Consider the following 72,089-nt stretch of genomic DNA (forward strand, 5'->3'; position numbering starts at 1 on the left):
GACACTTGCGTCGCGGCGCAAGTGTCAAAAGGGTTGGTCTGAAGCAGCCTAATTACCCGTAGGTGTGGTTTGGGCGTAACGTCCAACAAACCAATGAGAGTGCCAGCTCCCATCCCCTTTAAGAGCCATGAGCGCATTTGAATCGGACGAGTTGATATTTTGACAGCGCGTCTGCAGTCTCCGATGAGACAGATGCACATGAATTTCAAACTGCAAATGGCTCAGTTTATTGCCAAATAATATGGCCTAATTCACACATGGAATAAGGGGTTTTCTTCCACAACTTCAGAAATACTGAGTCCTCAAATAAATTTCGCCAAAGAAAACGTAAATAATATAACATATGATATGCGGTAACTGATCTATTTAATGAAATACACAATACATTCTAAACATTGTTTCTTATCAGTATTGTATGCTATCCTAATATGCATGTGTCTCCGCGGTAATAGACATTGCCATTGATTGTATTATGCGTTACGTGTTTAGTTTGCGTGTGTTTAAACAGAGCACACACGCGCGCCCGCATTCATTCATTCTTTTTAACACTCACTCGCGGTAAAACAATGTTTTTCACGATCAAATACTCATCAATCCTAAAAGTTATGGGCATGTAGGCCTATACGATGTCTGTGTCAAGAAAATATGTGTTTGCTGTACGGTGTTTGCAGATGCATTGATTTAAAAGTACAACTTATTACCGCTGCATCAGCTGTTCTTTCCCAAATAATTTTCCAAGAATGTGCGGCTAGGTAGATGAGAGAAGCAAAGTGTATGCGCGAGGTGCACAAGCAATCCGTATGCATCGCATGCGCATGTAGGCTATGCATCCGCCCTTAAAATAGCATCTGAACAACGCGCCACTGACTTTAAACCAGGTATTTCCTGGTCAGTAGCGCAATGGTATTCAGAAACGGCAAAATACCGTTTGCGCCAGAACACGCCTCCTCCTTCCGCCGAACCGCCCCTTGGGGTGCATGATCAATCCCTAATTTACCGGCGAGTGGCGGTGGTGGGAAAAGAACGCTCTGCGCCAGTAGTAAACTAGCAACGACACATGCGCCAGTGACTAAGTCACTTGCGCCGGATGCAAGATAGGGCCCACTGAGTTAGAAGTACTGACATGAAAATTCAACAAGTCAATCATCTGTGGAACGGGCAGGGCTCGAAAAACTCCAGCCAATGATTTCCAGACCCACGAGTGGCATTGGACAGTAAGTACTTCAATCAAACGGTCGTACTGCACTCCCCTCCCCCTCCCCCGCTCCCCGCGCGACCCCTTTGTGCACGTACTCAAAGCTTGTACGCAGAGCAAGCTTCTGTTTGTTGTTATCCTGCGGTAGCTACTGGAGCTAGCTAACTAGCTAATGGCTCGCTCTCGCTGTTCGCTCGTGCATGATTGCGCGTCCATGTACTTGGAATGGGTTGAGTCGGAGTCAGTGTTGAAGGAGAGGGGGTAGGACCATTTGAGTTGTGTATTTTCAAAATCTGCTGGCGTTTCGCAAATCCCATACCCAACCTTTAAGCTAGAGAAATCTAAGTCCGAACCAGGGGAGAGTATTTTTTCCCCATCGACAACGCCATTCAATAAGTGCGTGAAACTGCTTGTTTGCGCTTAAACATTACTTCCGTAATAGTGTGACGTGACTGTCACAGATTGTGCAGTGGGCGCTAAAGTGCAGACGTCCCGCACGCACAAAGCGTTCGACCAATCACAGGGGCCTTAAAGCGACATGATACAAAACAGAATATTTTTTCGAACGCGCTGAAATTGTTTGTGCAGAAATGGACAGTGTGAGCGAATAATAAAAACTTTTAAAACAGTTCTAGGTATACACGTTGACTGCATTGTATTATTGTTGGCCTATAAATACTTGTTGGAAGCAGGATTTCATTGAGAAAAACATGCCGTATTTTGTATTTTCTACCAACCAGAATTTTTTATATAGTCTATAGAAAAATAACGATTAAATCGATAATTAATAGTTAATTTTATCGATGATTGATCAATGACATTTCTTAAAATGCCCATCCCTAATAGTAGTACCCCCAAATGCAGTTATTAACCCTAAAAAAGCATGATCTTTAAACAATGGGACCCTGGACAGCTGTGGTCCTCACTCATCTACTGAGAACAAGCAGCAGCAGTGCTTCTTCAAGGTGTGTCTTGTGGTTTCTTTCTTTAAGACCTTCATGTTTCATTTAAGGTTCCCAGATCAATTTGAGTTGACACACTGGGTGCAAAACTTCTAGCCACAACCCTGCAGACAGCTTCAGGGTTTAAACAATAAGAAAATAATAATGTACAAATCAATAAGTAAATTAAGGGAAATTATATATAGAGAAAAATTTACAATTTATGACATTCAGAACATTAATCTGTCACGTCTTAGTGATCTAAGCTTCCTCTCAGTGCACAGCATGCGTGTGTTTAATGACCAAGACATTAAGCAGTCCAACTTGCATACTGTCAGCCTAACACTCAGAGAACACTAACATTGTTCTCTGTGCTACTGGGCGGCCTCATACTAGTGCGATGCCGTTGATAAGAAAGGGGGCAGACAACCACAGATCAGAGAACACTTCAGATCACAGCCTTCCACATCATAATGTACAGACGCCTTCACCCAACAGGACCAGGTTCAGTCACATCCTAATGTACAGATGGCCCCAACAGGACCAGGTTCAGTCACATCCTAATGTACAGACGCCTTCACCCAACAGGACCAGGTTCAGTGACATCCTAATGTACAGACGCCTTCACCCAACAGGACCAGGTTCAGTCACATCCTAATGTACAGATGGCCCCAACAGGACCAGGTTCAGTCACATCCTAATGTACAGACGCCTTCACCCAACAGGACCAGGTTCAGTCACATCCTAATGTACAGATGGCCCCAACAGGACCAGGTTCAGTCACATCCTAATGTACAGACGCCTTCACCCAACAGGACCAGGTTCAGTCACATCCTAATGTACAGACGCCCTCACACAGCACAGGACCAGGTTCAGTACATTCTGGTCCCAATGTGTCTGTTCAGCAGCCCCCTCTCTGTCAAACACAAACATGCTAACTTGACCCCCCCCCAAAGCATTTTCAGTTATTGATATCTCCGTAAACAATAAGAAAAAAAATGCAGGTTTTACATAATAATTAAGTGTAATGTTAATTTTTATGTAAAAAATAATTGAATAGTGCATTTGCTCTTTTTTTACTGACTTGTATATTTTTAATTTGGAATAGTAGAGATAGTGAATAGATAACTTTTGGTAGACTGCATTCTTTGTCGAAATTCGTTGAACAATGTATGAGATGTTAAATGTGAGAGAGCACATTGGTGTTACCTCCCCCCCACACACATTCACACAACTTCAGAGAGTGGGAGAGAGGGGTTCAACAGTGGGTTCTTCTGGAATTCAATACATCCTTGTTTGCATTTTCATCTTACTATAATGCTTTTCTAATGTTTGCCACCAAAGCAGCCAAGACGAAGACAGAACAGCATACTGCAATGATATGCCCCAAAAAGACATGAACATTGTAACAAAGAATGAAGTAGTAGATAGCACTTAATTTGCAATGTGTCGCAAGAAATATGCGTTCCCCTTTTACAGTAATCAATAGTATTCATAGTGGAGTCTTGTAAACCCTTCTAATATTAATTAATCATTGCTTTTTAGAATTATAAGACATTATACGATAAAAAAAATGTATGGGCAGAAACACACTTGTTTAAGCTCCAATTGCTGTTGTTGTTTAAGCATTGCCAAAGCAATCCCATCTATAATTAAACTCTCATAACATAGTGTATGAATAGTGCATAGTAATTAATGAACAAGGTAAACTGTATTTACAGTATGGACTGTGTGTAAACATTGATATCAACCTATATCACCCTGATTTCATACATGATGGCCTTCGAAGGTAAAGATGGTTCCCAACACGTCCTTTGAACTACTGACATACTTTGAACTATTGACAAAATTCAATGAACAAACACTAAAAACATACACATGCTAAGCAGGAGCAGGAGAACAATGAATCTTCCAAGGGCTCGACCAGTGGGTTGTGCTGAACTCTACAGCTCACTTCCACTCAGTCCCTTGCTCGTCTCCGCAGGACTCCTCAAGTACCTCAAAGAAGGGTTATCCATCGGATGAAAGGACTCAAGAAATGAGAAGGTCCCCCGTGTACCTATTGTCCTGCGGCCCTTGGGGCCCTCTGCTGCTCCAGCATGGACCTGATGGCCGGGGACATCATGGCCGGGTTCATGGCCGGGCTCATTCCGGGGCGCAGAGGGTACTGCGCTCCTTTACCTGGCACGTAGATGCACTGGAAGTATCTTTGACCTTCAACGACAGTATGGGATCATTAGAAAAGGAAACAGGTACAAACAATACATTCGTATGAATCATAGTGTAGAGTGAAGGATTATGTTGCTTGATTAGCAGAGCAACCACTATATTATCATATTATTATTATCATAACTTTGGTGCCTTAGAAACCAGGAAACCATCTGTCAGTTGTGGCAACCCCGCGCCGGCGGACCTGGAGGAAACTCGCCAACGCTCTGAACAGCGCCCTCTCTATGGACAAGTAGTCCAAGGGAGATACATCCCCTTCACCACGGCTGTAACCGCCATCCAATCAAGCAGGCACAGACAATCATGGGGATTGAGATCACCTGGGGGAAGGCGGCGGCAGTGGGGTATTAAAGGCCGAGCACACGGCAGTCAAGGGAGAGAGAAGCAGAGGCGAGACCGACATACTATCACCCTAACGTGTGGAATGCTTTCTTCTAGGAATAACTGAAGGGCGCCGGGAGCAACATATGCGCCGGACACCAAGACCGACCTGGCCGGGGAACCCTCACCCTTTTTCCCCATAGTGGAAGTAGCCTAAGTTAATTTATGATTTTCCTTATTCTTCTGAGCGGTCCTGAAATAAAACCCTCGTTCTGACACCGGGCTTGAGCGTCCTTTATTGGGGATCCCAGCCACCGACCACTGGGGTTGCCACACAGTGGTAAGACAGCCATGCTCCCAGTTAAACCAGTTCACCTGTTTTCTTCTTGTCTGTTGCGTTGTCTTCCGTTTTGGGTTCAGGCTTCAGTTTGCCTTGAATAGAGGAGGAGAAAGGTCATGTGTGAGTATTTTCAAGCGCTTCTTGACGGTAAATACATGAAAGGAAAGCAAAGTTTACACAAGGATTATGGTAAATGGACTCCATTTATATAGCACTTTTTCTGTAACCAGTGGACACCCAAAGCACTTTACAATACTGCCTCACAATCGCCCATTCATACACACATTCACACACCGATGGCGGAGTCAGCCATGCAAAGGCGACTGCCAGCTCATCGGGAGCAGTTAGGGTTAGGTGCCTTGATCAGGGACACCTCAACACTCAGCTAGGAGGGGCCGGGGATTGAACTTGCAACCTTTCAGTTGCCAGCCAACCCGCTCAACCTCCTGAGCTATGCCGCCCCATTTGCCGCCTATGGCACTTGATTTATAATTTGTATTTTCTATTTAAGGAATGGAGGGAGATAAATATTATCCAATCCAATTATTTATATATAAATGTGTATTGTGTAATTTGTATAACCTTGTATGTTGAATATTTAACATTTTATTTGTGAGGAGCCCATAGAGGCCCGTGATGCTCAATGGTGCACACTAGAGAGCATCGGTGAGCCCTGATCGCATGAACTACCGGGAACACTTGAAAAAGGACTGAGTGGTGAATGTGGATAAGTCTGGTACTAATAAAGCATATTTGTGGAATGGTTGCCATAAGAGAAAATTGACATTTAAGAGATAAACAGAGCGAACAGTACCTAAAATTATATATATTATGCAAAAATATTATATATTATACTAAGTTGCTTATTATTTCTTACCGTTAGCGTCAACTTTTTCAGAGTTCTTTCCTTTTTCTACAAGATGAAATAAAAACAAGTACAATCTCAGATAATAAATACAAATACAAAATCTAAGCGTATGGGTCCCGATTGAGAAATTGTTGTTGTCGGAAAACCTACAAATAGCTGCCAATAAGGTCAAATCATTTATTTACTCACTGGCTTTGGAGGTCTGAGCTGACTTGGCCAGCAGTATATCTTTGGAATTTTCTGGGAAAGTTTTTGTATAAATGAGTATTAACATTCACAGATGTAGTGAACACATGTTCTAAAAGATACTTACTTGGCCTTTCTATGGCGGCTTTCGATCTTGTGTTGGCTGTAAAGGGGGGGAAGAAAATGTGTTAACAAATGTCAATTCATTCATTTCTAACTTTATATACAGTGTGTATGTATGTATATATATATATATATTAGTGCTGTCAGTTAAACGCGTTATTAACAGCGTTAACGCAAACCAATTATAACAGCGTTAATTTTTTTATCGCGTGATTAATGCATTATTATTATTATTATTTTTTTCTTTGGCTCAAAACAGAGAAGCAGTAGCTACTGCTATGTTCAAGGCAGTATGTTTGTATGTTCATCGTTTAATTGCACTATAGGCTTTTTTTTTGTATCGTCCTGTTTTGATCAGTATATGCCAATGTTGTTATCAATAAAAAAACATTTGCACAAGGCAAGCCGATGCACTTCTCCATGTTGATAAGAGCATTAAAATGAGAAAAATTAATGGGACAAAGAAATTAAGGGATAATTAGCATAGAAAAAAATTAATCGTGAGTTAACTATGACATTAATGCGATTAATCGCGATGAATTATTTGAAACGCTTGACAGCACTAATAAATAAATATATATATATCAGAAATACAGAAATTCTTAAATTTAATTTACTACCTTTTAATCCCTTTACCATATTTTTTAATACCAACACGACTTCAAGAGAGAGAGAAAGAGAGAGGGACCATAGGAGTTGGATTAATCAAGATGTCCCTACGGGACTTTTAATCAATATGTCACAAAGCAGACATAGACAGAGAGTGCCAGAGCGAGAGAATTTTTGGGCCCTATTTTAACGGTCTGAAACGCAAGTGAGAAGCGCCAAGTGCAAGTAGCTTTGTGGGCGGTTCTATGGTGATGTTGCTATTTTACTGGCCCATAAATGACTCTTGCGCCCGGCACAAATCTAAAAAGGGTTGGTCTGAAGTAGCCTAATTACCCGTAGGTGTGGTTTGGTCGTAACGTGCAATAAACCAATGAGAGTGCCATCTCCTATCCCCTTTGAGAGCCATGAGCGCATTTGAATCTGACCAGTTGATATTTTGACAGCACGTTTGCAGTCTCCGAAGAGACAGAATTTCAAACTTCAAATGGCTCAGTTTATGGCCAAATAATATGGCCTAATTCCCACATGGAATAGCGTTTTCTTCCACAACTTCAGAATTACTGAGTCCTCAAATAGATTTCGGCAAAGAAAACTTAACACACATACGATATGCGGTAACTGTGATTCTATTTAATGATATACGCAATACATTAATAAACATAGTTTCTTATCAGTATTGTATGCATTATCGTTAGCAACTTGTGTTCCTAATATGCATGTGTCCCCCCGTTAATATACATTTCCATGGACTGTATTATGCGTTACGTGTTTAGTTTGTGTGTGTTAAAACAGATGGACGCACACACGCGCCTGCTTTCATTAATTCTTTTACACATACACCCACGTGAGCCCGCATTCATTCATTCTTTTTAACACTCACTCGCGGTAAAACAATGTTTTCTCACGATCAAATACTCATCAATCCTAAAAGTTATGAGCTTGTACACGATGTCTGTGTCAAGAAAATATGTGTTTGCTGTTCGGTGTTTGCAGATGCATTGATTTAAAAGTACAACTTATTTCCGCTGTATCAGCTGCTCTTTCCCAAATGATTTACCAAGAATAGTTGAGAGAAGCAAAGTGTATGCGCAAGGTGCACAAGCAACATTATGCATGCGCCCTTAAAATAGCATCTGAACAAATCTGAACAAATGTCCTGGTTTGTGGCGCAATTGTTTCCTTAAACTGCAAAATAGCACCAGGGAATGTTTGCGCCAGAACACGCCTCCTCCTTTCGCCGAACCGCCCCTTGGGGCGCAAGATCATTCCCTAATTTACAGGCGTGTGGCGGTGGAGGGAAAAGACGCTCTGCGCCAGTTGCAAACTAGCAACGTCACATGCGTCAGTGTAGAAAGTCAATTGCGCCAGATGCAAGATAGGGCGCTTTCTGTCCAGTGTTGAAGTTAAGTTATAATTACCTTGTTAACATTGTTATTACAGTGTAAAGTTTTTGCATGAAAAAGTACCGCGCAGTAACGCATTACACACAACACTAGCCGCGTTTACATGGACACTTCTGATCCGATTCGATTTCTAATCGAAATATATCTATTCCTATCATGGAATCTGAATGTACTGTATATAGGCCTTTGGCATTTACAAAAGTGGTAAGCTTACGTTTGTATGTCTCCGCGCACAACCGTTATGTTGGTCTGGACTTATATGATGCATGTAAGGGATAATGTTGTGGTACAGAACACCGGTCATTATCGCATCCGCTTCCACGAAGCGAAGCAGAGGTGTCTTGCTACGCCCTGAAGGGTATTATTTTCGATTATGACCGGCGACATTCTATACATTATTACACGGCTCCTTGCCAAAACAGAAGAGAAATAGTGGTGGGGTTGATAAGTTACCGGACTACTTATGGAGTAAAAAAGAAAGACGTGAATCAGGCAAATATTCCACTTTCCTTGACAGCGGTCAAGTTCGGTATGCATTAAAGTACCGACTGACGAAATGCTGCAGCTGCTGATGCCATTTCTCTAAGTTATAAAAGTAGCTGCAAACACCCCAAACCAATCGGAATAAGTGTATGTATGTTGATTATAGAGGACTACACCACCTCTTCTATTCCGCATGGAATAATATTCCGATCAGAGAATTGTATTCCGATTGAGCCGTATATATGATCCTTTTTTATTCCGATTGATCTGGTTTTCCACTTCTAATTGGATCAGAAGTGTCCATGTAAACGCGGCTGTCTACCGGTCACACCGGTCTCACGGTCACGTCAAAATACATACCGTAGCGCAAATTCACACCAGAGGGATTATCAGTCTACGTCACTCCCCGCTCTACAAGCATGTCATATGCAGAAAGAGACGAGAGCGACAAGAGCCGCAATCATGTCTTGTTGTGCGGTTGGTTGCACAAACCGTTTCATTAAGACTGATTATCCCATTCATCCTACTTCTTGCTTGCCAACATATTCAAACAATTCAAATACTTTAATAATCATGCTTTTACTTATTCGTATTGCATGCTTATTAAATGTATACTCTGTTTGAGTTCAACTCCCTCTAAAAGTAGTCCCCTTTAATTACGATCGATTAAACATGTTTTTGACACCTCGAAGGGCATTATCCCGCTTATACCATGGTCACTTGCCAAAGAAAAGAAATTAAGATCATTTATTTATATTTTCCTGCGTTTTACAATCCACATATAACGTTTTTCACATAAATAGGACGGACCTTAGCTACGAATTGGCAATGGGAGGTATTTTAGTCAGCTGAGTTAGTAGCCAGAGAGCTAACGTTATGGATTGTACATATTTATAATTCAAAATTCGTCCCAGGTTTTTTAGCACAGATACTCATACACATTGTTGGTCAACAAGTGATTCTCTCGCTCTGAAAAGCATTTTGCACGCATAAAAACAAGAAAAGTTGATATTTCTGTTCCTTTCAATGCAAACGTGTTACTAAGCTTACCAAAGGGTTATTATGCCATACACCACCATTTGGAAGGGTCTATAGCATATAACCACATTGTCTGATTACAGTTTAATACATTTTTCACAATTTACCAGCTTTCGTTTTGAAGAATAATCACCGCGCCATTCGTTTCAATGGGAATCGCGACGGTCTATAATTTCAACACAAAGTGTACATATTTATAATTCCAAAATTCGTCCCAGCCTTTATGCCACCGATATTCTAGGGTCCATAACATATAGACCCTGCGTTGTCTGATTACAGTTTAATTCATTTTTCACAATTTACCAGGTCTCGTTTTGAAGAATAATCACTGCGCCATTAGAATGGGAATCGCGACGGTCTATACTTTTAACGTAAAGTGTGCATATTGATAATTCGAAATTAGTCCCAGCCTTTATACAACAGATACTATAACAGAGGTCTATAGCATATAACCGCGTTTTTCCGGGACCTCCACTGGCTCCCTGTAGTAGCTTGCATCAGAATCAAGATGATGATACTGGCATACAAGGCAGTCGATGGAACTGCCCCTGCCTACCTCCAAGCATTGGTAAAGCCACACACCCCAGCTCGATCCCTCCGCTCAACTACCTCAGCTGGACGTTTGGTACTGCTATCGCTAAGAGCAAGCAAAGGTTGATCACCAAAGTCACAACTTTTCTCTGTTTTGGGACCTCAGTGATGGAACGAGCTCCCTGCCGATGTCAGGATCGCAGAGTTGCTCACCAGCTTCCGCAAAAGACTCAAAACTCACCTGTTCAGAGTTCACCTCGACTCTGCATAGCTACCCAGCCCCTTCCGGCCACCATTGTATGTTGTACGTCCTGGCATTTATTGTACGCACTTAAGTATACATTGCACTCATTCATAGTACTTAATCGTGTGGCATCTGCAGTAGCTGCTATCATTGCTGTACACGGGAAATGGGTTAGCCTAGGGATTGTGAGTACTTGCACTTGGTTCTATGAACATCTTTACTGTACTGACAGCGATATATTGTTTCACTTCTTATGGCAAATGTACTTAGTGTAAGTTGCTTTTGATAAAAGCGTCTGTTAAATGCCCTAAATGTAAATGTAAATAATGGTATGTTCAGTTAATACAAATGCATACATTTGCAGTTTGATTTACAGTTATATAGATTTCAAACATAGTTTACATCTTTATTGTGCCAAGCATTGTCCAATCTGTTTTTAGATTAGTCAAACTTGGCACAGACAAAACTTATTAAGGTAGTGAGTTCCATATTGAGCGTCTGAATAATTTCCTCTGGTGATCTCGACTACTTCATTGAAAATACCATTTTACCACCTTGCTCTAGCTAGCAAGCCAGCTCTAAAGTCTTTGGAACCGTTGCTAAATATATCACATTAGGGTTGTTACTTGATCATTGACAGGGCTAAACTAAGGTAATAACATTCTCTCTACATGATTCTAAACTACCCACTAAGGGTGTTGGCGGTCAGCAGATGTAAGGGTTTCAACACATGTCTCTATTGGTGGGTAGCCCAGGTGTTTACTTTGAGTGGCAGGCCTGAGGGTCACAGTGACATTCCCCCCCGCCCCTGGAGTGCTGACTCTGGGCCGGATAGGGTGGACCTCCGATCCACCATCTGAGAAGAAAGCATGTGAGGACAGTACGACATGTGAGGACAGTACAACATGTGAGGACAGTACGACATGTGAGGACAGTACGACATGTGAAGACAGTACGACATGAGAAGACAGTACGACATGTGAAAACAGTACGACATGTGAAGACAGTGCGACATGTGAAGACAGTGCGACAAGTTAAGCTTATTTTCCCCATTTTTTTTATTATGTTTTATTTTTAGTTCACAAATCTTACAGTAAGATTTGTTGGATACATATAGGTATGTTGTCATTTATTCTTATACCTGCTGCTATAAATCCATGTATAAATATAGTCCTCATCATGATGCACCTTTTACAAAATGTTCAAGCTAAGCTACTTAAAGCTGCTGTAGGTACGACTGAGAGTGAGAGAAAGCAGTAGAGGACGAGTTTTAAACCAAACCAAAGAGACGTCCCTCCCTCCTTATGTGGGGTTGCATTTCACACACCTGTGATTGACAGGCAAGATGGATTCCCCAAACCAAAAAGGGTGGTAAGAAAATGCAAGGAGCTGTTTCAAATCAAAACGGTTTCACACAGAGACCATTTCTATACAAAACAGATATTCTCACATTTCACTCACTAATATCTGACAGATGGCGTATCTAACATATGACCAAATAACTGCTCCTAATCTTACCTACAGCACCTTTAATAATAAAAACGATTATTTTGATATGAAAGACTTCTTTATGTGCACACCGACTCAACTTCAAAGTTCATTACTATATTTCTCACGGAGCTTGTTTCTTGTGATAGGTAATAAGATATGAATAAGAAAATATGTTTGTCTGCAATGATCTCCGAGCTTAATCCAGCTCCTAAATAAGAGTTAGTGTTATTAATAAGTGTTTTCATCCAAAGCCTTTTACCTTTCCCAGACACAGTGACCTTGGCTTTCCTTTTGACAGAAGATGGTTCTGAAAAGGAGAGAGTAGTATGAGAGGATTGTATGTCTCATCGGTACCAATACTCAACCAGAATAAGACAATATGGGCCCTATCTTGCATCCGGCGCAAGTGACTTAGTCACTGGCGCATGTGTCGTTGCTAGTTTACAACTGGCGCAGAGCGTTCTTTTCCCACCAGCGCCACTCGCCGGTAAATTAGGGATTGATCATGCGCCCCAAGGGGCGGTTCGGCGGAAGGAGGAGGCGTGTTCTGGCGCAAACGCTATTTTGCCGTTGCTGAATACCATTGCGCTACTGACCAGGAAATACCTGGTTTAAAGTCAGTGGCGCGTTGTTCAGATAATATTTTAAGGGCGGATGCATAGCCTACATGCGCATGCGATGCATACGGATTGCTTGTGCACCTCGCGCATACACTTTGCTTCTCTCATCTACCTAGCCGCACATTCTTGGTAAATTATTTGGGAAAGAACAGCTGATGCAGCGGTAATAAGTTGTACTTTTAAATCAATGCATCTGCAAACACCGTACAGCAAACACATATTTTCTTGACACAGACATCGTATAGGCCTACATGCCCATAACTTTTAGGATTGATGAGTATTTGATTGTGAAAAACATTGTTTTACCGCGAGTGAGTGTTAAAAAGAATGAATGAATGCGGGCGCGCGTGTGTGCTCTAAACACACGCAAACTAAACACGTAACGCATAATACAATCAATGGCAATGTCTATTACCGCGGAGACACATGCATATTAGGATAGCATACAATACTGATAAGAAACAATGTTTATAATGTATTGCGTATTTCATTAAATAGATCAGTTACCGCATATCATATGTTATATTATTTACGTTTTCTTTGGCGAAATTTATTTGAGGACTCAGTATTTCTGAAGTTGTGGAAGAAAACCCCTTATTCCATGTGTGAATTAGGCCATATTATTTGGCAATAATCTGAGCCATTTGCAGTTTGAAATTCATGTGCATCTGTCTCATCGGAGACTGCAGACGCGCTGTCAAAATATCAACTCGTCCGATTCAAATGCGGTCATGGCTCTTAAAGGGGATGGGAGCTGGCACTCTCATTGGTTTGTTGGACGTTACGCCCAAACCACACCTACGGGTAATTAGGCTGCTTCAGACCAACCCTTTTGACACTTGCGCCGCGACGCAAGTGTCATTTATCCGCCTGTAAAATAGCGATAGCGCCGTAGAACCGCCCACAAAGCTACTTGCGCTTTGCGCTTTCCACTTGCGTTTCAGACCGTTAAAATAGGGCCCAATATGTGTTCAAATTAAAGTCACGTTACCTTTCTTTGAAGCAGCTGTTTTCTTAACAGCATCTGGGATAAACAAAGTTCATACAATATTAGCAACCAAAATAGCCTATTTTGCAATTTGAGGAAAGATATTTTCTACCTATTTCCCGAACAGTTCTGGGTCTAACCCGGAGCTACACTGATGGGTTGCCCCACATGTGGTCCTGCAATCGGCAACACCTCCCATTCACTTTGTATTAGATGAAATTTCGTGTGGGGCAAGGGATTGTGGGAAGTCTTGAGCGCAAGTCGGAGAAACGCGAGTCTTGCCATCTGCCATCGGCCCGGGCCGTGCGCATGAAAGTACTGATCCACTGGACCCCGCTGCACCACTCGCCTGGAGCTGCAGTGACAGCACCAATGATGTCTTTCTTTAAACTTTCTTTTTTCTTGTATATAGAATGTCTGGGGTCGTACTTGACTGTATTTCTCTACCCTGACCATCAACTGCACCTCATCCATGATCGCAAATAGAAAGATACAAAGTGAACAAGAGGGTCTTATTCTGCGGAGGGACCAGGGTTGGTGTTGGTGGTGGAGGACCACATTTCCTTCGGGGGAGTGTGAGGCAGTGGGGGGGCAGTGTGAGGCCGTATGGGGCAGTGGGGGGCAGTGGGGGGCCGTATGGGGAAGTGCGGGGCCGTATGGGGCAGTAGGGGGCCGTGTGGGGCAGTGGGAGGCCGAACGGGGCAGTGGGGGGCCGTGTGGGGCAGTGGGGTCAGTGTGGGGCAATTGGGGGCAGTCGGAGTCATTGCGTCCGCCTGCGCTGTCCGGCAGGGGCAATAGTGCCCTGCAAAGAACGTCCTCTCCATGGGCTTGATGTTGCCACTAAAAGGCTCAGATTATATTCTAATGTTAAGGAAAGGATCCCAACAGAGAAATACATCATTTTATAATTTTATAATAACTTATTTCTTTACCCTTTGCTTGATTGGGGTAAGTGAGTTATTGCGTCCAACCAAGCTTTGCTCAAGGAGAAGTATCGCGAGAGTGGAGTCATTGCAGGAAGAGAACGGTGGAAACGTGAGTAAGACCTGGAGAGAGAGCAGTTTGTTGTGATGGCCTACAGAAAGCATAACTTAGAGTTATCTTCAAGATTTGGGCAAAGGCGAGTTGAGATTGTAATGACACTAGGGAAACGCAATGACAAGATTGCAGAGCGCAACTTCTCCTTGAGCAAGACTTGGTTGGAACCATAAAAAACAGACTGGATCAAGAACGGAAAATAAACAAGTTTTGTTCCAACTAGTCCAATTTCAAAATAATTGAAAAAAGTTGTCTGCATTAGTGCGGAAGACCTGATATGATAGGCCCTTCAACATCTGACAGCTTTAACATCACTTGATTCACAAAGTTTTTATAAATTTCTCCCTCACTCATACACAGACGCAAACACATCATACCATTCTTCCTTAGTTTCTATTTGATTATTGCTGGTTCTGTGACAAGACATGTGACTGCACATAAGCGAATACAAATCCAGTGTTTCAATCATTCATTCATAATCATTTGTTATGTGTTATTATTAGACAGATTCTGCAGTGCCTAAATCCATATTGTATTTTACGTTAATATAAAGTAAACATAGTTTAATAAGAACGAAAAGAATGCTAGTTAGTGAATGATGAATGAATGTATCTCTTAGGACTTCACAACAGCATGTGGCATGCTTACCTTTTTTAGCTTTCATTTTGGCTGCTTTGGTTGCAACAGAAGACTCCTTTCTTTCACCTTTCTTCACAGCGCCTGCTATGGTCATGTTTTTGGAAGCATCATAATCTGAAAAAGTAAAACTTTGATTCAGCCCATTTGTTTTTAAACAAAGAAAAGTGTTTTCATAAATGGATTTAAGTGGCGACGTAAAAGATTTCTGTTTAGTTCCCTTTGGTGCTAAAAAGGGAATTGTGTATGTATCCACAGTTTGTAACATGCATTATACTGCAAGGTCATTATTATCACCATAAGAGTTTCTTTTGAAATAAAATTAGGTCCAACTAAATCCGTAAATTCAATTTAAACCAATGCAAATTTGACAATATAAACTTGATGAAACACTACGTTTTTTACACTTGACCCCTCTATTACAGGAGGAAGATAGTGGCTGGACAGACATTTTCTATATATATGTACATCTTCGAGATAAGCACTTTAAAATAAGTACATATCTGTATTTATTAGAGAAGCATACACATACAAAACTAAAAAATGTATATCCTGCAGAAAATGCTGCAAAGTGAGGTTGAGAATGTTTTAGTAAAACAACATATTTTAAGAGGTAAATAAATGTGAAATGCTAACGTGATCAAGTTTAAATACATTTGAGATCAAATTTAGAATAGCTGAGCTGTTGGATGAATCAAGTCTGTGCGTGTGTGTGTGTGTGTGTGGTAGTAACTTGGAAAAGTGTGTTATTGACGTTATTCTTCGTTAATCTAGTTAATCAAGATAAGAACACAAAATGTTGAGGCTTATACCGTTGTGCTGTGTGGAGTCGCAGCTTTCAGACATATTGTTTGTATAGATAGCGTGACGACAAAAATAGTTTTTAAGCTTTGATGTCAGCATTTAGCTTCTAGCGGAAGTACAACAGATACATAGGAAGCCCCTAGCCTCTGGCCATATAAACTATAAGGGGTCCCCACCCTTGTGTTTTCACTTTGGATAAAAAAAACGCTGGGACTTGGCAGCAGTACCTTGAGGCTGGGCTGCCACAGCCTGCTCTGGGAGATCAGCTGCATCAAGTTGGACTTGAGCTGAGTCTTGGGCTGAGTCAACCTGTTGGACCATTGGGGCTAGGTCGGCTTGTTGGACTATTGGGGCTGAGTCATGCTTGACCGTTGGGCCTGAGTCAGCTTGTTGGACGGTTGGGGCTGGGTCAGCTTGTTGGACCGTTGGGCCTGAGTCAGCTTGTTGGACCGTTGGGCCTGAGTCAGCTTGTTGGACCGTTGGGGCTGGGTCAGCTTGATGGACCGGCGGAGTAGCGTCCACATGTGGTTGTGCAGGTTGAGTCTGGGGCTGCATGTATGGGTGGTAGTGCGGGTAGAAATGTGGCATAGGCTGCTGCTGATGCTGCTGTGGTTGGTAGAGAGGTGGAGCGCCTTGATAGGCAGGATGCACTGTCAGAACAGGGGCTGACGGGGCTGCAATTGGATAGACATGATCAGGCCTGCTGCATGTTAGAAGTGGAAAACAGTTAGAGGTGCAGTGTGTAGGAATTAGGAGCATCTAGCATTGGTAGAACGAGCTCCCTGCCAATGTAAGGACCACAGAGTCGCTCACCAGCTTCCGCAAAAGACTCAAGACTCACCTGAGGTCTCATTTATAAAACTGTGCGTGGGATTTGTGCAGCATCGTATTCTAGCCATCTTTCTTATATATTGTTATATATGTTATATATTTGTGTATGGGGAATTAGTTAACCGAGCGATTGTTAGTGCTTGCCACTTGGTTCTATTAACATCTTGAATGTACCGACAGCGATATATCGTTTCACCTTCTTCTGACAAAAGTACTTATTGTAAGTCACTTTGGATAAAAGCGTCTGCTAAATGCCCTAAATGTAAATGTTAATTTAGCAGAGATGTTGTTTGTTGTAACAAACTAAACAACCCAGTCGCCAAGAAAAAACGTCAGTGGTGTACGTTTCCATGAACACTGGATACGTAGCATTTCAACGTAAAAAATAGCGTGTTATACCTACAATATCCACGTGTGCCGCTGTGGAGGCGGGTTTCGGGGTTTGGGTTTCACGGCTTTCGCGGCAAATTGTGGACACGATTGTTTAGGGGGGGGGGGGGGGAGACTGTTGATGACCGGGGAGGGGGGGGGGGGGGGGGGGAGAGAGACACGTTTGTTGAGGGGGGACGACGACACACGATTGTAGGGGACGACGACACTTTAGTTGAAGGGGGGGGGGGGGGGGGGGGGGGGACACGTTTGTTGAGGGGGGGGGGAGACACGTTTGTAGGGGGGGGGGCACGCTCGACAACGAGAGTTGGTTTTTATTGAACGCTCGACAACGAGAGTTGGTTTTTATTGAACGAGACTTCAACACGGAACAGCTGCGCGAAACGATGGTCACGTCACTCTCGGTGACGGTGTCGACAATAATGAACACACGAACAATGTTAATAGAACAACACACAACCACATAACATCCCGAACCCATTAACCCCACTTAATCCTAACAACAAAACAAGTTAACAAAAGCCCCATTTGTCAACTGAGAACCCCAATTCCCAGAATCCCCCGCGGCTCCGGAACACGGCGTAGCTTATATTAATCTTTATTATCTGAATGGGAAATGCAATATTTTAGGACAGATACACCATTAAACGCGTTTCTAATGACATTTCTAGCGAGAAATGTACATTTTCCTTACATAATCTTCAGTCAGTGAATGTGTATGATCTTTATTAATCTTTATTATCTGAATGGGAAATGCAATATTTTAGGACCGATTCACCGTTAAACGTGTTTCTAATAACATTTCTAGCGAGAAATATACTTTTTAATTGCATAATCTTCAGTCAGTGATTGTGTCTGATCTTTAGTTTTATAGTTATTAGGAGTTGATCGGCTCGCTCGCATGTTTCAACGACGTCAGGTTGCTTTCGCTAAACTAGCAGCTCACGTGCTTCCTGCGTTTGTGTTATTAAACTGTTACTTTATGTAACTTTTAATGATATCATCTTGTTAGAAACACGTATATCTGAGAGCCAACCCAGTCGCCAAAATCATACCTACGTTGACAGTGTACGTTTCGTGAACACTGGATTACGTCGCATTTCAACATAAAATAGCGTGTTATACACACACACACGCACGCACATGCACAGACACACACACACAAGCACACACACGCACGCACAGACACACAGACACAGACACAGACACACACACACACACACACACACACACACACACACACACACACGCACACACGCACACGGTGCATTTCGCTGCTAAAACAACAACAAAAAAATATTCCCTCAAATATTATTACTTTCAAAACGTTGGCCAAAATTGCCAATAATATCATTTTTTTTTTGGGATGCTTCTAGGACATTTTGGGTGGATTTTGAACGGTATGTGGGGGGCACGTTTTTTGCAGGACCTGGCAACCCTGCGCTGTTGCCCGAGATCTGGATCCACCCCGGCGTGGTGCCGTCTCCTTTTGACCTTTTGACCCCTGACTTCTGGGGGAATAGCTGAATCAATTCATTAGTCAATCAGAAGCATGCAAATATCTTTCCGGTGGCGTAAGAGGACGAACAAGGTGTCCTTCAACATCTACGCTTCCAGGCGATTGCAACGGTGCCACACATGAGCATATTCGAACATGTTTAATGGTAGTAATTAGCTGTCGAAATTGGAGGCCTTAATCAATACTGAGCAGCTATTGATTTGCTTCCCGATAAAGATTTGTCACAAATGACATGTTATTTAGCATCTACACGTTGAGCTGAGTCCAATGACACCAAGAACGACACTCTAGCTAATGGTAACATGTATTTTACATGGTACACCTAGGTCTAGGACATGATCTCGGTGTAGCAAGAGGCCGAGCTTGATCTCATTGGACTCAGCTTAACGTGTAGATGCTAATTAACATGTAATTTGTCAAAAATCTCCATCGGGAAGCAAATCTATAGCTGGTCATTATTGATAAAGGCCTCCAAAATCGACAGCTAATTACTACCCCGAAACATATTCAAATATGATCATGTGTGGCACTGTTGCAATCGTCTCGAAACGTTGATGTCAAAGGACACCTTGTTTGCTCTGTTGCACCACCGGGAAGATATTTTCAAACTTCTAATGGATTGATTCATATTTTTAGGTTCTCGGAGTGAGACTTTAAGTGGCTGCAGCAGAAGTGTTGAGACGAAAGATGATATCAAGAGATTTATAGAATATTCCCATTCACATTATGATTCTTCGTCGTAACATCCGACCAAACATCCTTTACATTCACAGAGCGAAGATTATGAAAGTCCAGGCTCAGCAAGTGCTCCATCTCGTTGCACCTGCACCCAGCGGCTCGCTTGCAAGATTTTGGCCTGAAGTTCTTCCCAGACCAACACCCTAGCCATCCAACATGCATATCTGAGAATCAGGCCTCTCTTTAATAATGACAAAAAGTTATGAGAGAAATACACATTAACTTTTTGTTATCTCATAAGCGGCGTGGTGCCGGCTCCTTTTGACCTTTTGACCCCCGACTTCAAAAACGTGGCCACAGGCCAGCTGTGTCTACACACCTTTAGCCACAAATGTACACCTCCATCCCAAAAAAAATGGGGACTAGAAACTAACCTCTGTCTTATGTACATTTACTGTACTGTTGGAGGTCACGCCCCTTTGCCGACCTTTTCAAGATAGCTAGGGATGCTAAAATGTTTACACACATTTCCCGGGGCCCCGTGTACGACATATCCGAGATTTGGAGTTCTAGCCCTTAGAGATAAAAAGTTTTCCCAAATGGAGTGTCATTTGGACAAAGCCCCTCAGAAGTGTAGCCTGCAAGACCTAATGGTTCAGAATGTGGTGGAAAAACAGTTTTTGAGATAGGAAGGTCCTACCGCCCTGAAATTTTAATACCTTATTCTAGGGCCTAACTGGGACCTCCGCACCGAAACTTGGCCCGGTCGGACCCCGAGGGCAGGAAGGGGGGGCCCTTCCTGCCCGAGACTTGGCGCGGTCAGACCCCAAGGGCAGGCCCCCCCTTCCTGCCCTCGGGGTCCGACCGGGCCAAGTTTGTCCTCTTACGCCACCGGAAAGATATTTACATGCTTCTGATTGACTAATGAATTGATTCAGCTATTCCCCCAGAAGTCTGGGGTCAAAAGGTCAAAAGGAGACGGCACCACGCCGGGGTGGATCCAGATCTCGGGCAACAGCGCAGGGTTGCCAGGTCCTGCAAAAAACGTGCCCCCCACATACCGTTCAAAATCCACCCAAAATGTCCTAGAAGCATCCCAAAAAAAAAAAATATTATTGGCCATTTTGGCCAACGTTTTGAAAGTAATAATATTTGAGGGAATATTTTTTTGTTGTGGTTTTAGCAGCGAAATGCACCGTGTGCGTGTGTGCGTGTGTGTGTGTGTGTGTGTGTGTGTGTGTGTGTGTGTGTGTGTGTGTGTCTGTGTCTGTGTGTCTGTGCGTGCGTGCGTGTGTGTGCTTGTGTGTGTGTGTGTGTGTGTGTGTGTGTGTGTGTGTGTGTGTGTGTGTGTGTGTGTGTGTGTGTGTCTGTGCATGTGCGTGCGTGTGTGTGTGTGTATAACACGCTATTTTATGTTGAAATGCGACGTAATCCAGTGTTCACGAAACGTACACTGTCAACGTAGGTATGATTTTGGCGACTGGGTTGGCTCTCAGATATACGTGTTTCTAACAAGATGATATCATTAAAAGTTACATAAAGTAACAGTTTAATAACACAAACGCAGGAAGCACGTGAGCTGCTAGTTTAGCGAAAGCAACCTGACGTCGTTGAAACATGCGAGCGAGCCGATCAACTCCTAATAACTATAAAACTAAAGATCAGACACAATCACTGACTGAAGATTATGCAATTAAAAAGTATATTTCTCGCTAGAAATGTTATTAGAAACACGTTTAACGGTGAATCGGTCCTAAAATATTGCATTTCCCATTCAGATAATAAAGATTAATAAAGATCATACACATTCACTGACTGAAGATTATGTAAGGAAAATGTACATTTCTCGCTAGAAATGTCATTAGAAACGCGTTTAATGGTGTATCTGTCCTAAAATATTGCATTTCCCATTCAGATAATAAAGATTAATATAAGCTACGCCGTGTTCCGGAGCCGCGGGGGATTCTGGGAATTGGGGTTCTCAGTTGACAAATGGGGCTTTTGTTAACTTGTTTTGTTGTTAGGATTAAGTGGGGTTAATGGGTTCGGGATGTTATGTGGTTGTGTGTTGTTCTATTAACATTGTTCGTGTGTTCATTATTGTCGACACCGTCACCGAGAGTGACGTGACCATCGTTTCGCGCAGCTGTTCCGTGTTGAAGTCTCGTTCAATAAAAACCAACTCTCGTTGTCGAGCGTTCAATAAAAACCAACTCTCGTTGTCGAGCGTGCCCCCCCCCCCCCTACAAACGTGTCCCCCCCCCCCCCCCCCTCAACAAACGTGTCCCCCCCCCCCTTCAACTAACGTGTCCCCCCCCCCTACAATCGTGTGTCGTCGTCCCCCCTCAACAAACGTGTCTCTCCCCCCCCCCCCTCCCCGGTCATCAACAGTCTCCCCCCCCCCCCCCCTAAACAATCGTGTCCACAATTTGCCGCGAAAGCCGTGAAACCCAAACCCCGAAACCCGCCTCCACAGCGGCACACGTGGATATTGTAGGTATAACACGCTATTTTTTACGTTGAAATGCTACGTATCCAGTGTTCATGGAAACGTACACCACTGACGTTTTTTCTTGGCGACTGGGTTGAACTAAAGGACCCCCCCTCAGCTCTCCCTTCCAATGACCACGTGGCCTGGACTGGACTATATGGTGGGTTAGGTGGGATGGTGTCAGTAGGCACTACAAAATGACGTCATCGTCTACCACAGCATCGTCAAGTATCAAGTGATGAGATTCCTTGATCAATTTGTAAATGTATTTAGATATTTGGTCTGTGAAACTATCTCTCATATCATACAAGTAAGATTATTATTATGATTGTTAAAATAAAAGAATATCCTCTCTATAGCCATCTGTCTGTTGGGGAAACTGTAGGAACATGGCTCTACAACATGGCGGGCTCCGTGGGAGAGGACCCGCGCCCTGTGTAGATAATAAATAAAAAAATAAATAAATGTAATAATCCAATGAAAACACAACCACCTCTTATTTTCATCTGGGGTACTCATTTAAAACATTATTAGTTTATCTATTACTATTACTAGACCTCTAGTTGTAATTAAACCCATAGCTTCAATGTGGAAACCCCAGTCGATAATGTAACAGATTTTTGAGCGCATTATATAATAACATTTTGCATATAACATATATCATTTTGGTTCACCTTTTACGTAATGAGGCAAGCATAATAATTATCTCCTTACTCTATGAAGCAAGCATAATCAATTTCTACTTATTTGCCGTTTTCACAAATTTTTGCCGCATTTGTATATCAGGAGATTCATTATCCTGATTCGCGCGCGCGGGTATGCGGTATGTATGTGCTTGCATGCGATGCATGTGTGCCTTCGCGTGTGCCGTGTGTGTGAGCTGCAGGCTGCTTGGCACATGCGCACTGACCCACTTGTCCGAGTAACTTGTCCGGCAGGCCTGGTATTATATGAGTAAGATAGTAAGTTAAGATAAGATGGTAAGAATATTATTTTACTTATTCATTTCATTTTCCATTTCTGCCAATGAATTTCTGCTAGATGCCACTTTATTCTACACACTGGGCCTTAAGTCCCTGAATCTCTTCAGTCTCAAGTTAGTTGTTCTTCGATGTTCTTAAAAATTCTAAAACCTATTCAAGTATGTTGCACTTGAATAGGCAATCTACCCATGGAAACTAGTTCTGAATCACCACCAGTATACCAGTTAGCAGCAAAGAATGATGATGAGCATTGAACAGCGTTTTCTACCTCTTGAACTTCTCTTTATGTTGTTAACATATGTATATGAGTTGTATTTCTTCGTGTCAGTGTTGGATTGGATACCTGTCAGGGTTGGGGGGGGATAAGGGTTGTCCGTCACAACGTGATGAACTGGAAAAAAAGTGTTAAGAAAAAAATATATATATAGAGAGAGGAGGAGCATTGTCTGCATAAAAGGAATTGAATCCTCAGTGATTTCTACAGCCCAGACTTACCAAACCAGCCTGGAGGGGTAGGGCAGTAGACCGGAGATGGGCGGCAAGGGCCAACTACAACATAGTTATTACATTATCATCATAAAGAGGTAAAACAATGGCCACCATATACAGGCAAACATGTTTCACAGTGAGAATACAAAGGATGCAATCTCAGTGTTGTCGGTTAAATTGGTAGTATATAATAAACCAGTTTGAGCCAGAGTGCGTTTGATCCACCATACTGTGCTGCACTGCCTCCCTTTTAGCACTAACGTCATTCTGTCATATTGCCTTATAGGTTTAATTCATTAGATACAAAAAAATAAAGTATAACCCAACACTTTACCTTCTGGTCCAGATTCTGGCACTTCCTGCTTTGGTTGTTCTTTTTCTGTCAAAATAAAATATTATGTTGATAAATAATAGCAAAAGGAAGGTATATTTGTGAGTGCTTGTATGTTTGTGTGCAATAATACAGTGATGCATTAATCATCGTTATGTAATTCATATTTGTATGGCGAGGGGTTTACCTTTCCTCACGGTCCTGGGCTTCTCCACTTTTTTGCCTCCAGTGTAAAATGGGAATCAAACACAATATTACATAACTGTGTTTAGGAGTAATATCATTCTTCTACTATCTAGGATGCATTTACATTATACATTGGTAACACTTCACATAACATTATCCTTGTTACAATGTAATTACATATTAACAATCAACCTAACACCTAAACGTGATGAGTGGAAAAACATTCGTACATTGAACCTCCCTTATTCGTTTTACTGCCTTCACACCAAAAGCGACGGCGCGGCACGAATACATACAAAGTCAAGATTATTTTGCTGTGAATGCACCTTCAATTGCACTTTAACTCTTAAACTGTCCCTAACCCTTTTTTGTTACCTTTGTCCTAACCGTAACCCCAAACTAAATTGTATAGTTATATGTTGTTCCGTAATCTCGTAATTACGAGATACGGATCTCGTAATTATGAGATAAGGATCTCGTAATTACGAGATAAGATATCATATTTACGACATAAGGAACTCGTTTACGAGAAAAGGATCACGCCTCTCATTCATAAATAACGTTGCTGGCGAGCAGCAGGCCGGCAAAGATGACGCTATCCGACGCTATCGTATTTAATCTCCTGCTCGGGTTGAGGCAATGGGAAATATTGAGGTTCCTAAAAAGTGAGGAGGGCATTAATATAAGTATGTCAACATTGCGCAGACATCTGAAGTCATTGGCCGGCAAAGATGACGCTATCCGACGCTATCGTACTTTATTTCCTGCTCGGGTTGAGGCATTGGGAAATATGGATGTTCCTTAAAAGTGAGGAGGGCATTAATATAAGTATGTCAACATTGCGCAGACATCTGAAGTCATTGGGACTGTTCAGGAGAAAAGCCCAGTCGGACCTGCTACAAGTGGCTCTCTTCCTGCAGGAGCAGTTGAACCAGTACGGGATGCTTGTTCCATCATATGATGTGCCAAAGCCCCTCGAATATTGACGCGTTAATTGTTCAGTGGAACCCAGAAGTGGAAATGTTGTTGTCATGGTGGTTTAAAGGGCATGTGGCTGGCCCCTCACATTGCGGCTCTTAAAAGTTGAATGCAGCAGTGCATTATGTGTTTAACTTTATACTATGCATTATTGTTCAGAAAACGTCTTACCTCAAGCTCTTTTCCAATTAATGAGCTAAATTTTTTTTATACAAATCAATAAAATATTGTTTTTGTGGGGAAATATATTTTTTGTCCCACTGCCCACATTCGATTTTGTTTTAATATTGGCTGTGACAGTATGTCACATAATTAATGTATTCAAATTTAAAATACTATGTAAAATACATAGTTAAGGCAAACCCTGTCAGTTGTTAAATTATTTTAAAAAAAACTTCACAGTGGTATAATTATTAATGAGCACATACCACTGACTGAAGTGATCTATTGCTTTTATACAACGGTTACTATTATGGCAAAACGAAAGTCATAGACACACTACATTAAAAAACAACAAGAAAGTCAATAGCTGTTTTATTAAAGAATACAAAAAAGTAATCCCTCCTGGCTGCCTTCAAAATGCACGACGGTCGCTATGCAACACACTTTAGCGTCCCTCCGAGAGAGGGCTCGGCTAGAGCGGTTCGCCGGCAATTTATCAGGTCCGACTGGGCTTTTCTCCTGAACAGTCCCAATGACTTCAGATGTCTGCGCAATGTTGACATACTTATATTAATGCCCTCCTCACTTTTAAGGAACATCCATATTTCCCAATGCCTCAACCCGAGCAGGAAATAAAGTACGATAGCGTCGGATAGCGTCATCTTTGCCGGCCAATGACTTCAGATGTCTGCGCAATGTTGACATACTTATATTAATGCCCTCCTCACTTTTAAGGAACATCAATATTTCCCATTGCCTCAACCCGAGCAGGAGATTAAATACGATAGCGTCGGATAGCGTCATCTTTGCCGGCCTGCAGCTAGCCAGCAACGTTATTTATGAATGAGAGGCGTGATCCTTTTCTCGTAAACGAGTTCCTTATGTCGTAAATATGATATCTCTCGTAATTACGAGATCCGTTTCTCGTAATTACGAGATCCTGAGTGTGCTAACGGCTACATTAGCTGTGAAACTTTTTTTTATTTGGTGAATGCTCAGCGCCACCGTACCATAATGATATGTAAGCATATTAAGTGAATGCTGTTACATTGCTTTTTACACAGTACTCATTTGTGTAATCACACTGTATAAGGAGACTATTGTGTTACCCATTATCTTTTATCAAATTTGGAAAATCCAAGTGCCATTATAATTTTATAACATCATTCTCATCTAATGAATATGTTCTAGTTACACTAAATGCTAACTAGAACATAATTTAACTCATGGATATTCAGTTAATTATTATGTTCTACATTACTATGTTCAATGTTTATATCTGTCACTCGTGGATATTCAGTCAATTATTGAATATGGGTTTATGCTTATGGCCAACTCTGAGAGAGGGTTTAGGTTCTCTGACACACACGGTGTGTGGTGCATTTTTTCTTTATCTCATAGTGTTCAAATTCAGGGTGCAACAGGGGCTTCACTTGCACTCTCAAGGCCTTTACTGCCCTCATTGTCATAATACCTCTTAAAAGTCCAGGGACCTTCCTCACTCTCCTGATCTTCTCCTCTAGCTCTGCATTGCGAGGAAAAGCTGAGGAAAACAGAACAAATATAGGTAACACTTTATAATAAGGTGCCATAATAAATAGCAAACTAGTCATTACCAAACCCTTTGTTAATATTTGTTAATTGTTACTAAAATATCTATTTGGCACAAGTTAATCGGTTTTTTTCACTGACCACAGAGTGTCGCTGGTTAGGGTTAGGGTCGTCGTGTGTTAGGGTTATGGCCGTGTGTTAGGGTTAGGGTTGCTGCTTCTCCTTAAGAACAATATGAAATCTTAACTGCTAACCTTTCCTTTTTGGCGTCTCTTCTGTCTTCCTGGATTCACGCACTGAGGAGTGTAACATATGCAACGTGATTCATCAATTATATCAAAGCTTTTTTACAAAACAAGTTGGTTGTATATATGTTACATGTTACAAATTAATTGCTTTGAATATCATTTTAAACTGGCTGATTTTCACTGCCTCAGTAGCATGGAACCAGAATCCTTGAGGCTTCATTGAGCCTAAGGTGTACAATGCTTTAAATCCAAGCGTTACCTTTTCTCCTTGGTTTCCCAATAGAAGCTTTTTTTGGCGGCTCTAAAAGCAGAGATATAATGAAACGTACACATAATTTTTTCAAACGTATGATATTACAAAATCAGCAAAAAAAGTATATGAATGTTTTGGGGCCCATTCATTGTTGACAATATAAAAACACCATGTATTCACATATTTTGGTTTCATGCCTCTTATTAATTAGATATATAATTAATGGCTTGAGGTAGAGGAGGTTCATTTCGATATGCTGAATTAATATATTGAAATAAGTGGTAGAAAATACAAAAGACAAACAAAACCAAACCTTTATACAGAATATGAAGATGCCGTCACCTGTTTTCTCTACTGCCTCTGCAGCTGTATCCGTAGTCTTGGAACAAAGCATGCAGGGGCACACTGAAAAAGGCAAAACGTTAGGTAAATGTACACTACAGACATTCTGATTATAATCTGTTATGACTTTTCTTTTCATTGACAAACCTGTGGCTTCTGGCTGGGCTGCACTTTCCTGAGGCTCACCAACCGGTTTCATGACATTGACCTTGGCTTTGTCATCATCATCATCATCAGAATGATTATCATCAGCCCCATCTTCTCTCTCGGTTTTCTCTTCAGTTCCTTCCGTGGTTTTCATGGTGACAGTAGGTTGGTCTGTCTCTCCTAGATCTTCTAGATTGACACAATTTACCCAGAAATTGACAGCCAGTCACGTATAAAGCATGCGCTGGGTACATGCTACGACACAACAAAAGAAGTGTGGATGGTTATTCACCGTCATATTTACCAATAATCTCCTCTGCATCAACCTCTCCACTCTTGTCTCCATCGTCCCCCTCAGTGCCTCCCTCCTTCTCTATGTCATCCTCTTCTTCAGGAGGTCCTGTCCCACTTCCTACTGCTTCCTGTTGGACTGGCACGTGATGTGCAGCTGGTGCAATCAATCCATCTATGTAGTCAAATATCAACTTCTTAAAGCGATCTGATATGCGTTGCTGGCTGCTATACTGATATTTTGTGATACTAATATGGAAGGGTTTAATTATTGCGACTGCTTATAATTCTGACTGACTTACCTAATAGCACGGAGTCATCAAAGTCATGGTGAACAGGATCAACGTCACCATCAGCCTCAGCCTCATCCTCATCATCTTTGTTGTCATCTTCTGGCGCAGCTCCGGCCGGAGGGTCCGAGGGGAAACCGTCTTCTTCTTTGTTGATGTCAACATCATCCTGGAGGTCATCCTGGTACTCGAACAAACTAGCATCAAGCTTGTCATCATGGGAGTGTGCAAGCCTTTCCTCTCCTAAAACATCTTCCACTTTGTCATCCTCAGGATCAATGCTGAACTCAAATGGTATGGTACCTAGTTCCTCATCCTCCTCATCTTCCTCCTCGTCTTTGTATGAGTCATTGTAGTCCTCAGAACTGGACACAGTCTCCCATAATGACTCTTCATCTATTTTATAAAAGTCATCATCATCATCGCCATCCTCATCGTCACCCAGTACTCCGCTGTCCTCACTCTCGGCCAACCAAAATGTTTCCCCGTAAATGTCTTCAACGGAATGATGCTCTGCTTCAAGTTCTACGTCAATATCACTGGTGTGGGGAACTTCAAGAACGTCAAGGTCAACAGATCCGCTCTTGAGTTGGTCCTCATCCATGGGATCCTCTTCATCATCATCCTCATCATCTGCAAAATTATCTGAAGTAGCGACAGATATAGTGTCCTCTGAGGAATCCTCTTCATCCCCCTCCGCACTGGAGACAGGTAGAGACTGATCTGTGGTGTCACTGTCTCCATCAGCATCGTCATCGTCAGCTGAATTAGCGTCTGTGGACGTCGGTGCGGTTTCAACATCGCTGTCCGAGGCCGTCTGCTCGTCCACGGCAAGGGCAGCTGCTTCCTGCTCCTCATCAGATGTTGGAATGTCATCACTGGTATCCTCCTCCCCATTGCTTGGGGAGTCTTCATCAGTTTCTGTTTCATATTCATCATCCTCATCATCATCATCATCATCATCATCTTTTAAGTCAGGAACCGGGGGTGTGACTGAGGAAGAATCGTTATCCTCCTCTAACTCCTTGTCCTCTTCTGCAAGGTCGTCTTCTTCTTCTGCTGTTTCATCATCATCATCATCGTCGTAGTAGTCAACCCTACTTTGTTCAGTGGTCCCGCCCTCCTCTTCATGGTCTTCAAGAGCAGTGTAAAAATCATCAACATCATCACTCTCATTTTCACTATCTGTGTCTGCTTCGGCTGTTTCCTCCTCTGCCTCTACACTCTCATCCTGTTGTCTGTCATCTTCATCATTATCTTCCACGGAAACAGCAGACCCAGAGTTGTCAGCAGCAGACTCCTCCCCACCCCCCTCTTTGTCTGCTGCCTGAACTCCTTCTACATCGCCTTCTTCCTTTTCTTCATCATCATCATCACCATCACCCTCTACCTCAGCTGCCTCAGAGTCGTCAGCAGCAGACTCCTCCCCCTCTTCATCTTCTGCCTGAACTCCTTCTACATCGCCTTCTTCCTGTTCTTCATCATCATCATCACCATCATCCTCCTCCTCAGCAGCATCAGTGTTTTCAGCAGCAGACTCCTCCCCCCCTTCCTCTTCGTCAACCCCGACATCGTCATCATCACCATTGTCATTCACCTCTTCCTGCTCTTCCTCTTCATCCTCTTCATGATTGCCAGTTTCAGTGGCCTGTTCTAGTTCAGCTGTTGTTTCCTCCTCTTCCTCCTCAAGTTCTCCCTCCCCCTGGCCATCCTCCTCCTCCTCCTCCTCCAGTTCTCCCTCCTCCTGGCCATCCTCCTCCTCCTCCATTTCTCCTGCCTCCTCCAGTTTTTCCTCCTCCTCCTCCTCCTCCTCCTCCTCCTCCTCCTCCTCCTCCAGTTCTCCCTCCTCCTGGCCATCCTCCTCCTCCTCCTCCTCCTCCAGGCCATCCTCCTCCTCCTCCAGTACTCCCGCCTCCTGGCCATCCTCCTCCTCCAGTACTCCCGCCTCCTGTCCATCCTCCTCCTCTAGTTCTTCCTCCTCCAGTACTCCCGCCTCCTCGACCTCCGCCTCCAGTACTCCCGCCTCCTCAACCTCCTCCAGTTCTCCCTCATCCTGGCCATCCTCCTCCTCCTCCTCCTCCTCCTCTAGTTCTTCCTCCTCCATTACTCCCGCCTCCTCGACCTCCGCCTCCAGTACTCCCGCCACCTCGACCTCCTCCAGTTCTCCCTCATCCTGGCCATCCTCCTCCTCTTCCAGTTCTTCCTCTTCATCATAGTCCACCTCCTCATCCTCATCATAATACTCCTCCTCATCATAATACTCCTCCTCGTCGTAATAATCCTCATACTCGTCCTCGTAATAATCTTCCTCTTCCTCCACCTCCTCTTCTTCAACCTCTACCTGTTCCTCCTCTTTTTCTCCTCCATCAGCAGCTACGGTATCAACCTCCTCCTCTCCTTCTTCTTTTTCTTCTCCTCCTGCTTCAGCTGCATCCTCCTCTTCCTCTCCTGATTCCACTATTTCAATTGCTGGTCGTTGGTTAGCTTGCATCCCTACAACTGTAACATGTACATACACACCACAATTAAGTCTTATTAGTTACTCCAAAAAAAACACACGCATGATGACATCTTCAGATTAAAGTTAGCCAGCAGAACACCACAGTTTAGTGTGAAGCTATCAGCACTAAACTTGGCACACTACTTGTATGCAACTTGGTCCTTGAAAAAAAGTTTCATGGACCAAGTTAGAAAGTTATTAATAGTAATTTGTCACTCATTTCTATTTTGATATACGCATGAACTTTATATCTACCAGATTTTAATCAGACACATCCACAGATCCAAATGATGTGTTTTTTACCACATAGCTGTTGATCGGACAGACATATTTACTGCAAACGTCTTCCGATTAATCACATAATTTTCAAAGGAACACTTCAAGGCGATAAGATAAATATCGCCATATGATTTGGAGTAAATCTAAGTCATGGTTCAAGGGAAGATGCCGTTTATGTGGGATCTTGAGCATTAGTGTTTAGCTTAGCATTTATCCAAATTGACAATAACTAATATATATAATATCTATATAATTTTTAGACCAATCATAACCAAAACTTGGCACACTTCTGAAAAGGCATGTCCTCCATGTGAATGCCAAGTTCCAAGGTTGTGAGACATTTGAAGTGGATATTTGTGATTGCATCTAAATTCCAAGAGTACATTTTAATCAGAGACGCCCATAGAGCATCTTAACAAGATTTTGTGTTAGTAAATTATATCATGCATTATGGGGATACATATGTCTGACACATATTTCTGTATTCACACGATATACTGTGAAAACATGTATCCAGATAACTATAATGCCACTATGAGAAACATATCCATTTGTATTTGTAAAAACATATATTATTAATATTACATATATAAAGTATCAAGAAAACCATCCATCCATATTTTATTAAAGACTGTGCCAAGCAAGAGATACTCACCTTTACTTCGGGATGGTAAAAATTCTCCTAAAATATGGAAAAGGGTATTTTTCATTTTCAAGAATGATATAGACAGACCAAAAGACAAATATGTACAACAATTGACCAGAACTAATCTACCAACACTGACGTGTTGTACCTTTTCTTAATCTAATAACAAATTAACTAATAATTTGAAATATCCATTTACCTATATTCCATGTTAACATCCAAAAGCAAAGAATATACTGTTATATTGTTTTACAATAAGCACTTCTAAAAAAAAAGTTTACCAGGATAACAAAATGTGGACAGGGGCCAACACCTACCTTTTTTCCTCACTGCATATAGATTTCCTGGAAAGCAAAATTACATTTTAAAGGAGACATATTATGGTTTTCTCCCAACAAGTAAACATAGGCTAGTACGTAGGTATATGAGTTCCAGAAAACATGTTTTTGAAGCTGTTTGCTGGAAATAGCTTATAGGAAAATAAACCTCGCCTTCCGCTATTCCCCTCTGTTTAAGGGGCCACTCACAGAGGGCCGCGCCCCCGTGCCCGAGCTCATTTGCATACTAAAATCTAGAACGTTTGGCTTGTGTGACCACGCCATCCGTATTCCAGCACGGAACAGCCCCTTGGCCACGGCACACTTGGGAGAGGTGTGCCGTGGCCAAAGTACAGATGCTAATGAGATGACACACGCGCGGATATGCAACGTGAGCTGGATGACGTAGTCCTTGCGCGACCCTTCTTTCTTTATAGGTCCATGCCCTTCTTCCCCACAACAATCATTTTAAACAATGGCGGCAAGCGGTTCATGAGTGGGTTTACGTTAGTGCGAAGGTGAAGTCGAGTGTTTACTTGAAATTTGGGCCGACGACAGCATTCACGTTGTTGTTCTCCATTGTTGTTATGGCGGCGAGGACAATTGGTGATGATGTATTTATCGTATTACGACGTGATGACGTATGTATGAAGGAGCAATCGTCATGGCCTTTGGGAGCAGTGTGACCACGGGCCAGCGGGGGGAGTGGGGGAAATCGTGCTGAATCTTCCTGCAGCACGGAACAGGCAAACTTGCCTTGTGTGAGTGCGCCCTCAGTCTCTTCAGAATGCGCTGTTACTAGTGTCTGTAGCTTTAATGCAAATGAGCTGCTGCCCATTGACCAAAGAGCTGTCAGAGTGAAACACAGCGTGGAGGAGAAGTGATTGTTGCTGTTCGCGGACTCCTGGGCCCAGTTTCCCGATAATGATGGATCTTCGCTCGTACGATCATTCTCACGATGGATCTTGCGAACCATCGTTAATTTCTTTGGAGCGTTTCCCGAAACTCCTCTTAACATGAACGCGCATTCGCTGCACTCACGACGTTCGTAGGATTGTACCTGTCCACTGACATGGTGCTGAAACGGGCTATGACGCAGGGGGAGATGCAGGAATGTCGCAGGAAAATGGGGTTAAAAAGGGTTAAAATATCTCCCCATCAAGGCCAACCGCAGAGTAGCCTACGAAAAGAATAGAGTGCAATAATATGAATGCTAAAGATATTAAAACACAATTGATTAGGCCTAGGCCAACATATATATCAGTCCTTATCCTGAACGCACTGTGCATACATTTATTCACGGCATTTCCCCCCCTGAAATAATTCCATGTTACAAAAGTCCAAAATAGCTTGTGTGACAACTACATTTATCTTAATGTGCTGATTTCTGAAACATACTTTGCGCAGCAAGAGAGCCGACTTTATCTGATTCTGCATAAGGTTGCATTGATTGGCTCTCTAGTATAGAATATTTGAAGACATTAAAAATGCAACGTTCCATTCATTCATTATCATTCATTGATAATGAATCGGTGGGGGGAGACCATTCCGGCCTTGCGCTGAATTTTGATGGGGGGGGGGGGCTTATTTTCCCGATAATGACCGGCGTTTTATTATCCCACTTAACGTCAATATTACTCTGCATGTGGAAGGGAAAATAGCTTTATTTGTAATTACAATATTATACTGCTGTATTTTCAGAGACCCCCACAGATATTTGAGTTTGCTGCTTTCATGAGAGCCAGACTTCTCTCCAGGGCCGTTGCACCAAGTCCTGGGCCCCTATACAAGAGGTACTGATGGGCCCCCCTGCGCTGAATTGTTGACGGGGACGGGGGGGACGGGGGGGGGGGTGGAAGGAGCAATTGTTGACCGGGGGGGGGGGGGGGGGGGGCCTAGTACTATGGGCTGGTAGTTAATTTTTTTTTTTTTTTTTTTTTTTTTTTTTGTGGGCCCCCCCTGGGCTGTGGGCCCCTAGAATCGTCATCACCTTTCACCCCTTTACGACGGCCCTGCTTCTCTCTATGGGAGCTCAGCTCCCACTGGCTCCCACTTAACTCGAACCCTGGCTATAGGTCTTTTTATACTGCCGAGCCGGTTTGGTCGAAGCTTGGCACGCCCGGCGATTTCACCTTCTGATCTCAAGTTTCCTGTGTAAAACCAAGTGGGTCAAATCCCCCGTTCATCACGGCGTGGGATTTCTTGGTTCACTGGGGAAGGCGGGGATGTGCACGGAGTCTCTGACCTCTTTAGAATAATTTGTATTATTGCCAACCCAGTCTCACCAATATGCGTACAGATCGCACGGTTTGACACTTTCAAAATGCGTGCAGTACATACGCCAAATTACCATTTCGCGTGCATATGATACGCAAAACCCAGCATTAACTACTGTGGAGGGCGGATGCGTCCATTTCGCGTGCATATGATACGCAAATCCCAGCATTAACTGAATGGGAAATGCAATATTTTAGGACAGATTCACCATTAAACGTGTTTCTAATGACATTTCTAGCGAGAAATTTACTTTTTCCTTGAATAATCTTCAGTCAGTGAATGTGTATGATCTTTATTAATCTTTATTATCTGAATGGGAAATGCAATATTTTAGGACCGATTCAACGTTAAACGTGTTTCTAATAACGTTTCTAGCGAGAAATATACTTTTTACTTGCATAATCTTCAGTCAGTGATTGTGTCTGATAGTTATTAGGAAGATTTTATCGGCTCGCTCGCATGTTTCAACGTCAGGTTGTTAGGGACGCTGCTTTCGCTAAACTAGCAGCTCACGTGTTTCCTGCGTTTGTGTTATTAAACCGTTACTTTATGTAACCTTTAATGATATCATCTTGTTAGAAACACGTATATCTGAGAGCCAACCCAGTCGACAAAAGCATACGTTGACAGTGTACGTTTTCGTGAACCCTGGATTACGTCGCATTTCAACATAAAATAGCGTGTTATACACACACACACACACACACACACACACACACACACACACACACACACACACACACACACACACACACACACACACACACACACACACACACACACACACACAATGCATTTCGCTGCTTAAACAACAACATATATTATATTCCCTCAAATATTATTACTTTCAAAATCAAAAAGTCAAAAAGTATATTTCTCGCTAGAAACGTTATTAGAAACACGTTTAACGGTGAATCGGTCCTAAAATAAAAGTGATGCAAGATGCATTTTTGTGTTTCAGTTGCAAGTTGATCAGGTGGAGGGGAAGATTACCAGAGGACACCTGTGGTCTGTCCTGGAAGTTTTGGATCTTTACTCGTTGCACGTTTGTTTGCATAGTGTAGTGGCAGCTCTGGTCACATTTTGTGTTTATGTATCAATTCTATCAGTGATCATAATCACATGTATTCCAGCACTTGCTGATGATTTATTTCAAGTTTGAAGCTACTTTTATTCAATCTTTATGGACTTGTACTTCTGTGTGTTATACCCATTAATTGTAAATGTAGAGTCATAAGTGTATGTGCCTTTGAAATGTTGACTATGGATTACATAGTCAATAGCATCTCCATTTGTTCAGGTGGGCCGGTCCACCTGAACTCGCTGGCTGGCTGGCCGGCCGGCCGACCGGGAAATCTCCCGATCGTCCCGACGGCCACTCCGCCTCTGTGTGTGTGTGTGTGTGTGTGTGTGTGTGTGTGTGTGTGTGTGTGTGTGTGTGTGTGTGTGTGTGTGTGTGTGTGTGTGTGTGTGTGTGTGTGTGTGTGTGTGTGTGTGTGTGTGTGTGTGTCTGTCTGTGTGTGTGTACCTTCATCCTCATCAGGAGCAATGAGGTTAGCAGCAAAGCTGAATATTGAGGTCAAAACGCTGGAGGAACCTTCTACTGCGTCGTTGACTGCCTTCATGGGGTCAGAGCCCAGCTTGGTCAGGCCTCCTGGAGGAGACACGGTCAGCATTAGACACTGTGACACGCAGCACAGAGGGTATAGCAAGAAGCAGATATTTCCAATATATTTCCATTTAGTATACGTTACACGTGAACCTCCTAAGATGGCACAATTTCATTGGTTCGCCATCTTGTGATATTGGGCAATATCCCATGATTGAGATCTTAAACTAGGGATATTGTTTTCATCGCAAAATGTCAGTCTCGTCACGCTAATAAAAATAAATAAACCCCTAATAAAAATAAATAAACCCCGGAAAAAGTGTTATCTTGTTTACTTTTGGAGTGTTAATGTGTATTATATACTTAAACAATTATTTGAATAATAGATAAATATTTCATAGTGCCATACACAATTATTCTGCAGACTTACGCTTTGCTGGTTTTTATTTGAGGGATTCCATATTTCATATTGAGATAAGAAGAATTGTATACGTCACTATGTATTTAGATCATTACAATGACGCATTATTGTGTAATGCATTATAATTATAACCTCTCCTGGAACCGTCACCTTATCGTGGTGGAGAGGTTTGCGTGTCCCTGTGAACCTGAGGGCTGTGTTGTCTGGAGCCTTGTGCTCCAGGTAGGGTCTCTCATGGCAGAGTGGTCTCAGGTGAGGGGCCAGACTAAGAATGGTTCAAAAACTCCAATGAATATCGGAATAAGAGGAGATGTGACCCGGCCCGGAGGAAGCCCGGGGCCCCCGTCTGGAGCCAGGCCCAGACGGAGGGCTCGATGGCGAGCGCCTGGTGGCCGGGTTTGCCACGGAGCCCGGTCGGGCACAGCCCGAACAAACTACGTGGCGCCCCCCCTCTCTTCATCCCATGGGCCCACCACCTGTGGGAAGACCCGTTGGGGTCGGGTGCGCAGCCACATGGGTGGCAGCGAAGGTCAGGGGTCTCGACGGACCAGACCCGGGCGGCAGAAGCTGGCTCTGGGGACGTGGAACGTCACCTCGCTGTGGGGAAAGGAACCGGAGCTTGTGAGGGAGGTGGAGCGCTATCAGTTAGATCTGGTGGGGCTTACCTCCACGCACAGTCTCAGCTCTGGTACCGTACTCCTGGATAAGGGTTGGACTCTATTCTTCTCCGGAGTTGCCGAGGGCGTGAGGCGCCGGGCGGGTGTGGGGATACTCATAAAACCCCGGCAGAGCGCCGCGGTGTTGGAGTTTACCCCGGTAGACGAGAGGGTCGCCTCCCTGCGCCTAAGGGTTGTAGGGGGGAAAACTCTGACTGTTGTTTGTGCGTATGCACCAAACAGCAGCTCAGAGTACTCGGCCTTCTTGGAGACCCTGAATGGAGTCCTGTATGGGGCTCCAGTAGGGGACTCCGTAGTTCTGCTGGGAGACTTCAACGCCCACGTGGGCAACGATGGAGACACCTGGAGAGGCGTGGTGGGGAGGAACGGCCTCCCTGATCTAAACCCGAGCGGTCGTTTGTTATTGGACTTCTGTGCTAGTCATGGATTATCCATAACAAACACCATGTTCGAACATAAGGGTGCTCATAAGTGTACCTGGTACCAGAGTACCCTAGGCCGAAGATCAATGATCGATTTTGTGATCGTGTCATCTGATCTGAAGCCGCATGTTTTGGACACTCGGGTAAAGAGAGGGGCGGAACTGTCAACCGACCACCATCTGGTTGTGAGTTGGATCAGGGAATGGGGGAAATTTCCGGATAGACCTGGTAAGCCCAAACGAGTAGTGCGGGTGAACTGGGAACGTCTGGAGGAGGCCCCCGTCCTAGGTATCTTCAACTCACACCTCCGGCTGAGTTTTTCTGGCATTCCTGTGGAGGTTGGGGGCATTGAGCCGGAGTGGGCGGTGTTCAAAGCCTCCATTGCTGAAGCTGCGGTGGCTAGCTGTGGCCTCAGGGTCTTAGGCTCCTCAAGGGGCGGTAACCCTCGGACACCGTGGTGGACACCGGTGGTCAGGGAAGCCGTCCGATTGAAGAAGGAGGCCTTCCGGGATATGATATCCTGGAGGACTCCTGACTCGGTTGCAGGGTACCGACAGGCCCGAAGGGCTGCAGCTGCTGCCGTGTCGGAGGCTAAGCAGCGGGTGTGGGAGAAGTTCGGAGAGGCCATGGAGAAGGACTTTCGGTCGGCACCAAAGTGTTTCTGGAAGACTATCCGGCACCTCAGGAGGGGGAAACGGGGAACCATCCAAGCTGTGTACAGTAAGGATGGGACTCTGTTGACCTCAACTGAGGAGGTCGTCGGACGTTGGAAGGAACACTTTGAGGAACTCCTGAATCCGAATAACACGCCCTCTATGTTGGAGGCAGAGCTCGAGGTTGATGGTGTTTCGTCGTCAATTTCCCTGGTGGAGGTCACTGAGGTAGTCAAACATCTCCCCAGTGGCAAAGCCCCAGGGATTGATGAGATCGAGCCAGAAATGCTAAAGGCTCTGGGTGTTGAGGGGCTGTCATGGTGGACACGCCTATTCAACATCGTGTGGGAGTCGGGTACAGTGCCAAAGGAGTGGCAAACCGGGGTGGTGGTTCCCCTGTTCAAAAAGGGGGACCAGAGAGTGTGTGCCAATTACCGGGGTATCACACTTCTCAGGCTCCCTGGTAAAGTCTACTCCAAGGTGCTGGAAAGGAGGGTTCGGCCGATCGTCGAACCTCAGATTGAAGAGGAACAATGCGGTTTTCGCCCCGGACGTGGAACTACGGACCAGCTCTTCACTCTCGCAAGGATCCTGGAGGGGGCCTGGGAGTATGCCCATCCGGTCTACATGTGTTTTGTGGATCTGGAGAAGGCGTATGACCGGGTCCCCCGGGAGAAACTGTGGGAGGTGCTGCGGGAGTATGGGGTAAGGGGGTCTATCCTCAGGGCCATCCAATCTCTGTACTCCCAAAGCGAGAGCTGTGTTCGCGTCCTCGGCAGCCAGTCAGTTTCGTTCTCAGTGGGTGCTGGTCTCCGCCAGGGCTGCGCCTTGTCACCAATCCTGTTTGTGATATACATGGACAGGATATCGAGGCGTAGTCGTGGTGGGGAGGGGTTGCAGTTCGGTGGTCTGAGGATCTCGTCACTGCTTTTTGCAGATGATGTGGTCCTCATTGGATCATCGGCCTGTGACCTTCAGCACTCACTGGATCGGCTGGCGGCCGAGTGTGAAGCGGCTGGGATGAGGATCAGCACCGCTAAATCTGAGGCCATGACTCTTAGCAGGAAACCGATGGATTGCTTACTCCGGGTAGGAAATGAGTCCTTAGCCCAAGTGAAGGAGTTCAAGTACCTCGGGGTCTTGTTCGCGAGTGAGGGTACTATGGAGCGTGAGATTGGCCGGAGAATAGGAGCAGCGGGGGCGGTATTGCGTTCGCTTTACCGCACCGTTGTAACGAAAAGAGTGCTGAGCCGCAAGGCAAAGCTCTCGATCTACCGGTCGATCTTCGTTCCTATCCTCACCTATGGTCATGAGGGCTGGGTGATGACCGAAAAGACGAGATCGCGGGTACAAGCGGCCGAGATGAGTTTTCTCAGAAGGGTGGCTGGCGTCTCCCTTAGGGATAGGGTGAGAAACTCAGCCATCCGTGAGGAACTCGGATTAGAGCCGCTGCTCCTTTACTTAGAAAGGAGTCAGCTGAGGTGGTTCGGGCATCTGGTAAGGATGCCCACTGGGCGCCTTCCTTGGGAGGTGTTTCAGGCACGTCCAGTGGGGAGGAGACCTCGGGGAAGACCCAGGACTAGGTGGAGAGATTATATCTCAACACTGGCCTGGGAACGCCTCGGGATCCCCCCGTCAGAGCTGGTCAATGTGGCCCGGGAAAGGGAAGTCTGGGGCCCCCTGCTTGAGCTGCTCCCCCCGCGACCCGACCCCGGATAAGCGGTCGAAAATGAGATGAGATGAGATGAGATGAGATTATAATGAAAATGGGATGTGCATGATGCAAATTTTTCCAAAGGTTTTTATAGACTTCGTGGTAACTAGGGGTTCACTTCAAACTACATCAACATTATAGTTATTGACGGGACTGTCGGCACACATAAAGTATCATAATGCCCTCTTGGAGTGTAGTGCATCGACATGACTTTGTGAGGGTGTGGGATTGTGTGCATAGTTGATTGTTAGGTTTGGGTGGAAATAAAGTGTAGCTAATCTATTCAGTTTTGTGAAAGACTTATTACATTTGTTTCACATTTAGGCAGAGTTCCTGTAGAATATTAAAATAAGGAATAATCAGCTACTCCACCTGTACAACTGATAAATATCTATCTATCTATCTATCTATCTATCTATCTATCTATCTATCTATCTATCTATCTATCTATCTATCTATCTATCTATCTATCTATCTATCTATCTATCTATCTATCTATCTATCTATCTATCTATCTATCTATCTATCTATCTATCTATCTATCTATCTATCTATCTATCTATCTATCTATCTATCTATCTATCTATCTATCTATCTATCTATCTATCTATCTATCTATCTATCTATCTATCTATCTATCTATCTATCTATCTATCTATCTATCTATCTATCTATCTATCTATCTATCTATCTATCTATCTATCTATCTATCTATCTATCTATCTATCTATCTATCTATCTATCTATCTATCTATCTATCTATCTATCTATCTATCTATCTATCTATCTATCTATCTATCTATCTATCTATCTATCTATCTATCTATCTATCTATCTATCTATCTATCTATCTATCTATCTATCTATCTATCTATCTATCTATCTATCTATCTATCTATCTATCTATCTATCTATCTATCTATCTATCTATCTATCTATCTATCTATCTATCTATCTATCTATCTATCTATCTATCTATCTATCTATCTATCTATCTATCTATCTATCTATCTATCTATCTATCTATCTATCTATATATTTGATATTTATAGATATATCTTTACACCTTTACACATATTTATGTATTTAAATGTAGATAGATGTCAAAAGATTGACGTACCCTTGTTATGCACTTCAAACAATGTATGCTATTATGAGCAGTTCCTTGTTTCCAAATTTGGTGTTCGTACAACCATGCATGTCAGTTAGTGGTTATCAAGCATTAGCTGTGCTGGGCCTGTCTATGTAGGCCTAATTGTGTAGGTCTATCTGTGTAGGCCTGTCTATGTAGGGCTGTCTCTGCAGGCCTGTCTATGTAGGCCTGTCTGTATAGGGCTGTCTGTGTAAGCCTGTCTGTGTAGGCCTGCCTGTCGGCCTGTCTGTGTAGGCCTGTCAGTGTAGGCCTGTCTATGTAGGCCTGTCAGTGTAGGCCTGTCTATGTAGGCCTTTCTGTGTAGGCCTGTCTATGTAGGCCTGTCTGTGTAGGCCTGTCCGTGTAGGTCTGGCCGTGTAGGCCTGTCTGTGTAGGCCTGTCTATGTAGGCCTGCCCCTAGGGCTGTCTGTGTAGGTCTGTCTGCAGGGCTGTCTGTGTAGGCCTGTCTTTGTAAGCCTGTCTTTGTAAGCCTGTCTGTGTAGGCTTGTCTGTGTAGGCCTGTCTCCTTGGGGTGCCTTGCCTCTACGCTCTGTATCCTTTAAGGTTTTCCTGACAGCAGGAGGGGGACCTAGTAGGAAAGAAGACACACAATACAACACAGCAACAAACACAAACAAAGGCGTTAGGAAGATGAGGCATGAATAGTAAAAATGGTTAGAGTTAAAAATCTAGAGACAGACAGAAGAGTAAATCATGATTTCATAAATCATGTGGGCCAATAATGAACGCATAGAAGTTAAAGAATTAAACATTAAACATTAGAGGTTGTAGCACAATATAGTTGTGTAAGATGGAATTCTATGTTAGGAAATAATGAGCAGTTATTAGAAATAATTATTAAACATTTAATACAACAAATCGTCAGAGTAGTAGTGAATTCAAGTCATTGTAAAATATAGATATAATTTGATCTCATATATTCTAAAGCTAAAAAATGAAAGGAAATAGAACTTTGTGAAGGGTTGTGGGTGAGGAGGTTGGCAACAGAGACTGGGGATGGAAGGAGGTACGGTTTGGACTGGGGTTCTGTCTCGCTCAACAGGTTGAGGGGTTCCATTCCTATTGAGGCTGCTATGCTAAGAATGTATGCACTCAGAATATTGGAAGATGTTTTCTGTAAACACAAAAATATAACAGAAAAACAAGCTTTTGTGGATTTTAGTAAACATTGTATCGTTTTTAACATTCGGTTGGCATAAACATAAAAACGTAGTCTTGTGCGTATATATACTTTTATGTCTATCTGTCCAAATATAATGTATTCTTAATGTTGGCGGCCTTTAAGTACCATTCCAAATCCTGCAAACAACGTGTTCTATTTTTACCCCCAACCATTAAGTGTTCCGCTTGGCACTGGGGCCCCTTGTGTGACGATTCACATGGTCTGGATGTGTCACACGCATTTGCAACCTTCCAACAGTCCTGATAACCAGTACATTTGACCTCAGGGGGCCGAATTACACTTTCGGACTGAAAAGGCCTGAAAAGGCCAAACACTGACTCAACACATGGATAGGTAGGCTATTTTAAATTATGCTTGAAGGCCTAGAAATCAAAAATAAATTGCATTGGCCCCAAAATAGCCTCACAATGAGGCCTACAATTACATAGCCTAAAGCAGGAGACAGCTCCCCTCTAAAAACGTAAAATTTTCCTATCCATGCAAGTAGCCTACATTTATAAATGAGAAATGCAACAAGATAGACTAGGTGCCTACAAAACACATTTCCTATAAATAACACAAGTGTAAACTGTTAATTACTTTTATTTTATTTATTGAAGGCTTGCATAGGTGAACTAGGCGATCGCCTAGGGCGGCAAATGCGTTGGGGGCGGCAAAAGTGTTGGGGGCGCCCCCTGGTTGCGGCCTTAATTAATGTATTAATTTTAAAGAAACAAGCGTGTTTTCTAAACACGTTTCAAAATGGAATGGAGAAAGGGGGATGAACAGTTATTGAATCGTAACAGACCAGCAGCAGTAACAGACCAACTGACGGATTCCCAAAAAAATAAAAATAAAATAAATAAATGCATTTTTTATAAAAAATTAAATAAATAGGCCAAAATATATTCTCCCCTTATCACCCGCGGGCCGGATGTGACATACTGTCGGGCCGTGTCCGGCCCGCGGGCCGTAACCCTGGCATCCCTGATTTAAACAGAACAGAGCAAATAATATTAACACACTTATACTGACATTTGAGTTTCACAATAATGACTCTATGAGATGCCTACGTTTTTTTGGCCTTTTCCAGGGCTGAGTCCATTTCACGTGACTCAAGTTTCTGTCTGCACAAACAAACAAGATGGCTGATATATTCTCAGTGGAAATGCTATATTTTGCACTTCCACTGAGCATTGAAATGGGTTTGATATAATTGCTAGCAAGAAATTTGTATTTTATTCCACAAATATTTGCTCAGCGATTGTATATGGACTTTAGTTTGATAGTTATTAAGAAAATTCTTTTAGCTCTTGCCAGAAAATTATTTAAATAAAATGATTTCTGTCGTTGCTATGGTAGTTGGTATGGACGCTGCTATCGCTGAAAACCGAACATAGCAGACTTTCATTTGATCAGTGGAAAATGCGGTATTAACATTGTTTTGGCATTAAAATGCAGTTCTAGTTGGAAAAGTGCCTCTTGTTGCAAATTCTGCATTGTTAATGCTTATTTGGGTTTTTAAGGGTCTAGAATCAGGGTAGGCTATATTCAGTTTAATAAATAACCTAAACCTGTTCAGAATCCCCCAGCCCTCCAGTTATCGTATAGATCCATATGCGCTTGTTTAAGGCCATTATTTTGTGTCGGGCAGGAATTAAGTTCATGCCTAGGAAATATAAACATATCCTAAGTAGGGCTGTCAAAATTGCTCAAAAATGACATTCGAATGTTCGTTTGGAAAAAAATCACGAATTCGAACTATTCGAATATCTGGTTGCCTATTTTACGCAGTTGCCGTCAATATGTCAATAATGCGACAAAACCATGGTTCAAATTAGTGGGATATATATATATCCTATATATATCCTATATATAGGGCGGCGGCTTCCTGCTGGGCATTTCCTTACTTTAAAACGAGGGACATCGCGAACAGACAGAGGCTCATTCACAAAGCAGTTAGGCGCTTGTACCGCGGGAGTGTTTTTTCACATTCGAATATTATGAGGGACATCGCGAACAGACAGAGGCTCACTCACAAAGCAGATAGGCGCTTGTGTAACCGAGCGTTGGCTCTTAGATATTTATATGACAAGAATGACACAAGCGTGGAAGGGAAAATAGTCTCGTTTACTTAGTACATATCAGAAGTCACCCAGTCACAGCGTGAGAGCTGGAATACCTATATCCAAGTACGGAAACCCCGAGGGGATAAAATACATTCGCTCTTCACAATACTAGTCTGTTACACTTGTACCGCGGGAGTGTTTTTTCACATTAGAATATTATGAGGGACATCGCGAACAGACAGAGGCTCATTCACAAAGCAGATAGAGGCGCTTGTACCGCGGGAGTGTTTTTTCACATTCGAATATTAATTTTCACGTTCGAATTCGCGTTTTTGGATACATTTCGAACGAATATTCGAACTTCGAATATTCGTTGACAGCCCTAATCCTAAGGTGCAATGGAGTTAGGTGGGGGTTCGTTACATCACTCTTAGAGACAGGTTTATTTGACACAATTCATTAATTCATCATGTGTGAGAAGTCATTCCTCATCTTGAGTGTGACTCCTGAGTCAAGGGCACTAACAAGTAGGCCAAGCTATAGACCTGGGGTCCCTTTTTTATCAAAGAGGCTCTCAAAGGACGCATATGAATATCAATTTAGGTGCTCCAGCTTACAGGAGGTGGCTCACAAAGCCTCAGCAAATGCCTGATCTCTTTGCGCCTCACCCAGCAGCTTGCTTGCATGATTTAGTGCTTGAATTCTTCCCAGAGCGACACTCTAGCCATCCAACATGCATATCTGAGAATCTGACCTCTAACGACAAAAAGTAATGTGTGAAATGCACATAAACAATTTTAGCAACTTGGCCTTGAAAATACAGCTACACCAGGGGAACATACACACACTCACACACACACACACACACACACACGTACACGTACACGCACACACACACACACACACACACACACACACACACACACACACACACACACACACACACACACACACACACACACACACACACACACACACACAATTGAAGAGAATTCTAGACTCTTCCGTCTACTCACACACACAATAATGTGGTTGATAATTGAGATAATTTAGGTAGATTCCGCTTTCCATCTTTAGACTAAATCATAAATTTGTCTTTCTATTGCTTGTTCCTATGAATATTCAGCATGCCATGATCATTGCCCTCAACAACAGAAATAGTCAATACATACCGAGCCTGAAGGATAACCTCTCACGTATGAGTCATTCACTCGGCGGCACTCGGTGAGGCGCTGTTCTGTCTGGGGCACCTTTGTATATGTGTCTATTTCCTAGCTTGCCTAAAAACATACGCCGAAACGTAGTATGCGCCTAGTGTACGCCAAAAACAGACCAATGGGCAGCTCAGCTGTCAGCTGTTATTATATTGTTATTCATCAACGTTATTATGGACATTTGGGCACTATGGTTTGTTGTAAAAGCTGGCTAATTAATTTGTCTTTAGATTAGGAAAATTAGGTGCTCTATTTAAGGGGATAAATCCTTATCTGAGTTTGTGTAAATTAATCTCTGCGTAGAACTCTTAATGCAAGCAAGTGAACTGTGCTTTCAATGTATAAATGTTCCTCATCACGAGTCCCGCTCCTATCACAGGAACCTTTCATCAATATTTTCGGGGATTGTTCCGAAAATTGTGTTCATGTATTAAATACAGGATATATGCCTTCATGTTTCAGAAAATGAATAAATTATCATAATAACTTTCCAATGAGTAAATAATAATTATTTTCCACTGAGAATAATTCAGCCATCTAGTTTGTTTAACCAGACAGAAAATTGTCACGTGACGTGGCAACACAGTCTCACTCCGAGAACGTCAAATACCGACTGTTGGCAAAGGCCCTTTAGCGTCGGTGACTGACGGGAAAGGTACCCTTTTTATTCGGTCGGTGACGGTAAAGGTACCCTTCGGCGTCTTCTGCATACGGAATGGGGGGTGCCTCACTACGTCTCTAATAGACGATGTGAGCATCTTTCCTATTGGATAGTTTTTTAGGATATTCTTCTGTGAAAATGGCGGACATACTTTTTATCCTGGGTGGAAAATATGATATTTTAGAATAGTTACACCATTAAAAGTGTTTATGTAAACATTTTTAGCGAGAAATGTGCATTTTACTTTCATAATCGTCGTTCGGCGAATGTGAAGGATGTTTGGTTTGATAGATATGACGAAGAATATTTCATCGGGCGATAATGGCCGGCGTACAGGCATCCCGGGCTCACGAAAATAGGTGACACTGTCACGTTATTTAATCTATTGAAACGTGATCAGGTACACGTATTTTCTAAATGTTCGTGTCAAAAAGCAAAATTTTCAAACTCATGCATATCAATTGGAAGTATTTGTCGTGATTTGTCACTAAGCACGACTTCCATCTAAGGTTCTGTCCGGGAGCTTTCTCCCTATTGTCCCTTAAGGAGCTCCGTACAGAACATTTATTGTTAAAAATTGTCTGTGATAACTAAGAATATGACAGCTTTTCCAGTCTCACCAATATGCGCACAGATCGCACGGTTTGACACTTTCAAGATGCGTGCAGTAGCCTACATACGCCAAATGACCATTTCGTGTGCATACGATACGCAAAACCCAGCATTAACTACTGTGGAGGGCGGATACGTCCATTTCGCGTGCATATGATACGAAAAACCCAGCATTAACCGAATGGGAGATGCAATATTTTAGGACAGATTCACCATTTAACGTGTTTCTAATGACATTTCTAGCGAGAAATGTACTTTTCCCTTGAATAATCCTCAGTCAGTGAATGTGTATGATCTTACCTGCAAGACCTAATGGTTCAGAATGTGGTGGAAAAACAGTTTTTGAGATAGGAAGGTCCTACCGCCCTGAAATTTGAATACCTTATTCTAAGGCCTAACTGGGACCCCCGCACCCCCGCACCCCGAAACTTGGCCCGGTCGGACCCCGAGGGCCGGAATGGGGGGCCCTTCCTGCCCTAAACTTGGCCCAGTCGGACCTTGAGTGCCGGAAGGGGGGGCCTGGACTTTCATAATCCTCGCTTGGTGACTGTAAAGGATGTTTGGTCGGATGTTATGACGAAGAATCATAATGTGAATGTGAATATTCTATAAATGTCTTGATATCATCTTTCGTCTCAACACTTCTGCTGCAGCCGCTTAAAGTATCACTCCGAGAACCTTAAAATATGAATCAATTCATTAGAAGTATGAAAATATCTTCCCGGTTACGTAACGGGGCAAACAAGGTGTCCTTTGACATCTACGTTTCGAGGCGATTGCAACAGTGCCACACATGATCATATTTGAATATGTTTCGGGGTAGTAATTAGCTGTCGATTTTGGAGGCCTTTATCAATAATGACCAGCTATAGATTTGCTTCCCGATGGAGATTTTTGACAAATGACATGTTATTTAGCATCTACACGTTAAGCTGAGTCCAATGAGATCAAGCTCGCCCTCTTGCTACACCGAGATCATGTCCTAGACCTAGGTGTACCATGTAAAATACATGTTACCATTTTCTAGAGTGTCATGCTTGGTGTCATTGGACTCAACTCAACGTGTAGAGGCTAAATAACATGTCATTTGTCACAAATTTCTATCGGGAAGCAAATCAATAGCTGCTCATTATTGATTAAGGCCTCCAATTTCGACAGCTAATTACTACCATTAAACATGTTCGAATATGCTCATGTGTGGCACTGTTGCAATCGCCTGGAAGCGTAGATGTTGAAGGACACCTTGTTCTCCCTCTTACGCCACCGGGCTGACTAATGAATTGATTCAGCTATTCCCCCAGAAGTCTGGGGTCAAAAGGTCAAAAGGAGCCGGCACCACGCCGCTTATGAGTCAAAAGTTAATGTGTATTTCTCTCATACATTTTGTCATTATTAAAGAGAGGCCTGATTCTCAGATATGCAGGTTGGATGGCTACGGTGTAGGTCTGGGAATAACTTCAGGCCAAAATCTTGCAAGCGAGCCGCTGGGTGCAGGTGCAACGAGATGGAGCACTTGCTGAGTCATTTCCTGTAGGACCGGAGCCACAGGTTGAAGCGTATGCGTCCTTTGAGACCCCCTTTGATATATAAGAGACCTCAAAGTAAAGCTTACTTAAATGTCGTCGACCCAGTCACCTATTGCATCACTTCCTTTAGGGCTTCGGCCTCCTAATTGATCATTGTAGTATAATTGAATGCCCTCTTTCATATATATGATACCTCCACCACTGGGACGTGGCAACAATTCTCCAAATCCATATGGGGAGGGGGGGGTGATGCTTGTGGACAGTAGGGTTGTACACTAGACATAAATAGGAAGAAAACTCAGGAGAAGGAATGACCTCTCATAAATATTTATTTAATAAATAAAACAAATAACCCTGCCTCGTTAAATCAATGAGCTTGGTGTTTTGCTTTCAAAAATAGGTTATAGAAGAAGTCTAAACTGCAGAAAATAAAAACATCCAAGCTGCCTTTTAAGGATACCTTGGAATATCCGTCTATTTTTTAACCATCGGACACTAGTTTACGACAAAAACAACACAAATTACGGCAGCTCATTTGCCGCGTGGTTTTTAGAGCCATGTAAGGATTAGAGGGGCTGGTGGATAGCAACCACCATAGCAACCATGACGGTCAAGTGACTGGATTCAGCCCCGTTGAAAAAAATAGAATACCACCCTCAGGAGATTAATGATATTTAAATGATTATGACCATGAAGTCTTTATTTGCATGGGTTTACATTTCGTTCTGTGTAGCATGGAAAAATCGGAGAAACACTCCCATTCGGAATGCATTGGTTTACATTTCTTTCTTTGGAGCACAGTTATTTTTATTTATTTTCAGTTTTTGAGGAGGTGCTTCAAAGATGCTAATTTTTCTGCAATAATCCAAAATCAAATGGAAAAACCCGTTGGCTTTTTGTCAAGGGAACCCAGGGCGACGCTCACTTCCGGGTTGGCCAACACACGTCATCCCTCCACCACTATACTGTAATGACGCATGTTGAAGTTGAATGATAATGAATTAATTTATTCTTTATTCTGCCTTAGTATTTATTTATTTGGCAGCGAAATGCAGTGTGTGTGTGTGTGTGTGTGTGTGTGTGTGTGTGTGTGTGTGTGTGTGTGTGTGTGTGTGTGTGTGTGTGTGTGCGTGTGTGTGTGTATAACACGCTATTTTATGTTGAAATGCGACGTAATCCAGTGTTCACGAAAACGTACGTGTTTCTAACAAGATGATATCATTAAAAGTTACATAAAGTAACGGTTTAATAACACAAAAGCAGGAAACACGTGAGCTGCATTTCCCATTCAGATAATAAAGATTAATAAAGATCATACGCATTCACTGACTGAGGATTATTCAAGGGAAAAGTACATTTCTCGCTAGAAATGTCATTAGAAACACGTTAAATGGTGAATCTGTCCTAAAATATTGCATCTCCCATTCGGTTAATGCTGGGTTTTTCGTATCATATGCACGCGAAATGGACGTATCCGCCCTCCACAGTAGTTAATGCTGGGTTTTGCGTATCGTATGCACACGAAATGGTCATTTGGCGTATGTAGGCTACTGCACGCATCTTGAAAGTGTCAAACCGTGCGATCTGTGCGCATATTGGTGAGACTGGAAAAGCTGTCATATTCTTAGTTATCACAGACAATTTTTAACAATAAATGTTCTGTACGGAGCTCCTTAAGGGACAATAGGGAGAAAGCTCCCGGACAGAACCTTAGATGGAAGTCGTGCTTAGTGACAAATCACGACAAATACTTCCAATTGATATGCATGAGTTTGAAAATTTTGCTTTTTGACACGAACATTTAGAAAATACGTGTACCTGATCACGTTTCAATAGATTAAATAACGTGACAGTGTCACCTATTTTCGTGAGCCCGGGATGCCTGTACGCCGGCCATTATCGCCCGATGAAATATTCTTCGTCATATCTATCAAACCAAACATCCTTCACATTCGCCGAACGACGATTATGAAAGTAAAATGCACATTTCTCGCTAAAAATGTTTACATAAACACTTTTAATGGTGTAACTATTCTAAAATATCATATTTTCCACCCAGGATAAAAAGTATGTCCGCCATTTTCACAGAAGAATATCCTAAAAAACTATCCAATAGGAAAGATGCTCACATCGTCTATTAGAGACGTAGTGAGGCACCCCCCATTCCGTATGCAGAAGACGCCGAAGGGTACCTTTACCGTCACCGACCGAATAAAAAGGGTACCTTTCCCGTCAGTCACCGACGCTAAAGGGCCTTTGCCAACAGTCGGTATTTGACGTTCTCGGAGTGAGACTGTGTTGGACGTGGACGCAGGCCTTTATAAAAAAAAAACGGCATCTTTAAAAAAAAAAAAAGACGCATTTTAAATTAAATTATTCCTATAAAATAGGATGGGTCACAAGACATTTTGTTAATATACCAGTCCGCCTCTAGCCAGAAGTTGCCCTGTTTAGATTCATTTAGAGGACACTACCTCTGGAGGTGGTTTTGACAATGATTGTCTGCTTCTCTCCAGCAACGTCTGCATCATTACATCACAATCTGACAACTGTTTTATTACATGGAAACAAGGCCTTTGTTTCAGTTGCAATATTCAAAGTTAGCTTTTGACGTCATTTATTTTAACACATCTTAGTAAATATAGCCTATCCAATGTCACAGAGCAGGGGTGTGTTGGATGACCACTGTATTACAGAAATACTGATGCTTTGTGATGCAAGAACCTCCACTGATCCTTGTAGGTCCCTCATCTGAAATGTTTAGATAATTTTAAAAGTTCCAACATTTAAAATGGTATAATTACATTTATTCACTTGTTAGCATTCATCTTCTCTGTGAAATATGTTAATTTGTGAATGGGCCCGTCAACTGTTGGCCAGAATAGGGTATCTTTAATCAGAGAACATTATAGGACCTCGATTTAAACAATGTGGGCTGTGTAGACAGCTGTCTGCGTCACAATGCCTGCATGTTACTCGTGTAGCACCTTCACACAGAACACAACCGGCTCTGCCTCTTGGTGGTCCTCACCACCACATCCCTACCTGACAGGGTTTTATAATCCATCATGTCAAAGATGATGACGAACACACAGGACCAGGTGATGACGAGGGCCAGCACCAGCACCCAGGCTATGGGGGAGCTGAAGGTGGCGTAGAAATGATCCATGAAGGTCTTCTTGGGGGCCGCGCGTGAGGAGCCCTCCCCACCCCGAGCGTCAATCACCATTGTGGTCGTGAACGATCGAACTGAGGAGGAGCAGATAGAAAGGAAATACACATTTAGATATGTTCTCGTTAGATGGGGTACACATGCATGTTTTTGATAGATAGATAAATAGATAACAACTGTATTAATCCCCCGGGGGGAAATAATTTGTTACAACAGGCCAGCAGCAGTGGAGAACACAGGAGAATGTACAATACAATAGAAATACAAGTGCTAATGCAGTTAAAAATAGATGCTAAAGTAAAGTTCAGTGGGGGGATTATTTGTTTATCAACACGGCGCACGCAGAATGATTGCAAAAATAAAATTTGTTTGACCGGTTGCCATGGTTATCTCCGTGTGGTTGCAGTTGCGGTGTTGTCAGCTTACTGTTACATTAAACTGTATCAGAAAACGCTGATTACAAAGCCAACGTGATCTAATTATAGCCCGATCATTAACTTAGATTGGGTCAGTTGTCCTCCTTTTTTTTGTGGAATACTTGATGGGGCCCAGCCTGACCCAGACTCTACCTCCAGCGGCCCCCAGGTAAAATTGAGTTTGAGACCCCTGCTATAGACCCTATAATATATGTGGTATAAAGGCTGGGACGAATTTAAAATTATAAATATGTACACTTTATGTTGAAAGTATAGACCGTCGCGATTCCCATTGAAACGATTAGCGCGGTGATTATTCTTCAAAACAAGATACATTTTGAAAAAATAATTAAGTATAAAGGTATAAAGGCTAGGAAGAATTTTGAATTATAAATATGTACAATCCATAACGTTAGCTCTCTGGCTCGATCAGCGGACTAAAATACCTCCTAGAAGCATTGCTTGTTGGCCGGAAATTGAAAGGGGGGCTGTTTAGGGGGTCTGGACCCCTAAATGAGCCTGTATTGCATTTTCACAAATAGGGTAAAGGTTTCACAAATCTGAAAATATGTTTTATATAATGTATAGCCTCACTGTGATAATTTAGTCCAGATTTGAAGAGTCTAGGTGTAGTGGTTTTTAATCAGGATCAGTTCTAATGCGGTCTGGACCCCTAAAAAGCATTAAAATGTGCCTTTATTGCATTTTCACAAATAGGGTAAAGGTTTCACAAATCTGAAACTATGTTTTACATAATGTATAGCCTCACTGTGATCATTTAGTCCAGATTTGAAGAGTCTAGGTGTAGTGGTTTTCAATCAGGACCCGTTCTAATGCAGTCTGGACCCCTAAAAAGCATTAAAATGAGCCTGTATTGCATTTTCACAAATAGAAAAAAGGTTTCACAAATCTGTAACTATGTTTTATATAATGTATAGCCTCACTGTGAAAATTTAGTCCAGATTTGAAGAGTCTAGGTGTAGTGGTTTTCAATCAGGACCGATTTAAAGTGGACCAGCTGCCGAATCGGATGCTGCGAATCGGATGCCAACTTCAGCGTCGTGATAGAAACTGTATTTCGCTACGATACTTGATTCAACCACTCTATTTCATCCTAGACAAACCAGAAAGGGGGCTCATTGTTCAAAATACTGGAAAAAACTAATGGTGTAGAAGTGGTGGTGTCCCACATAAAGGCAGTGGCACACTCAATTGAAAGTGTCGTCCAGCAGGAAGACAGCAACTTAAGCCGAACAGGATATATTAACTTGCACACAAATAGATGGCGATGAAGGTGAAATGACCAGTGTAGTCCTTTAACATGACAAAAATACCAGGCTACCTTATTTATATTACACATGAGGGTGCCCCCAGTACAGTGAGTGGCAGTACAGTGAGTCTATCCAATATGAAAACCCTGCCAACATAAACCATATTGTTTGTCTGACTCGATTTTTTTTAACAAATATTGATATTATAATAGAATAAAACTTCACTTGGAAGGCATTGTATGCTTTGTTATGCACTGTTTTGTGTACTTTTATGTACTTTTTTAGAATAGGATCAGCTTTTTTTTAAATATATTTTTAATTAATAAAAACATTGAACCATTGTGGCAGTAAGAGGTTGGATCTCTCTAGTCCACCTAGGGGCCAACAGGGGCTGTGTCACAGCAAGACGGAGCTAGGGGCTCCACCTGTCGTCTCCCCTCAACACGGCCCCCACCAGGGGATCCTGTTACAGCTGAGTCAGATGGCTTAGCAGCACGTCTACACTATCTGAGCACTCACTGCAATCCTCACTTTGTTTTCTGCTTGATACAACAAATCAGCGTTAGCAATCACATAAAAAAGAATTTGACTAGAGCGAGCTCAGGTAATTCAAAAAACATGAATTATGATAAGAGTAATAATATGAACTGTTTTGTTGAGTAGTTTGTGTTCATTAAGTGACCTTAGCTTGTGCGGTTGCATGTGTTCCTGAATACAAAACATTAAATCACACAACAAAGATTTATGAAATTTTATACAACATATATATATATATATATGACCTTGGTGACCTTGGGTGTCTTGAAAGGCGCCTCTAAATGAAATGTATTATTATTATTATTATTATTATATAGGTTAGATAAAATAGTCTCTATGCAACAGTGGGGTTATATTATATAGTCCATATCAAGATGAGGTTATCAAGATGGGGTTATATAATAATATATATACGTATATATATATATATATATATATATATATATATATTCAGTTAAATAATTTATCTATAATAAGCCCCACTCTTATATTGTGTCTTTATTATATTATATAAACCTACTCTTATATATGGACTATATTATGTAACCTATTCTTAGGGACTATATTATATAACTGTACTCTTATATATGGACTATATTATATAACCATTCTTATAGATTGACTTTATCTATAAGTGACTATATCCACTCTTAGTGACTATATTGTATAACCACACTTTTATACTGTATATCGACTTTATCTACAACCCTACACTTACTGGGGGGACAGGGGACTACATTATATAACCCCACTCTTGGGGACTATATTATATAACCCCACTATTCCCCAAATCTCAGTGTCAGTCCCTATTAATTGTGTCTCCACTTCCTGGTTCATCATGGTGTTTAAGGATGTGAACTAGTGACCAGTGTCATCTAAGTAATCTTAACCGGCTGTTTGCACAAACCCGTTGCACAAACCATAAAACCTGAAATTGAAAGCAAAAATCTGAAATCTCATTTCTGGCACAATAGTGGTTCTGACAAATCAGGTACAGACCTATCCTATAATTTGATAACTTTAACTATTATTTATATTGTTAAAAATACCAGTATTTTGTCATTTCATATAAAAATAAAAAAACTATTTTGAAGAGATAATACAGTGCATCCATCGTCTATCCCCTGTGACTTTTACTCATCCCTCTGTACGTTAACACAGGGTGCTTCTGTTGACATGAATGTATCCTTGTACGTCTGTGCTCACACTCTCTTAATACATTTGATTTAGAGCGTCAGACCTATATAGTCATTATAAAGCTGTCAAAGACCAAGGCAGAATACTTTAAAGCCTCATTATTTACAACATGAGGCCGTCGTTGTTGTACAGTAAAATAACAGCCCAAAGAGGATAATAACCTGACTGAAGAACAATAGCATGGGAACCAGAATTGTAGTGAGCCATTTGATAGCAAGCTGAACTAGGGGATCATAATCAAGAATTGCTAGAAACAGAATGAATTGTATCGAAAACAGTGGTTCCCAAACCCAGTGTTGATCTCAGTGTTGTAGCTTGATAGCTGAAACCTCTAAGTGACAACCTCACCCAGTTTTAAATAGCATAAGAAATTTCACCTCCACAAACTCAAACTATTCAAAAATATATATTTGCACGTCCTATGGATTTGATATTCTTTATGCAAATCCTGTTAGATATTTTTAATGGAGAAAGATCATTAATATGTCATTATGTTTCCATCTCACCAAACTATAACAATAGTTAAGCGGATAACAATTCACAATTTGCCTGGACAAATATTTCTTCACAACTGTGCATTGTGCCGTTCGAAGCAAACACTGTATAAACACAGTGTAAAGAGTAATGGAGATACCAGATTGGCATATCTTGGAATATTTTTAAGTTTTACATTGGCTCGTCCACCAAAACCTGAGCAGCACTGTGGTGATTTATTATTGTAGAGGTGAGTGAAAGGAACTTATTGATCATACGTTACCTTCAACTGCCTCAGTCATTGTTTTTGGTTTTACACAGTTAGAATCCACCTATAAATTCTGGAGTCAGATGACATCACCAAACAAATGAGCTGCTACAGCAGATTGTGCACAAGGAGTGTGAACACTCTTTGTTCCACAAAGTAAATCCTGCAGTCAAATGAGACGCAACATCCCATCCATGTGTGGTGCTGACTTCTTGAGAGAGAGAAGTAAAATATAGCTTCCACTGGCCAACAATCTCACACCAGTTTATCCATCTTCTTGACGCTCTTCAAGTAATATTCCTGCTTGTCCTTAGAAGCGTAGAATTGTATTGTATGGATGAAGAAGTCTCCCAGTGGAGTGCGAAGAGGTAGCTAGTTTAAGTTGGAGGAGAGTATGGGCTCCGGGGGCCTGGCGTGGTTGGATGTGTTGAGGTGGAGCAGAGTGTGATGGGATTAGAATGTGGAACAGAGGAGTGCGAGATAGGAGGGTGGAATGAAGGGGGTTGGGGAAGGGGGTAAAAATAGTCACATCAGTCTCCTAAAGTACATCTCTTCATTCCCCTTCCATTTGTCTACAGGAATTCCATTTAACTTAAAAATAATAAAACAGAACCAATGGAACTTGCATCAAGCAATCAGAGACATACACTTGTGTACCGAACATAGGGTGGAGACGGGTAGCCACCTTTCATTGACAACAGCCTATTTCTGAGTCAAGCAATATGTCCCTGGGTTATTCTTAGAGCTGCCTGGGACCACTGGCATTTGGCTTTACCTTTTTAGGCAAGGGGTGTGACCTCACACTCATACACACCCCCTTCACCCCCTCCAGCGTTTCTCGCTCACCCACTCCTGTTCCTCACAGACCTGCCTTCAAATGAAAAGAGAAGTTCTTACTTGGGATATGTTCACACCAACCCAGTATCACTCGATTTCGTGAGAGATGTGTGGTGAGAGAGGGAGGGAGAGAGAGAGAGAGAGAGAGAGAGAGAGAGAGAGAGAGAGAGAGAGAGAGAGAGAGAGAGAGAGAGAGAGAGAGAGAGAGAGAGAGAGAGAGAGAGAGAGAGAGAGAGAGAGAGTGAGAGGCTTCAAAAGGGGTGTGCACAGACAGTACAGTGGACCCTCTAGTTATATGTCACTCCACAGAACGAAATGTAAACCAATGCATTTTGAATTGGACCGTTTCTCTGACAATTTTCTTGCTCTACAATACGAAACAAGAGAGCGAGAGAAAGAGAGAGAGAGAAGGGGAGAGCTTCAGAAGGGGTGTGCGCAGATAGTACAGTGCACCCTAGTAATGTATATGTCAGAACCACAAATTCAACAAAGGGTCAATGCTTTGTATTATGAATACTCGATAGATACATTTTTGCAGCAGATAGTGCAGTGCCCCCTCTTTCATGGATCGTGCTTATGCTCACAAAAATTCAAACCATGGTCTTTCATTGAGGATATTTTCTTCGACTACAGAAGGGGTGTGCGCAGATAGTACAGTGCAACCTCTAGTTATGTATGTGTCAAAAAACAAATGCATTAAAGGGTAAATGTAGTGTATTAGGTATACTCTGATTTCCCAGTTTTTTACAGCAGACCTCCTCAAAAACGTTTTTGTGCTCATGCTCACGAAGATTAATCTATTGAATCGTTTCCCAGAGCACGATTGTCTGATTGATTTTGTGATGCTCAGAACGAAATGTTAACCCATGCATTAAACTCTATATATATTCATACATGTATATTTATTTATTTATTATATGCGGAGAGGCCCTCTTAAAGGAGAAATCCGGTGTAAAATGGATGTGATATGTTTGGTATGGCAACGAGTTGGTTTGTTTGGGAGCAAAAAAGCGCATATAGACGCAATCTTAAGTTGGCTGTTTTAAGCCGATTCTATCAAACCGCTATAAACTTGGAAAGATAGGGGCAGGTCTCATGGTAAAAACTAAATCGCTATTTTAAACCACTTACAAGGCTAGAAGTATCTTCTTTGATACAAGATATAAGATACAAGATCGTCTATTGTCATATACACAATGGAAACATAGTTTGCACTGGGCAATGAAATTCTTAATTTGCAAGTTCCCTTCACACAAAATATGCTTAAAATAAAGTAGATAAATAAACTAAACTACAAAAAAAATCTGTACAAAGAGTAGAATTTAGTTAAACAAAAAAGGTTAAATATAAGGTGCTGTTTAGCATGTGCAATGTTCGCATACAGCAGAAGGCCCTGAAAGACATTGAAATATAGAAGTTTGAATATTTACATTGGATATTGAATATTATTAGTAGATAAGTACATAGTGCAAATGAAGCTAACAGTTGAAAATAAATACAGTTCACAGTATTGAATATAGTGCAAATACAGAGTGCATCAGTGTTTGAGAGTCATTCAGCAGCCTGATGGCCTGTGGATAAAAACTGTTTTGTTTTGTTGTTTGGTTGTTCTGGCTTTCATGCTCCTGTAGCGTCTGCCAGATGGTAGCAGTGTGAACAGTGTGTGCTGGGGGTGTGTAGTGTCCTTGGTGATGTTGTGTGCCCTCTTTGTAACCCGGGTGTTGCAAATGTCTTGAAGTGATGGGAAGGCCGCTCCACAGATGTATTGTGCAGTTTTAATCACACATTGGAGAGCCTTCCTTTCATATACCGTGCAGTTTCCAAAACCACACTGTGACGGAGTTGCTCAGGAGGCTCTCCACTGTTCTGTAGAAGTTGCTGAGGAGTTTGGATGACAGTCCAAATTTCCTCAGCTTTCTTAAGAAATACAGCCACTGCTGAGACTTCTTGGCAATGTGCTGGGTGTTGTGAGACCAGGAGTGGTCCTCGCTGATGTAGGTGCCGAGGAAATTTAAAGGTTTTCACCCTCTCTACCTGAGTCTCGCCGATGTGCAAAGGACTGTGCTTGTCTCTCCTCTTCCTTGGATTGATAATCAACTCCTTAGTCTTCTCTGTGTTTAAGGAGAGATTATTTGTGTGGCACCAGGACACCAGCTGAGCCACCTCCTCCCTGTAGTCTGTCTCCCCCCACCAGTGATCAGTCCGATGACTGTTGTGTCATCCGCAAACTTGATGATGGTGGTGTTGCACTGGGTGGAGGCACAGTCGTAGGTGAAGAGGGTGTACAGCAGCGGACTCAGCACACAGCCCTGGGGGGTCCCTGTGCTCACCGTCCTTGTGCCTGATGTCCGGGTGGCAACTCTGACTTTATGGGGTCTGTCTGTGAGGAAATCCAGAACCCAGCTGAGACGTCCTAACGCTTCAGAAGCAAAAGCTACTCGACATAAGCGAGCCGCAACTATAATTTGTAATTAATGAAGTAGCCTAGTAATTAAGTAGTGAATTAATTCTGAAATTGTGTTATCATCAACGTATTTATTTTTAAATAAGCAATTGCCTTCCCCCCTGTATTGTGTTATATTTGTCGGATAAAATGTTTCTTTCAATTCAATTGCCAGTCTCCTTGTCTTGATTGTCTGGTGAGTTCTTCCTGAAGGAGAAAGTAAGAAGCATATAAATTAGTAAGTATGGGTTAAGGTAATATAATTGTAATCTAAAGTGCCCTAAGTATCCATCAACATATACAATTACGTCAATACCAGAGATGTGGACTCGAGTCAGACTCGAGTCATGATTTTGATGACTTCAGACTCGACTTGACAAAATGACGCATGACTTGCGACTCGACTTAGACTTGACTGCTATTGACTTGGTACTTGACTCTGACTTTGCCTCTTTGACTTGTAATGACTCGACATGTCTTGAGTCAAAAAAAAATATTGTTAGATATCAGCTGCTTTCACACCCCCGTGCGGCAACTCGCTGCCTCCAATGAGGGAAGGGCGGCAGAGGGGAGGCGGTTACGAAAGCAGCTGTTGGACCAGAAAGCAGTGGCCTCCCACGTGAACGCGCACAGATTTTGCCCTACCGCTCAGGTTTCCCCGTGTTTAAACTTTCAGCGGCAGCAGCAGCCGCTTTTGAAAACGCCTGGCCCTTTGACACCGCTGCGCTGAACCCGGCAGCGAGCCGGTTATCAGGGCGGTTGCCGCGCAGCGGTGTGCAAGCACTGTCAGACATGCAATGCGTGGAGTGAAGTCTGCGAAACTAAGTTAATCACACACTGAACAGGACTATGATTGTCCTAATTTCCCGTTCGAAGTAGATCCTATGAACTGAAATGCTGCCAAACACTTTGTCTAATAAACAGAAACTATATACATATTTTTTCGTTGTAGTGCTAGGCAGGTAGCCTAAATAAATTGCTTCTAGGCAAATATCTTGATTATGTGACCAATGCTATGGTTATTTATTTGATCTAGCCAAATAACTGGGATTAGGCTACTCATCCATTCACACCGCAAAAAGCTGTGCTGAATAACAGGTTACGTGGTGCTATCTGCTAGATATTGCTGAATAGTTCTTCAAGGATAGGGTTCAAATCCGGGATTGCTTTAAACTCACTTTATTGTTAAAGTAGGCATGTTTCGGTATGGTAACTGACTATGGAACGAAAGTCGAGGAGTCGTGTTGAACACATGTGAGAGATAATAACTCTAGCTACTACGGGCCACGGGCAGAAGCCCGTGACCCTTCGCGGGTGTCGCTGAAAATCTCTGACGCTCTCCACCTCGAGTTCACAGGTAGAGACCGTCAAGTGGGCGTGGCCTAGTGGGCGTGGCCGGGGTGCCGTAATGGCTTCTTCATGTATCTAAAAGTGCTGCTATCTGTGGCTGGAGCAGCCTCCAATAAGGTCTTGCTCCCCTTGTGGCTATGTATAGTATTTACGGCTTATATGTTTGGTCCTGCTTCATTGGGTCTATGTGTGGGTAGCTTAGATTCTTAAAATACGTAACAATCCCTCCTCTCTATCGAAATAGAGAAAAACCACTACGCGTCCCCGATAATACTGAAACGGTATTCACATTGTGGGTCTCATAGGAAATACAGGTCATTATTTAACAATACAACAATGAACATATATCTTGTTATCATACAATCATATGGTCAAACAACACACAAACAAAAGTATCCATAGAAATCCTAAGCTAATACTTTTTGGTTATGTGCTACAAGGTCATACAATTTTCAACATGTGCAAAAGTAAAGTAAAAATTGGTAGTCATAATGGAATTTAAAAAATTCAAAATGATTGATAGGCTAGCATGGATTTGGGTGGTTCAGGTGATCTTCGTGTATTGGTGCGCTGTTGCATGTGGGTGGTTTTGGGCGTTGTTATTATCGTAGCGATTGTTTCTTCTGTCGCCGTCGGGCCTGTAATTCATGAACCCAAGACTCGTCCCTCCTTGTCAAGGGCTCAGCTCACAAAGAGGTTACTTTTACATCATGGGAGCCTCCAAACAGGTTCTCCATCGTCGTCGTGTCAGCAATAGGTGGCCTGTAAACAACTGTCTCAAAGAAGATCAACAGTACCATTATCAATGCAGCGATTCAGAAATAACGGGTTGCACTCGCAACACTACACAATAACAAACATAGCCTGGTATGGTTGTTTAGAAATTTGTTATTCAAGTAAATCCGGGATATTGATTATCTTATATACAGGCGATACTACTAGAATAGTATAGGTGTTGACTATTCTACATATTACAGCTGGATAGGGTCGGGCCCCTCAGGTGATGTATCGTTCGCTTTCATCGGATCATATCTGATCCCCATGTAAGCCTGAACGGCACTTGGCGCTTCTGTAGCGCCCACTTCTGTGGTGGTCAGCAGATGCAGTAGCCCTCGTGCACAGGGAATACAACGGCAGCCGGTGACAATTAACACGGTCTCTGCATTTATTCCCGCGACGGGCACTTACTGGATCATGCCTTTCCACCTCCCAAACATATTCTCCATCCATCCTGTGAAAGGGTCATTAATGCCGGAGTTCTCTGCCAATTCTAACCTGAGGGATTGTAATTATGCCAGCGCCCTGGCCACCAACCCAACCGGAGCTGTGCTATTGGGGATAAAAGTACAACATGTTGTGCCTATCATCGCATTTACCCCTCCTTGCTCTGTCAATAACATATCCATATCTATATATATTCCTTTTAACTTTATCTGGTAAACTGAACGAACTGTTGCTGATTATGATACATGTAATTTATCCAAACAATATATATCTACATATTTTTTATATGGTGGACAACCAAAACATGGTGGTCCTCATTGGATCATCGGCCTGTGACCTTCAGCACTCACTGGATCGGCTGGCGGCCGAGTGTGAATCGGCTGGGATGAGGATCAGCACCGCTAAATCTGAGGCCATGACTCTTAGCAGGAAACTGGTGGATTGCTTACTCCGGGTAGGAAATGAGTCCTTAGCCCAAGTGAAGGAGTTCAAGTACCTCAGGGTCTTGTTCGCGAGTGAGGGTACTATGGAGCGTGAGATTGGCCGGAGAATCGGAGCAGCGGGGGCGGTATTGCGTTCGCTTTACCGCACCGTTGTAACGAAAAGAGAGCTGAGCCGCAAGGCAAAGCTCTCGATCTACCGGTCGATCTTCGTTCCTATCCTCACCTATGGTCATGAGGGCTGGGTGATGACCGAAAGGACGAGATCGCGGGTACAAGCGGCCGAGATGAGTTTTCTCAGAAGGGTGGCTGGCGTCTCCCTTAGGGATAGGGTGAGAAGCTCAGCCATCCGTGAGGAACTCGGATTAGAGCCGCTGCTCCTTTACTTAGAAAGGAGTCAGCTGAGGTGGTTCGGGCATCTGGTAAGGATGCCCACTGGGCGCCTTCCTTGGGAGGTGTTTCAGGCACGTCCAGTGGGGAGGAGACCTCGGGGAAGACCCAGGACTAGGTGGAGAGATTATATCTCAACACTGGCCTGGGAACGCCTCGGGATCCCCCCGTCAGAGCTGGTCAATGTGGCCCGGGAAAGGGAATTCTGGGGCCCCCTGCTTGAGCTGCTCCCCCCGCGACCCGACCCCGGATAAGCGGTCGAAAATGAGATGAGATGAGAGACAACCAAAACAGAACCGATTCAAATCCTGCCGTTATTTGATTTCCTCATGTGACTGTTACTCCTTGCTCGGCGGACGTAGTTTATAGGCTCCGGGTGTGTCTGCATCTGGTTCTGGAACTTTTGTTTCTATTGTAGAAATACAAACTCATGTACAGCAGTTAGTTGTTCAAAAACATATTTCCTATAATTCTATTTTTAATTGTTCGAATGGAAGTCCATTATGGGACCCTAGAAATGTAAGTGTAAGCATGAATCTAACCGTAAGCATTACGTGCAAAGTTAGCTGTGTCAGAGTGATACACGGTACTCATCTTGCTTCTGGAAACATTGGACCTGAAAATTGTATGCGTTTCAAATATGTTTGTATTATAATTGATAATGCCTCATTTGTTTTCCTTCATCTAACCAATTCTATTTAGTGCTTGTACGGATTTTACATTTTTGTTTTGAGTTCCTTATTCTGAGCTGATTTCAACCTTCAACCTTGATTTAATATTCACACTACATCCCTCCTTGCGCATTGCTTCAGCCATGCGCATTAAATTAACCAATCCTAGCAACGGTGTAGTGCAACCAAGTTGAAGTTCCTTTCCTTAATTATCTGTACATAAACCAATCTATTATGAAGATAAATGAAGACCAGTACATACAAAACCAAAGGTCGATAGTTGTGGGTCTATGCAGCCGTCTTGAAACCACGCTGTTGTTAAATGCAATAAACCGTAAATGTTTCATCATGAGTCAGTATACCTGTGTGCCGTAACTTATCAGAGAAAAAAAATAAATAAAAAAATCAGACTATGAGACGCTGACGTTGTAACAAAGCGTTACAGCAGTAGCAGTGGCATTTGAAAGGTTAACCCACTACTTCTGAATCTAAATTGAGCCTATATTGTCCCTGGCGAGCAGATGTATTGCTAATCCATTTCTTATCTTATAAACCCAAAAAGATGAAAAAAGGGAAATAACAATGTTAAAATTTGAATGTTCAATATCACTTCTTTGTAACCGTATCTGGTTCCAACAGTTACCTTCATTATACTACCCGATTGTCCTACACTAACTATGTTTATTGGATGACCTAATCTTCATTTATTCTACGTATTGTTCGCATTTGATGTTGTCCACACTTGATTCACTCCTATGTACATTGCATACCACATCAAACGTGTATACGCCTTATTCTCTGCCTTTTGCATACCACATCAAACGTGCATCTGTCTTAGCAAAGTGAAGTAAAGTAAAACGCAGTTTTATCTTTACTTATTTATAGCTATACATGTCCCGGACACGTCCATTACTATTTCCAAAACAGTTTTTTTAGCTATGCAGGTCCCAGACCTAACTATACCATTACATGAACAGTATTTATTATTATAATTATCTAGTTTTTTGTTGGTCAACATCAAATCGATGCATTAATTCAACCTTTATTCCTGACCCACTTGAATTCTCCCCGAAGGAGCCCGTGATTGTGAACTCTCCCGGAGCCTCCCATTGAGCTTCACCGTCACCACCTTAGAACACTGCAGGAACGATTAGTCGATCAACGCGTGGCTCGGCGGCTCCCAAGGAGCGCCACAATCCAACGTCTGACACCAAGTCTATGGGGGAATCTTGAGCCAGGTCAATTAAAACTGTCAAAACTAGGTAGAATAAGAGTAATCCGAACTCACAACAATTATGCACATCTGGGTATTAAATATAGGGTGATATTTTAAAACAAAACAAAAACTGAACCTAAAAGAAAAATTCAGAAGTTATTGGGTGAAGCAAATGTTATTGCATGTTAATTATAATGAACCATTTTCTAATTATCTTAGTTTTATATGTGGTATGCTTTCAATATCCCCTCGTGTATGTAACAGTCGAGTAACCTCCATTATTTTGGTGGCTCTGACACACACAAGCGGACATTCACACATGGTATATGAATTCACCATTTGTTTTCATTTTATATTTTTACTTATTTTTATTTTCATTTTATTTTTATTTATTTTTTTATTTTATTTTTTTATATGCACATTCTTAAGAAAAGCACGAACGAAGATGCATCATAACATGCATCAACAGACTTAAAAATAAGCATATTATTCAACAATTTGAGACCTGAGATGGGATTTCTTCCTGCGGAGCCCTTCATTTTCTAAAGGGTCTGCAGAGAGGTCCGCTGAGTGGCCAGGAGTTCTTACACATTCAGAAGTGTTGCTGAAGACAGCTGCCTCACAACAAACCAAAAGCCTTTGTTAACCATATGGTCATCTAAGTCATCATTCCTTAAGATGTCATAAATATGGGGTTGGCCGTTCCTTATCACTTGCGTCTCTGCGCTTCTCTGGGGATCAAGGATAACGGGCCCAAACCAACACAGGACAACAAAGGAACAGAGTGAGAACTGATTTCCACTAACCTCAAAGGATTTTGAACGACCCTGCAGAATAACAGGGTGACAAGACCACATGGGAAAATACAAACATACAAAACTTAAATTTGTACATTATCAAAATATCTTAATATTAAAAATCTGCATTTCAATATTAGGCATCATACTTCTGTTTTTACCGGAACGTTGTCAGTTGGGGACAGTCGGGGTTACGTACGGCTGTGCGTTTTGGTTGACCATTAAACTGGTTGTGATATATTGTAATAATCGAGTATCCACTGTCTTGTAATGAAAAAACGTAACACGTATATTGTTAATCAAAATTAGGATGAATTATGGATTACATTATATTCTACTTATGTAATTTAATTGTAAATATTGCCAATTATTAACCATAGATTATGTGAAGACTTTTATTAATTATTCCTATCTTAAGATCACCGTGTAACTGTCGTACAGGGATCTGGTTTGATGTAAGACCCCTGGGTTGGTGTCCTTTTGTAGGACTTCTTTCGGTTCTGGAATCCGGCATTCCTAATTGTTGAATACAAGATAATGCATGCATATTGGTGGTACGATATTATATCTATTGCAATCGCTCCAATGGAAGCAATAGTTGACCTTTGAACACCACACGCAGTGTTATTCAGTTTATTTGTATGTAGTAGCTGATTATAGCAGAATTTAACCCATGTACCTTTAATATTCGCAAAAAACGTATTGTAATTGTGTCTACAGCAGTTAAGCTAACTCCCTCCTTGGGCACCGTTTAAAACCATGTGCACCATTTATTAATTAGACATATTATTCTAGCAGTTGAACCCCGTGTCTATTTGAACCAGCCTGGTTCTCTACCTGTCTTGCTACACAAAACGCATGTTGAATAGACAGAAGGGCTTAGCAACCTGAAAAAAATAATTACTGTCAGTGTTTGGCATTCGTTCTTATACTGCCATTTCCTGGAGAGAGAGAGAATTAAGATCAATGCAGAGAAGTAAAAAGATGAGTGATTGGCAACTATAATGCTTGTGTTGCCACCTCCTAAAGAGAAAAGAGAATTAAGATATTATGCACAGAAGTAAAATGATGATCGTTGGCAACTGATCATTGTGTTGCCACTCCCTGATTAGAAAAGAGAATATTTGTAGTAATGTTAACGATTAAAATGATGAATGTCGGGCATCCATTACTGCTCGGGTTGTAAAGGCCTGACGAGAAAAGAGAACAAATTTAGTACAAATGCAAGACATTTATAGATCGTTTAAACTATTAATGTTGGTGAATCAAAAAACATTGATTACAACCTACACAAATATTTGCGTGTTTTGCCGATATCAACTAGGGACTGGCTCCCTGTATTTCAGCACCCAGACACACAGACCCTGAAATATACAAACACATATACCAAATGTACATTCTGGTTTCAACATATTACCAGGTGTTAGGGGTGGGAAGGGGCAAGGGGGAGAAAGAACAATGAGATAAGACTACAATTTAACTGACAATAGGAAGGGGTTTAGCCTCCTTCTTTAAGCAATGTAAATAAGGTAGTGTGTGGTAGAGAGCGTTTGAAGGTACAGCCTAGGTGTGTTCCTCTTTAAGTTGCAGGGCTGTGTGATCTGCAGGGAAATCAATAGGTCTTTGTCTATCAAGTTGTTGTAGCATGGGGTGTATATAAATGTATTAGATCCCTCTGATTCAGTATGAATGTTAAAGTTAAGAGGGGTTTTGAACGGCTATTTAATTACCCTATTGTTGCAAGGCAAATTTGGTCTCGTCTGGTGGGGGCAGACAATTAAGGGGATTCTTGAGCTGGATGAGGGGAAAGCAGTAGATCGGCTACTTGGAAAGCTGGGGGTTGTCTAGTTGGGACTTATAATAGTTATATTCTTGTGGTACATTTGGAGATGTTGAGATGTAATTGGGAATAATCTCGTGTTATCGAGTAGGGGGCACTACCAAGAACTACAAAATATGGCTGCGGTGCAAACTAAATACGTATCAGCCGATAAAAGAAACTTTCTGAGTTCTATCTGTCCGGCTGATATCTGGGGTACCTTATGGCATAAGGCTACCACTTAACCGCATTTTGCGCTCTCAGTACACTCTTTCTCCGCGCTGTGTGTACATGTATATATACACAGATAGTCCTATGTGTTCCTCGGATGATAAGGGGAACTACAAATAGCAGTTATCGTTGTTAAAAATAGCGACAGAGAGAGAGAGATGTGTCGTGGGAGAGGCTGGGGGTTGTATTTACGAGGAGGGTTTAGGCGGGAGGAAGAGACGAGGAGGAGATCTACGAAGGGGGATCGAAGGGAGGGGACAGGGGGGGGTTGGATTCACTACCAGGAACTACAAATTTGGCTGCGGTCCAAACTACATACGTGTCAGCCAACTACAGAAACTTCTCTGAGTTCTATCTGTCCGGCTGAAAACTGTGGTACCTTATGGCATAAGGCTACCACTTAACCGCAATTTGTGTTCTCAATACACTCTGTTTCTGCGCTGTGTGTACATTTATATGTACACAGATAGCCCTATGAGATTCTTGGATGATAAGGGGAACTACAAATAGAAGTTATCGTTGTTAAAAAATAGCGACAGAGAGAGAGAGATGTGTCGTGGGAGAGGCTGGGGGTTGGATTTACGAGGAGGGTTTAGGCGGGAGGAAGAGACGAGGAGGAGAGAGAGAGAGATGGAAGGCCAGTGAGGGGACGGGGTGTTAGACTGGGCCTGGAGGGGGGGTGGTGGGGACTTTTACGAGTGTAAAGGGTTAGGAGGGACTCGTAGATTAATAATTCATCGTCTTTAATAACAAAATATCAACAGACTTGAATGTAAAAGGTAATCATGCAGTCTTGGATGTTATTAGCGGATCATCAGATAGGTGGTATTTACTCTGAACGTCCGCAATGGAGCTACTGCTTAGGAACACAGACCGTGCCGGCCTCAGGAAAGTTCAGAAGAATGGGAGAAGTGAAAGATAATAATGATTGGAACTCTCGTTAATGTTCTTTTGTGGCTCGATCTTCACAGAGACCGATAGTGGAGGACCTTACTATTCTGTGGGGAAGGGGGGGGGGGGGTCTTTATGAGGGGGGTTGGGAGACAGGGACAAAAGGGTGGGGAGGAAAGGTCTGATGACCGGACCTGCGGAGACAGGGACAAAGGGTGGGGAAGGAATTTACGGGGTGAGGGAGGGCCTACCTTTAGACAGGCAGGCAGACAGAGAGAGAAAGAGCGAGGAATTGGGAGTTACAAGATTGTACAACGTTAATTACTTTTCAATATTCCATATTGAAACTGTGGAACAACCTTCCTGGTTGCCCAAAAGTAATATGTCTGTACAAACAAAGTGGATTTACAGATATTATCACATGTATACATAAATATTGTTCTCCCATAGATGTTGAATGCTATTAGTTACAAAATTATAGTAAAAATATTATGTGTCCCGAAACTATTGCTTTACCGATGGTTTTCAACTTATTGCTATGGATTTATTGATTCGTAGAGGATGAGGGCACTTAATGAGCGTGCGGAAACTGTAGTTATGAACTAGATATTGATATTTAAATCAAAATCAAACTAAATACCTCAGATATTGGAATGAAATATACAATATAATACTTCCAGCTATTGACTAGTGAAATTAGACAATTATACTTGCACCATTGGCTGAATAAGTAGCTGCCAAAACATTGTTATTATTTGAAACAGATGGATTTTTAAGGGAATATATTTATGGAGAGAGAACATATACAGACAGACAGACAGACAGACAGACAGACATAACACACCGGGGGTCCCTTTGTGCAGGCTACCATTGCCTTATCAAAACAGCCAGGAGCACCCAGGTCAAAAATGACACTTGTTGCCTTCAATAAGTGTGTGCTTGGAGAGAGATAGAGAGAACATATCTCTAGAGAGAGAGAGAGAGATAGAGAGAGCGAGATCTGTTTTACCCAGGTCAGAGATCATGCAGTCTTAACAAAAGACTTACTAGTGCAGTCCCTACCTATTTGCAGAAGAGAGAGAGAGAGAGAGAGCGAGAGTCAAAGTGAGAGGGAGAGAGAGAGCGAGAGAGTCAAAGTGAGAGGGAGAGAGAGAGCGAGAGAGTCAAAGTGAGAGCGTGAGCGAGAGCGAGAGAGAGAGAGGGGGAGGGAGAGAGAGTCAAAGTGAGAGAGAGAGAGCGAGAGAGAGAGAGGGAGCGAGAGAGAGAGAGAGAGAGAGAGGGAGAGGGAGGGAGAGGGATCTGCTTTTGTCCCAGGTCAGAGACCACGCAGTGTTTAACAACAGACAAGATGGCCCCTACCGACTTGCAGAATAGGGAGGGAGGGGGAGAGGGAGAGAGGGAGGGAGGGGAGGGGGGAGAGAGAGATGGAGGGAGAGAGAGGGAGGGAGAGGGGGAGGGGAGGGATGGAGAGAGAGAGGGGGGGAGAGGGATGGATAGAGAGAGGGGGGAGAGGGATGGATAGAGAGAGGGGGAGAGGGGGGTAGGGATGGAGAGAGAGAGGGAGAGGGAGAGAATGTAGTTGGACACTGTAGTTGGGCTCCCCGCTGCTCTTGGTCTCTGCAAGACCCAAGATGGCGGACGTCTGGACAAAGGAAACCCACGTCACCAAGACGCGTTGTCTCTTTAAATCCTACCCCACGTGTTACACCCAACGTCCGCGGTATATTCAAACTGGTTTGGTTCGACCCAGATAGCACTGGTCAAACGCACTGTATTGGATCTCTATAAGAAGTATGAGATTTCTGCAAGTTTGTCTCCACGGCGGGTTAGCGATGCATACAAAACAGTTGGTTTAAAACTGCGTAAGTTTGCCTCACAGCTGCGTTTTACACTATACGAAATTGCACATTTGATTTTCACATCAAATCAAATCAAATCAAATTTATTGTCATTTTGTTGAATGAACAACAAAACGAGAAGGCGTTTCTCACGGATCAAGATCAAACATACATTTCAAACCAACAAACAAACAAACGTCCCAATGATGAATAAATAAATAAATAATAAATAAAGTCCAGTGAGAAGATGTGGGACGCTGGTGCATTGAGCATCCTGACAGCTTGAGGTAGGAAGCTGTTCCGCAGCCTGGTGGTGGAGCATCTTAAGCTGCGATAGTGTTTCTTGGAGGGTAGGAGCTGAAAGAAGCTTTTCAGTTTGTTTACGTCCACCCCGTCTCTGCTGCTTCCTCCTCCCGGCAGTTGCAGGCACGGTGTCACAGTGTCCGTTAGTATCCTGTGTTTGCGTAGTATGTCCAGATGCCAGTGAATGCCAGTGATGTTACTCGCTCTCAATGTCCTAATGTTTAACATTGTTTCCCTGTCATAAACTATGTTCGTAGGACGTCTCACACTCAAACATTCAATCTCAATCTCACAGATCTCAAGAGGGGCCGCTGCGACTGTGCGCGCTGCCAGTTAGTCGCCCTGGCAACGAGTTTACTTCCTCGTCTCCTATCCTGTTCCTAATTCCTCCTCTCGATCTTCTTTTCCTCCGTATTGTCTTCTTTATCAGAGTTGTTGGTATGAAATCCAGTTGTTCGTGTGATAAATCAACTGTCTGGCAAGCGAGTTGAAGCTCCAGAAGGTCCGCTCAAGCGTAAGTGCGTCTCGGTGGATTTGGATACGTGGTGACCCCAGCAGAGAATAAACCTCCATAACTTGATGAAGAATGGCTTTTGAATTCCTCCAACGCAGATTTGACAGTATCCATAAGTCTTAAGAATATTGTCACGATTTAAACTCGACAAAAATGTGAAAAAGTAAATTAAATATGTAATAAAGTAGCCTTTCAATGACGAGTCGCTCAAACATAGGAGCGCCCCGCATCTCGTTGCCATTGCACATGAACCGGGCCGAGAGGAATCAATCCCATTCTAACTCCAGGTCAAACAAAGGCATAGCCTCCGGTTTAATATGCAACTAAGCTAGATTAACGCTAAAAACATGACCTATCCTTCACCCCACCGTAAGAGTTTGGAACGTTTGTGGCCGGCAATAAATAATATCTTGGCCTGTACTGGCTTTACATCCGTACATTCACCATACCACAGGTAATGTCTCCCACGTGGTACAAACATTGATCTAGACGGGATTGGATACAGTCTATCAACAATCCCATAAAGACATCACATACACCATACAACATTTAACCACAGGTATTATTTCTCCCACGTGGGACAAACATTAGATCTAGACGGGATTGGATACAGTCTATCGACAAACCCATAAAAACACGCTCCTAGCCCTTTGTTCCTTTAATATAATTATTTAATTTATTAAAGCGTATATGAGGCCGTCCAAGTAACCGGCTGTATGAATTACAATCCGAGACCACGAGACCCCGCAGCTAGACGGAGGCAGTACAAGCTATTTGCCTAAATGTTACTATTCTAACTATTACAGATTTGGGTCATTGACAACAGGTTCTGTTTACCTTTCAATGGCGCCTGCATCCAGCTTGTACTGCGTTCCAACGGCCGCGTGGTTCGAGTCTCGGTAGAACTTTTCCAAGAACGTCGGAGTCACCAAATGCTGAATAGTTCTTCAAGGAAAGGGTTCAAATCCGGGATTGCTTTAAACTCACTTTATTGTTAAAGTAGGCATGTTTCGGTATGGTAACTGACTATGGAACGAAAGTCGTGGAGTCGTGTTGAACACGTGTGAGAGATAATAACTCTAGCTACTACGGGCCACGGGCAGAGGCCCGTGACCCTTCGCGGGTGTCCCTGAAAATCTCTGACGCTCTCCACCTCGAGTGCACAGGTAGAGACCGTCAAGTGGGCGTGGCCTAGTGGGCGTGGCCGGGGTGCCGTAATGGCTTCTTCATATATCTAAAGGTGCTGCTATCTGTGGCTGGAGCAGCCTCCAATAAGGTCTTGCTCCCCTTGTGGCTATGTATAGTATTTACGGCTTATATGTTTGGTCCTGCTTCATTGGGTCTATGTGTGTGTAGCTTAGATTCTTAAAATACGTAACAATATGATTAAGACAAAATCCATGTAGGAACTTATAATGTGCAGGATTCCAAAATGTACATCTAGCGGGCAACGGGTCTAGCTTTTCCTATTGTCATATTCACTACTCTAGTGGATTAGAGTTAAACATATGTTTTGATTTGAAACACGCAATGACATCACTGCAATGTCATTGCGTGTTTCAAATCAAAACAAAAATCTAAACATATGGGAATCAACCATGGACATATTAAAGAATGGACAGCGGACTGA

At 42.6% G+C, this 72,089-nt stretch overlaps 1 protein-coding gene across 9 annotated transcripts; it reads right to left on the reverse strand.

Moving 5' to 3' along the window:
- Positions 1 to 3,555: 3,555 nt before the first annotated feature.
- trdn (triadin) lies at positions 3,556 to 55,983 on the reverse strand. Of its 9 annotated transcripts, XM_060041014.1 has the most exons (28): positions 55,511 to 55,979; positions 51,206 to 51,409; positions 41,437 to 41,484; positions 35,796 to 35,921; positions 31,991 to 32,017; positions 31,683 to 31,709; positions 30,395 to 30,747; positions 28,261 to 30,256; positions 27,972 to 28,133; positions 27,668 to 27,856; positions 27,521 to 27,583; positions 27,185 to 27,226; positions 26,932 to 26,973; positions 26,601 to 26,669; positions 23,988 to 24,023; positions 23,804 to 23,848; positions 23,476 to 23,529; positions 23,324 to 23,371; positions 16,316 to 16,762; positions 15,297 to 15,401; positions 13,614 to 13,646; positions 12,262 to 12,309; positions 11,275 to 11,367; positions 6,208 to 6,243; positions 6,084 to 6,134; positions 5,904 to 5,939; positions 5,062 to 5,118; positions 3,556 to 4,350 (listed from the first exon to the last, which is right to left on the reverse strand). In XM_060041014.1, exons 1-28 carry the CDS (start codon positions 55,527 to 55,529, stop codon positions 4,196 to 4,198), a joined length of 4,611 nt encoding a protein of 1,536 aa, XP_059896997.1. In that variant the 5' UTR covers positions 55,530 to 55,979; the 3' UTR covers positions 3,556 to 4,195. The 9 variants fall into 9 exon arrangements, with proteins under 9 accessions (XP_059896997.1, XP_059896989.1, XP_059896990.1 ...); XM_060041006.1 differs by having other exon boundaries at positions 27,972 to 28,097; positions 28,261 to 30,747; positions 55,511 to 55,983; XM_060041007.1 differs by having other exon boundaries at positions 16,316 to 16,720; positions 28,261 to 30,747; positions 55,511 to 55,982.
- Positions 55,984 to 72,089: the final 16,106 nt, after the last annotated feature.

This window comes from Gadus macrocephalus, chromosome 21 (assembly GCF_031168955.1).
Source record: "Gadus macrocephalus chromosome 21, ASM3116895v1".
In the NCBI taxonomy this organism is placed as follows: domain Eukaryota; kingdom Metazoa; phylum Chordata; class Actinopteri; order Gadiformes; family Gadidae; genus Gadus; species Gadus macrocephalus.

Excerpts from the sequence above, each read along its gene's own strand:
- trdn (XM_060041005.1), bottom strand. Across the intron at positions 23,530-23,803 it reads GCCAGAATCTGGACCAGAAG|TTGGCCCTTGCCGCCCATCT; the intron begins GTAAAGTGTTGG and ends ACTATGTTGTAG. Across the intron at positions 12,310-13,613 it reads AACAGCTGCTTCAAAGAAAG|AACCATCTTCTGTCAAAAGG; the intron begins GTAACGTGACTT and ends TCTCCTTTTCAG.